This window comes from Hevea brasiliensis, chromosome 4 (assembly GCF_030052815.1).
Source record: "Hevea brasiliensis isolate MT/VB/25A 57/8 chromosome 4, ASM3005281v1, whole genome shotgun sequence".
Classification (NCBI taxonomy): Eukaryota; Viridiplantae; Streptophyta; class Magnoliopsida; order Malpighiales; family Euphorbiaceae; genus Hevea; species Hevea brasiliensis.
In genome coordinates this window covers 3,242,994-3,304,327 of record NC_079496.1, presented here as the reverse complement: position 1 = coordinate 3,304,327, position 61,334 = coordinate 3,242,994, and the positions used below count along the sequence as shown (strand labels likewise).

General features: G+C 32.7%; 7 protein-coding genes and 1 pseudogene across 10 annotated transcripts; 5 read left to right on the top strand and 3 right to left on the bottom strand.

Moving 5' to 3' along the window:
• The first annotated feature begins 8,018 nt into the window (after window positions 1-8,018).
• Window positions 8,019-11,419, top strand: LOC110664866 (uncharacterized; annotated as a pseudogene).
• A 1,089-nt stretch (window positions 11,420-12,508) lies between these two features.
• Window positions 12,509-20,058, bottom strand: LOC110664847 (uncharacterized). 2 transcript variants are annotated; one of them, XM_021824716.2, is made up of 14 exons: window positions 19,726-20,058; window positions 18,292-18,373; window positions 17,862-17,965; window positions 17,410-17,536; window positions 17,039-17,133; window positions 16,664-16,787; window positions 15,689-15,769; window positions 15,083-15,181; window positions 14,552-14,710; window positions 14,390-14,447; window positions 14,201-14,283; window positions 13,748-13,792; window positions 13,311-13,487; window positions 12,509-13,239 (listed from the first exon to the last, which is right to left on the bottom strand). In XM_021824716.2, the coding sequence occupies exons 1-14, from the start codon at window positions 19,761-19,763 to the stop codon at window positions 12,754-12,756; spliced, it is 1,758 nt and encodes a 585-aa protein (XP_021680408.2). In that variant the 5' UTR covers window positions 19,764-20,058; the 3' UTR covers window positions 12,509-12,753. The 2 variants fall into 2 exon arrangements, with proteins under 2 accessions (XP_021680408.2, XP_021680411.2); XM_021824719.2 differs by having other exon boundaries at window positions 14,201-14,277; window positions 19,726-20,057.
• Window positions 20,059-24,631: 4,573 nt separating this feature from the next.
• Window positions 24,632-30,648, top strand: LOC110640854 (glutamine synthetase leaf isozyme, chloroplastic). The gene is given in 14 exon segments (XM_021792377.2): window positions 24,632-24,762; window positions 25,463-25,732; window positions 25,856-25,895; window positions 26,023-26,126; window positions 26,220-26,268; window positions 27,996-28,102; window positions 28,353-28,440; window positions 28,542-28,670; window positions 28,757-28,831; window positions 29,277-29,330; window positions 29,427-29,464; window positions 29,563-29,722; window positions 29,833-29,893; window positions 30,130-30,648. Coding segments are annotated over 13 exon segments (1,299 nt in total). The 5' UTR covers window positions 24,632-24,762; window positions 25,463-25,478; the 3' UTR covers window positions 30,270-30,648.
• Window positions 30,649-31,568: 920 nt separating this feature from the next.
• Window positions 31,569-33,128, top strand: LOC110664844 (F-box/kelch-repeat protein At3g06240-like). Its single transcript, XM_021824714.2, has one exon. The coding sequence runs from the start codon at window positions 31,669-31,671 to the stop codon at window positions 32,920-32,922; it is 1,254 nt and encodes a 417-aa protein (XP_021680406.2). The 5' UTR covers window positions 31,569-31,668; the 3' UTR covers window positions 32,923-33,128.
• A 14-nt stretch (window positions 33,129-33,142) lies between these two features.
• LOC110664846 (protein trichome birefringence-like 43) lies at window positions 33,143-37,133 on the top strand. The gene is made up of 5 exons (XM_021824715.2): window positions 33,143-35,528; window positions 35,803-35,974; window positions 36,109-36,284; window positions 36,440-36,598; window positions 36,712-37,133. The coding sequence occupies exons 1-5, from the start codon at window positions 35,254-35,256 to the stop codon at window positions 37,010-37,012; spliced, it is 1,083 nt and encodes a 360-aa protein (XP_021680407.2). The 5' UTR covers window positions 33,143-35,253; the 3' UTR covers window positions 37,013-37,133.
• Window positions 37,134-41,825: 4,692 nt separating this feature from the next.
• On the bottom strand, window positions 41,826-45,376 carry LOC110640828 (protein FAR1-RELATED SEQUENCE 7-like). 2 transcript variants are annotated; one of them, XM_021792347.2, is made up of 3 exons: window positions 45,145-45,376; window positions 45,007-45,052; window positions 41,826-44,368 (listed from the first exon to the last, which is right to left on the bottom strand). In XM_021792347.2, the coding sequence occupies exons 2-3, from the start codon at window positions 45,048-45,050 to the stop codon at window positions 42,001-42,003; spliced, it is 2,412 nt and encodes an 803-aa protein (XP_021648039.2). In that variant the 5' UTR covers window positions 45,051-45,052; window positions 45,145-45,376; the 3' UTR covers window positions 41,826-42,000. The 2 variants fall into 2 exon arrangements, with proteins under 2 accessions (XP_021648039.2, XP_058001017.1); XM_058145034.1 differs by having other exon boundaries at window positions 45,007-45,376.
• A 1,181-nt stretch (window positions 45,377-46,557) lies between these two features.
• On the bottom strand, window positions 46,558-50,152 carry LOC110640829 (pentatricopeptide repeat-containing protein At5g18950). Of its 2 annotated transcripts, XM_058145035.1 has the most exons (4): window positions 50,000-50,106; window positions 49,860-49,881; window positions 49,289-49,422; window positions 46,558-49,203 (listed from the first exon to the last, which is right to left on the bottom strand). In XM_058145035.1, exon 4 carries the CDS (start codon window positions 49,150-49,152, stop codon window positions 47,185-47,187), a length of 1,968 nt encoding a protein of 655 aa, XP_058001018.1. In that variant the 5' UTR covers window positions 49,153-49,203; window positions 49,289-49,422; window positions 49,860-49,881; window positions 50,000-50,106; the 3' UTR covers window positions 46,558-47,184. The 2 variants fall into 2 exon arrangements, with proteins under 2 accessions (XP_058001018.1, XP_058001019.1); XM_058145036.1 differs by lacking the exon at window positions 49,860-49,881 and having other exon boundaries at window positions 50,000-50,152.
• Window positions 50,153-50,983: 831 nt separating this feature from the next.
• Window positions 50,984-52,897, top strand: LOC110640866 (BI1-like protein). The gene is made up of 4 exons (XM_021792393.2): window positions 50,984-51,332; window positions 51,929-52,042; window positions 52,199-52,356; window positions 52,478-52,897. The coding sequence occupies exons 1-4, from the start codon at window positions 51,065-51,067 to the stop codon at window positions 52,682-52,684; spliced, it is 747 nt and encodes a 248-aa protein (XP_021648085.1). The 5' UTR covers window positions 50,984-51,064; the 3' UTR covers window positions 52,685-52,897.
• Window positions 52,898-61,334: the final 8,437 nt, after the last annotated feature.

Below are 61,334 nucleotides of genomic sequence, written 5' to 3'. Positions count from 1 at the left end.
CTAGTGTATTATGAATTCTATTTGAAATAAGCATATAAGCTCTAACTATCAATTCCTTATGATTTTATATTTCAAATAATTCATGAATATTTCATGGATTTCAAATTTTTGGCCTTAATTTCCTTCTAAAAATTTGGTCAAGATGTAAAGTTTATTGGCCATACTTCCTTCATGGAAGTTGTTGCTTTATGTATTAATTTAAATCTTTCCTTTTAAATCATTCACCTTAAAATAGTATAATTCTAACCATAATTAATTGATTAATGACCCTAGACAGTCTATAAATTTCAGAAATTTCTATCTCCTTTGTTATACAATTTCAAGTACTTAGGCTCAGAATTAATTCCAGATTTTTACAATAAAATCCTAGTTTTTCATCTTAATTATTCATATTATTTTGAATTATGTCAATTAAAGTTTTAGAACTCTAGTTATGGTCAAATAACCATAACTGGTTCATTGTCTCCCTCTAATTCCAGAACCAAGCAGATTCTAAAATCCTAACTTTGTCCAATCATTTGGACATGTTAGAGTTATATGTTAGCCTAAGATTCTTCATATGAATTATTCTCTTAGGTTTTAGAGTCATCCAAATTCAAAAATTATAAGTTACTAATCACATCCTATATTTAATATTTATAATGGCTTTTCTAGTTTATTATACTATTTCACATAATTTAGTGATTACTATTTACATTACTATTCATACAAAAATATTGACTTTTTCATACATAATAGATATGCAAGTCCTAATCACACTATAATACCACATTTTGGGTTCTAAATTTGTTGGCATTAATTGCCAATTATAATTCAAAATTCCCTAGATGTATTTCTAAATTTTCAATTTTGGTTACCTAACTTTACTATTCCATTGGACTAATCTAGAGTGAGAATTTGGCTAAACTTCCTTCATCAAAGTTGTTCCTTAATGTGTCTTCTTTAATTCCCTTTTTGTATCACTCCATTTGGAGTTTTGTAGCTCAAGTTATGGCCAAATTACCATAACTAGTCGGATTGGTCTATTCCAAGAATTTCTGAGAAGTTTTGGCTTCTAGCAGTTTTGGTGTCCTAAGTTTGGCTAGTAATTTGAATTAGTTATGGTCAGAATTTGGGTTTATGTTCTTCATGAAAGTTGTTCTATATTTTCTAAGCTTTCCAAAGTCAAGAATCAGGTCATTCGGACCTCTCTACAGAATGTTATGGCCATTTGAACAAATACTGTTCATATGATCAGTTTTTGAGGTCCAAATTTTAGTTACTCGAATTTAGACAATTTTTAGGTCATTCTAAGTTGGTTTTCTAGCAGGGTCTCTTCATCAAAAGTGTGGTATTATGTCCTTAGTTTCACTTCCAATTTGCCTTACACCAATTAAAGCTACACACTTCAAGTTATAGCTGCCCAAATCCACTTCATTTCAAATTAAGGTCAATTCACCACAAATGGTCACTTATTGACCATTAGAACTCCAATTAAACATCCAAGTACCAAATCTCCAATTTATTCACAAACCCTAACCCTCACAATCCATCATTTCATTCCACACACACAAATCAACATTTAACTCAAACATACTCATCAAAAATCATTTCTAAGCAATTTAATTCAAACAAAACTACTTAACACCAACCATTACCATAGCTGCTGAAATTCACATCACTCATATACTATTTATTTTCTTAAATTTTTATGTCAAAATAAGTCAATTCCACATGCTATTAAGGATTAAAGAAGGAAAATAAATAGGATTTGCACTAACCTCAATTGATGAAATTCCCAAGCTTACTAACTTTAATTTCTCCACTCCCTTTTGCTCCTAATCTCTTAGGCAAGGTCTAAAATTAAGTTTTTGTTTTGGGGGCTAAGGTTTTTATGGTGGAAATTGAAGGGAATTCAAGCTTGAATTAAAGAAGAAAATGAAGGAAGAGGGAAATTCATGGTTCGGCCAAGAAGTTCAAATAAAGAAGATGACCACTTTTCTTCTTTTATTTGATTTGTTTTTATCTCTTTAAATGTGTGTGTCTTATGGTAATTGGTTAGTAAGCTTTTATTGCATCATTGTGACATGTGCATGATGTCATAATTAGGATTTAATTTCATTTTCTTTTCTTTTATTTTCTTATTTCTTTTACTTATTTTTAATTAAATTTTTAGCAATATTTATTCATATTTTATGTCATAAATCTCACTTACTTGAACGGATAAGTTGGTCAAAAATCATCTCTGAAGGTGAAATAACCAAAATGCCATTCGTTCTGCTTATTGAGCTAAAATTGTTTGTACCGATTGATTTAATTTTTCTTGTGTTCTCTTAACAATCTTTTGTCATTGAAATCTCAATAATCCTTCCATGGAGTCCCAAAAATTATTTCACAGGGTTTTCCCATGGGTCTAGAGTCAGCGACTATCTTTACAATCACTTCCCGTTAGGTAACCCATTGCCGTAGGTTCGGCTCATTTAATCTTAGTGCATTTCATTGCTTAAATTTTTTTCTTAATTTTTCTTGTCATTATTTAAGTTATTTATGACTCTTCACTCTAGTTTAAATATAGTTCCAGACATTTTGGCTGTCCGGACAGACATTGGTCACTGAAACAGTAGAATATACGGACTATCTAAAGTGAAGATGTCACATTCCTAATGCTAAAAGATACTACAATCTATTTGATAACTCTCAATTTCTCACAATCATTAAGCCATTGGAGACCATATGGCTTTGGATGTAAAGTGGTAGGCAACCCTAATTTCTCAACTAATAAGCTACTAGCAACATTGCAGCAACTACCACTATCCACAATCACACTACATAGTTTCTCATTCACCCAATATCTAGTATGGAAAATATTATCCCTTTGCACCTCATCTCCATCACCCAAACTGACTTGTGCACTCAAGGTGTGCATAGTGACAAGGACATTACCTTCCATGGAAGCTTGCTCTCCCTTATCAAGATACTCATCATCACTATCATCACTAGCACTCTTTTCGGCCTTTTCTTCACCACTCTCCAATCCTCCATCTTCTCTAATAAACATCACTCTCCTGTTTGAACACTCATTGGAATAATGCCCCCTTCCCAAACACTTAAAACACTTCACATCACTTGCTCTATTTTTCACCTTATTATTTTTCTCTTCTACCTTTCCTTCCGTCTTCCCTTTTCCTTTCCACTCCTCCTTCTTCACTTTCGACACATCTTTTTCCACTTTAAGTGTTCCACTCCAATTCGATTTCTATAGTGCATTGGAAGCCGAATTGTATGATGATTGAGTGTTCCATTCACTTTTGGCTACCCACTTCCTCTTCATCTCATTTTCTGTTCTGATGGCTACTTGCATCATTTGCTCTACCGTTTTACAATTTTGCAAGTCAACCATGTAAGCAATGTTGGGATTCAACCCATTGAAGAACCGAACCATAGTGGCCTCTTCATCCTCCTCTACTTCAGCCCTAATCATTGTAGTTTGCATGGTTTTGTAATACTCCCCCACACTCCTACTTCCTTGGGTAAGTTGCTACAACCTCAACTTCACCTCTCTTCCATAGTGTGGCGGCACAAACCTTTCCCTCAATATCTCCTTCATTTCAGCCCAAGTAGTAACACCCCTCAAGCCATGTCTTCTCCTCCTTGCAAGTAATTGATCCCACCAAACCAATGCATAATCCTTGAACTCAACCACTGCTAACTTAACTTTCTTCTCCTCACTATAATTATGGCACTCAAAAATCATCTCAATCTGCCTTTGCCATTCAATATAGGCTTTGGCATCATCCTTGCCATGAAAAAGAGATATTTTCATCTTTATGCTTCTTACATTGGCATTAACCCTCTCATGGTGCATCCCTCTCTCACCATAGTCATTAAATCTAAGTTACCTTTCTCCTCTCCTACCTTTAACACCTCCCCCCCTTGGTGGCCAAAACCTCCTACCATCAAAATGATGGTTCCCATACTCAAATGCTTCTTCAAACTCATCATCATACCAATTCAACTCTTCTTGCCCCTCCATCCTAGGTTCTACTCGAATTCCCCTTCCAACTCTACCTCCATCTCCCACATGCATACCTACTTCCTCCCTCCTATTTATGTTCTTCCTCTCATTACCCATTATATATTCCATCATCCTATTCACAACAGCTCTCAAACCCTTCAACTCATTCAAGTCTCTTCTCATAGTTTGCAATTCTTTATTATGAGTGGTTGTTTGGAGAGAAAGTATCTCAAATTGTTGTGCCATAGCCTCCTTATAAATCATTTTACCTTCAAAATTCCTTCCCTCAACTCCACTACTGCTACTTGTGTTTTATTCCATTTTGCTGCAAAGAAAACAAGGTTAGAAAATAAATGGCTCACCCTTTCAAGTGTTTAGCACACAAATAGGCTTTTACCCTCTTATGCACTCACCACTCTTGTCTTTTACCACTCAAATTCCTTCCTTCACTTCTTTTAAGAACCCAAACACAAAACAAACAAAATACTCATAAACTTTATCAAAATATTCAAGAACGAGACGAAACAAGACGTAAATAAAAATATGCAATGAGACACAGAATCAAAGAAAAGAAGATTCCAAAATTAAAGCAATTAATATAAGTGAAAATATTTTGTAAACTGGAAAAACTAACAACCTAAGGATCAAATATCAAGCCAAAATCCCAGAAATTATAGCTAAGTCACACAACTTTCAACAATAGTACAATTTCACCATAAGATGCAATAATTCAGTTTACCAGCCAAATGAATGATTTTTGCTCTGAAATTTTGTGACAAACTTATCTTAAAACTGACTAATTGCTGATAAAATTTCAGAATTTTCTGGATGGGTTTGCTATGTAAACCAGAAAAAGCTCGATTCGTGTCAAAAAATTTTGTTTCTAGCTCAAATTATGAATTTCGAGCTAAAATTTTATTTTGAGGCTACTGAGATGATATATAAACAGTAAAAAAATTTTCAGATTTTTATGTAAGGGTTTACTATGTAAACCAGAAAATGACTAGTTTGTGTCAAAAAAAAATTTTTCAATCCAAATGATGAAATTTCAAGCTAAAATTTTATCTGGAGGCTACTGAGATAGTATTTAATTAGTGAGAAAATTTTTAGATTTTTCTGGGCAGGTTTATTATGTAAACCAGAAAATGACCAGTTTGTATCAAAAATTTTGTTTCTAACCCAAATGATAAAATTTCAGGCTGAAATTTTATCTGAAGGCTACTAAGATGGTATCTAAACAGTAAAAAAAAAATTATTTTTTTCTGGATGGGTTTACTATCTGAACCAAAAATTAACTGGTTTATGAGTAAAATTTGATTTAACAGCCAAACAGCATCATCTACCCTCCAAAATTGACATGTGACATCTCAAATACCTCAAAATATCATAGAGTAAATTTCAAGATCAGCAGCTAAATGTAAACCTAGAAATTAATGTAAGCAACTTATCATAATTTTCCAATTCCAGCCAAACAACAACAATCACGAACCAAACATAATCAAACAGCACCTATTTTTGTTCAAACTCAGATTTTAATTCAATCCAATAACCAACATTAATTCCCAATCATCAGATGCATTATCAATAATTTTCTGAAGCTTGATATTTAAATTAAAGAGGTAAAAGATAGCAAGAACAAATAGATTAGCTTGAATGATTACAACCATAAGACAAATACAACAAAAACTCAATTTCAAGCAAAAGTCAAGTCTAAAATCCAATATAGAGTGTTCGACTATGATGTATTAATGTCAGATTTGAATAAAAAATCACCAAGGAAACAAGAAATATTCAGCCAAACACATAAAAAATTCGGACAGTTTTGAAGCTACGACAAAAAAACCCTAGAAAAATCACTTTAGCCGAGTGCTATTGTGATGAAAAACAAACAAAACGTGAATGAAGGGTTCTAGGCAGAAATTAAAAGAGTAGATCTAAGGATAAATGCATTGTTTGATGCCCAATTACTCTGATATCAAATAATGAACACCCCCAATATTCATATTAGAGACATAACATTGAAACATGGAATTAGATCTTTTGACAACAAACAAGGCAGAATTGATAATCAATCAAGACACAATAGTATCTAGGCTAGAGCACGTTGATTATAAAGATAAAATAAGTAAGTGGTCAATTTGCTTAAGTCCAAATTATATTCAAAAAACAAAGAAGAAATCATAAAGCTCTCATAATTGACAGCGATAGCCGAAAATCAATGCTCTCTCAATGTTTGATATTAGCTATCCCCCTTTTGATGTAGAAAACAAGAATTTATATGAGTTACAAATAACTAATCTGCCACATGGCATAAAAAAACAAAAATAGAATATTCTGGAGGCTAGGCTCCAATGTCCAATTGTGTGAAGCTGATCCATTTGTCCTCCAAAGGTCCAAGCCTAAGCCCAATCTGATCCTCTTAGTGCCTTCAAAGTCTACTAACCAAGCTTTGCAACTTCCTTGCCCTTGCTCTTGTAATTGGACCCTTGAACAATGAAAATAGCTCCGGTGGTAGCGTTTCTTCATCAGATTAGAGAAAAAAAAAAAGCAATAACTTTTGGGCAGTGCTAAGGGAGACAATAGCTAATTATACACCTTCAACGCTTCGGTGATTCATGGAGGGGATGGACCCATGGAGAAGATAGAGCCATGGTGGGTGTGATCTAGCATTCTTATGTTAAAAGTGTAAAAAATAATAATTATAAAATAAAACTATTTTAAAAAGTAAAAAAATTAAAAAAATATATTCTTGCGAATAGTTATCATTTTAATATATTGTGCAAAAAGAATAAATAATTTAAAATTAAAAAATAAGATAAATTAAAAAAAAAGGCATTATTTACCAGAATAGTGAAATATAGAATATAAAAAGAAAAATTTTTAAAAAAAATTAAATGACACTTAAGTGGTTGAAAATTTAAAATAATTAAAATAAAAAAAATTAAAAATAAAAAAGTACTTAAGGAAAATGGTGTTTAGGCGCACGGTGAAATCATGAAGGAGATGAAGCACGAATGCTCTAAGCATTCATGTGTAAAAAAAAGTAAAATTTTTTAAAAAAATTTGAAAAAATAAAAATTAAAAAAAAAATCCTTATTGTAAACATTGAATGTGGATATCTATTTTTGTATATTGTGAAAGAAATCTCAAAAAAATAGTAAATAAAAAGAAATTATGTATTAGGTAATATAATGGTTGTACTCATTCCAAAAATATTGTTAAATTAGGATCTAGAAAACTTAAAATAATAATAATAATAATAATAATAATAATAATAATAATAATGATAAATAACTTATATATATATATACAAGGAGAGTGGTTAAACTCCATTCCATGTTACTGCTCCTAGCGCAATATATATAAGGCTAATTATTAGGTGCACCAGGAGTACTAAAAAATAGTAAAATAATGCTCTCTCTCTCACAGAAAGTGGATCCTTCATGTTATTATATAAGTGGATCCCACATGATTGTGAGAGAAAGTGTATGTGCACCGGGTGCACTAATAATTCATCTATATATAAATACGATGATCTCTGGAGTGGAGAGAAAGCTTAATTGAGTTGAGTTGAGTTAAGTATGGTCTCTCCCAAAATGGGTTTGTTTAGATTTGGTAGACACGAACAAAGAGGATGGCGAAATTTTGCATGTTGCTAGAAAAGAAACTTCTGGAGTGTTTGGGATCTGATCCATAAGTGAGAGCAAAGAAAACCCTTGCTGCCCAAGTTTTAAGGGAAGTTGACAGCAAAACATTGCAAGAACTTTACTGGAAAAGCAGCAGAGAAAGTGAAGCAACTCTTCATTTGCACAGAATATAAGTGTTCCCCAACATCATTCTTCCCTTTATAATCAACATATTACTTCTCATTTTTCTCCTGCGCAACATTAAAAAAAATAGCAACTATTTAATATCACAATCATACTCTTTTTTTTTTTTTTTTCCATTTCAAAGCCAATTCTTTTAACAAAATCACCTACCTTAATTGATTTAGTGCAATATAGCATCCATTTTCCAGGCAGGTCTAATCCAGCAATATGGTGACAGGCAAATCCGCTGGAGAAAATGGTAGCATTTGTCTGCAGGTTGTTGAGCTTCGCAGGCTCAGCGAGACCAATTATATTTCAGACGCCTCCATTTTTGAGCCTCGCAGTAGTATGGAGAAGAGTGACAGCACTGGAAATTCTGTTTCTCCAACAAATACACCGGTACGTGCAACAGAGAAGAAACTCACCCTCTTCGCTCTTCGTCTTGCAGTTTTTGAGATAGCAGCTACTGGCCTGAGAACCCTCGGGTTTATCTGGGCAACCGTTGTTCTTCTAGGAAGTTTTGCAATCAGTCTAGATACAACAGACTTCTGGTTCATTACTGTTATATTATATTATTGATAGAAGGAACTCGAATATTCAGCAGGAATCATGAGCTTGAATGGCAGCACCAAGCTACCTGGTCAATCGCTGATGCTGGAATGAATAGGAAGCGGGATTGCCAATTGAAGACAACTCCGACATGGACAAGCTCAGATGTCCCTATTCTACCATATGCTCAATGCTTTTTCCTTTCAAGAAATGTAAGCAAGCTTCTCTATTGGCTCCAGCTTGCATGTGCAACAGCCTGTTTAGCTTTATCATTGATAAAACTCATCAAACGTCACTATGTTGAGATTTCAAAAGGGGATACCGACGAGAGGAACAGGCAATCTGCTCTGACTATTTTCTATGCCTTGACTTTGGCAAAAGCTCTTTTTTTCCTTATGGAGAAAGCTTACTGGGAGTGGAAGGTGGGATATTGTAAACTGTTGGAGGAGGTAAACAAAGAGTGTGAATTGGCCTTCAGGTATGATATCAATCAAAAAGTTGTTCTATGATTCTTATTCTAGGTGTATTAATGGAAGCATCTTTGATGGCCTTAAAATGGACTTGGTTACTTTTGCCATGTATCTCTTGGCTTCAAATTCCCCTGATGAGCAGCTCATTGGAGTTCAAATTCTTCGCCAATTTGCAATGAGTGAGTGGTTCTCCAATGACACCCTCCGGAAGATTGGGACAAATGTATCAGTTATAGAGAGATTTCAGAGATAGTTTTCACCAACAGCAACATTAGAGATATCTTACGACATGGAGAGAAACAGCCAATGCTGCAAAAACTCGGCATAGAAATATTGACCAATCCAGCACTAGAAGTGGATGCATGAGAGAGGATTGGCGGCACGGTGGAGTTCTTAAGGAGTTATTCAACATTTTCTTTAGATATGGAGCTCCTGAGAGTCCAAATCGTATAAGAAATGCTGCAGGAGAAGCTCTAGCCATGTTGGCCTTAGAGAGCAGAAGTAATTGCCATCGCATTTTGAAGCTGATGGTGCTAGAAAGACTTGTTGAAGCACTTGAGGTTCCATTTGTTAGAACCTAATTCAAACAGGATTGATTTAGTCTTCATAATATTCTTCAAGATTTTGGGGATAATAGGTTTTAAGGTTGTTGCATTTCAATTTTTAAAATAATGATCTAATCTTGACTAAGTGTTGAGATTTACATAGGATTTTATTATATTTAGTTAGACTTTTGCTATATAAATAGCATAATTAATAGTCTTTGAATTAAGAGAGTTGTATAGATTATTTCTTCCTATTCAATAAAAATGTTCTTTAATTTTCTGCATTTATTTTTGTTCTAACAGTAGTATCAGAGCCTCAGCTATCCTATGGGCAAACCTTTAAGTTCTTGATTCACCAATGGCCTCAACCAATTTCTCCTTGTCTTCACCCCCTATATTTTTAGGAGAAAATTATCAAATATGGGCTATCAAAATGAAGTCCTATTTACAAGCTTTTGATTTATGGGATTCAGTAGAAAATAATACTGATCAATTCAAAATTCACAATGAGGAGAGAGCTAAGAAATATAAGGCAAAAACTTGTATAGAATCTTCAGTTTCTGAAACCATTTTCATAAAGATTATGGCTTGTGAAAATGCAAAAGAAGCTTGGGATTTGCTCAAGGAGGAGTATGAAGGCAATGATCAAACAAGAGAATTTGAGATTCAAAAAATGAAAGAGTCTGAAAATGTCAAAGACTATTGCACTAGGCTCGTGTCCCTAGCCAACAAAATTACACTGCTTGGTAAAGAATTTCTTGACAAAAGAATTGTAAAAAAAATATTTGTTAGCCTCCCTGAGAAGTTTGAGCAAAAAATTTCTTCACTTGAGGTTCATGCAAATTTTTCACAAATTTAGCACAAGAGGAAGAATCTCTTTTTTGAAGGTTGGTGAGAAGTGCATCAACAAATGGTGAGAAGTACACCAAAATTATCAGTTGGAGAGAAGTGCTCTAACACACAAATTTGTTGACTGGAGAGAAGTGCTCCATTCAAAAAAAAAAAAAATTGTTTTAAGTCCATGTTTGAATTAAGGGAGAGAATGTTAGAATCTAATTCAAACATGATTGATTTAGTCTTCATAATATCCTTCAAGATTTTAGGGATAATAAGTTTTAAGGTTGTTGCATTTTAATTTTTAAAATAATGATCTAATCTTGACTAAGTGTTAAGATTTACATGGGATTTTATTATATTTAGTTAGACTTTTGTTATATAAATAGCACAATTAATAGTCTTTGGATTAAGAGAGTTATATAGATTATTTCTTTCTATTCAATAAAAATGTTCTTTAATTTTTTACATTTATTTTTGTTCTAACACCATTGCTGTGAATGCTGCAAGAATCCTACGAAACTTACTTACCTACAATGGTGCAGATTGCTTCAGCCGCTTAAAGGGAGTCCCAACTTCCGCGCCTGCAGTAAGTGTTTTCCTGCATCAAATCAGAACTCAGAAGCATATTCTAGTTCAAGTAATATATTGCGAAATCTAGTTTCAGAACAGGCCAAAAACATGAGTTTTCATTTTTCCACTCATTTAAACGATAAAAAATTTAGAATAAGAACCTTGGTCTCTAAATCTTTTTTTTTTTCCCTGTGCCAGGTGCTCATGGCAATTATGTTAGAAGAGAATAAACTGCAAGCAGTAATGGTTGAACTTGCTGCAGAAGTTTTCAAATTCATGAGTTCTCAAGAATCAAGCATGATGTTCAAAAGGGCAGGAGTTAAAGAGGCTGAACTGCCCAGCACAATAGTGCAGATCCTCAAAAAACATGAAAATCCATCAACCAAGGTTCCAAGAATAAGGAGGTTTGCCATAGGGTTAGCAATTTGGATGATGCGAGAAAATGCACAAAATGTACATATTTTCAAGGATCTGAGGTTGGAGAAAGAGCTGGAGCATATTTCAGAGACCACAGTAGAACTTGAAAACTTCAACATATTCTCTGGCACAGTTGGGCTGAGCCGCCAGAGCACAACTATTCACTCACTGGTTGGAACTGCAATGAAGTTGCTGGAAGAGAGGCAAAACCATGCAACAGAACAGTGATTTTTCATACCAGTTCACTACTACATAAATCATCACATATGAATGAATTTGTGGCCTTGTAAATACGAGTGTACTAAGTTATAGACAATTCTTTATTTTTTTTGGTCTCAAGTAATAATCACATGGATGAAACTATGCAAGCTATGCAAACAATTCAATTATTTGCAAGTTAAAATTAAATTTTTTCCATCATTCTTGCCAGATTATGTTTCAATTATTGTCATTCTCTATTTGAGAAAAAAAAAATTAAAATGTGAACTGAGGAATATAAACTTTATACAAAATTATTAATGCAAAGATGAAAAAAATGCTTCTATCAAAGGATCATATTTGGAAAAGCTCACAACTACAAATACCAATATTTGAATTTAAATCTTTACATCGCAAAATGCTTTGAACTGCTATGAATAAATACTAGTATTTGAATTTCCATGGGAAATGGAGGAGGAAACGAAAAATAGAAAATGCTTTGAACTGCGGTTTCTGAGAGCAAGAACAGCCATGGAGTTGGAACAGAATCTGGGAAGAGGATAAGGGGCTGTGTAAGTGTCAGTGATGACAGTAGACTGAAATTGTTGAAGTGATCAGTGCAGGTTTTTCTTTTTCTCTGTGGAGTTCTTCCACTTGTCCAATGACCTCTATAGCCTAGACAGATCAGCAGAAAAAAAAATTTTTTTACACAATTTATGTAGTTTCGTTATTCACTTTAAAAATTTTGCTACATGTAACCGCCATCAAGACTCACTTATGTTTCCCTTCATAGAGTTTTAGGTTTTTTCAGTTTTCATATATTTTATTATATTTATCAATAAAATTGTATCTTTTGTTCATTTTCCAACTCTCATTTTGATATGTTACTAATGATGATGTGAATCAAATTCCAAGAATAAAAAATCTGAATAAAAAGCTAGTTCAAAGGTTGTCCCAACGCAAAACACTGGCTGTCCAGCTGATTGGTTTGGTAGACAGCACAAGAACTCGAGATAAGCCCCTTTGAGAGCCGCTAAACCCACAGGCATTAGAAACAGATCAAATGAAGAAATAATTTTTTACCTTACCACGTAAGCAAATGACAAGAATAAATGAAAATAGCAATCAAAAGTTTGTTTCCTTAATTGTGGGTAGAAGAATAACTACAAACCTGTTATCAAATGAACAGTACAAATGATTTGTATCAGATAAAAATCAACACAATCAACTCTAAAAACATTCAATGAGCCTATTTCCCTTTCATTTCGTGTATTTTACAGTAATAAAATCATTGCTGCTATTTTAACTTAAAAACAAATCATCACCGGGTTGTCAAATCCCAAAAAAATAGAAGTTCTAATTTTTCATCGATTGTTTGAGAACAAGCTGAAATCCCAACGGCGCAGCAAACCATCCATAATGTGGCTTGCTGGGTTCCGTTCTACTGTCAATGTGGCTTTTGTGTTACTTGACAAGTCAGTATCTATTGAGCTCTGGATGCTCCCTGAAGTATCACTACGGCCAGAGGTGGTTGTGCTTCTTGATTCCGTCATAGATGGTGAGGTGTCAAATGCTGGTCCCGTGGATGACACAGTAGGATCAGGTGATGGGTGTTCTATTGCTGAATTTTCACCATTGATTGCTGGAGAGGAAGCAGGTCCTATCTTTGAAGGCTCATGTTGCTCTACTGTCTTCAAAGAATCACAATGTTCTGCAATGGAAGATGCATCTACGTAATGTTTCTGTGAAGATTCAACGGAAGTGGGGTTGACATTTGCCTGTTGTTCTTCAGCATTAGGATATCTCATCTCCAAGTCCTTTAATGATGCAATTACTGCTTCCATGAACATCTGAAAAATGCAGGCAATCAAAGTCTTGAGAACGTCAACATCATTTCACACATGCAATCTAAATTACTCACCCTTTCTTCCTCCTCTACATCACATGGAAAACCTGCCAAGTCATCCAGTTGATACTCCACATATTGATCATCATCCATCGTTGTTGGAACATGTGGACCGTAAGGATGACCATTGGATAATTCAAAGCTTATCATTTTGGATGATGATGGCAAATGATCGTCATCAATTTCTCCACCCTGCCAAAAAAAAAACAAAAAAAGAGGCCATGTCAGTGATCTTTTTGTGCTCAGTAAACCACCAAGCCCTATTTACAATCCTATGAATCGGGAAAAGGCCAAATCATATTGTACAAACAAGGACTCGAGTTTTGGAGAAAGGGAAAGAATAATGTGATTGCTGTTGCAGGTCATATAGTCCCTAAACTGAACCATCTAACCAATACGCTAAATTTGTCAGGAGTATTGTCCACTCTGTAGCCAAAAAGGCAAGAGGATACCTCAACTTCAGATTGATTGCACTCAGATGGAATATCGGATGGAACCTGAACAGAGTCAAAAAATCTCCTCAATAAGATGCAAGACATAACACAATACAGCCAAAAAAACCAAAGTGTTATTTCTTTTCAGATTCATAAAGTACACCTACTTCCTGAAACTACTTTGTTACCATGCAACAGGATTAAAATGGCACTCAAGTTCTCTTATTCTGTTCACTCTTTTCTAGTTCCCTCCTGCAGTAACATTTATACCTTATAGTTGGAAGGGTGGAATGTTAAAAGAGAAGGATCATAAGAGCTATAATATACATCCAAATTTCGTATAAGTTAACTAATGTTAGAGGCATAACATAGGTTTTTGAGGCATTTAGTTTAAACAAATGTCAACTGTCCGTTTTCATGCCAAGTACCTTTCTCATATTCAAGCAAAAAGCATACCAAATAACCACTGACCTCTGTTCGACTCATTGGTCTTTTGGGACAAACTTGTTCAAGGGCATGGAAATCTTTTCCATTGCTTGTTGATGGTTCTGCAACTAATAATCAATCAATAGGAGAATGACTGAATGAAGAGCACCAAATAAAGGATAGATTGAAATTAACAATATGAAGTTAAAATGTCAAAATATATGTGAGCCATGCCTTTAGAAGCAACTGAAAATTCCAGGTTATTGCCTACTTGCACAGTGCTCCCACTACCCTGAAGGCAAAACAATCAACAATTGGCAAATTGTACTGGATATGAAATCTGGTTCTTCAAATATAGTCAGGACCTAAAACCAGATGCATTTTTGTTCAATTTACCTTACCACAGTAATCATGCATTGTGTCAAAATATGTTCCCCCCACCTCATCCTCTGGAGGACGCAAAACATTGTGGAAAAAAATATTTATGGAATCAAAGTAGAATTGTGGGCGTGGAGAATTGTGATCTCCTTCAAACTTGATAATATTCTTGTCTCCCTGCAAAATTCATGTGGCAGAGAACAAGTGCAACACAGTATGAATCAGAGAAACTGCACTGCAGTAGACATCAACAAGCTATCTGCAGAAGTGTCAAACCACAAGAAAGCAATGGTGCACAGAAGGTGAATTGACAAACCTTTCAAAACTGTATCTAAGTTAACCTGAAAAATGTAAGTGCCATTACCTAAATTTTTAAGATAAATCTAAAGCATATATGTCAAAATTTGGCAGGAATAGCAACCCTCAGAACTTAATTGTGAAATCCTGACCAAACTTTCAAGGGAAAAAAATGATGTAAATTGATGCATAACTGAACAATTAGTACACAAATTACTTCAAGTGTTCATCAGTAACAAGGACAAAACTTACAACATAAGCTTCAAATATACGATCTGAGTGATGAGGTTGTATAAAATCATCATCAATGGCATGCCCAAATAAAGCCGGAACAAAGCAAGCCTTTGCCACCTGTAATACAATATGATTAATGGAATAATTTTCTGGATTAACAGGTAAAATTAGTAAATAATACCAACGACTTTATTATTATTATTATTATTACTACTAACAATCCTCCAATAATTTATTGAATTTTGTTGCTGAACTGAAATTAAAGTCTATCAAGTTACTGTCCAGCAATAACTGCATAATCTGATAATCCACTATGCATCACACAAATAGTGAATTCAATTTAAATTAATACAGCTATGAATCATCTAATATAGATCCCTATTAGATTTGGATTTATGCAAGTAAATCATATAAGCTTTTTTAGAGAGAGTAGGCAATTAGCAAAATAATCAAAGAAGAGAATAAATATGCATATAGGCCTAAAGCTTCCAAAGATAATATCAAGTTTTACTGGATTAAATCCAAATTCATCACAGTAAGTTTTGAAAATTTGTATTAATAAGTTCTTTATTACCAAAAAAACAATCTTCAGATATACAATCTAACAAACAAGTGTGAACAGACCTTGATAGTGTTCAGGTCCATTATGTCAAACTTTGCCCTTTTCTGTACAGCTTTTCGCATATATTGTATTGCAAACTTCACCTAAAACAGGAAACAGAAAAGAGTCAAGGTTATAGAACTATATAAGAGCCACTTCTTGAAGGTTCACACAGAATATCTGAGCACTCATAATTGCGTCAATTATTAATATATGCAAACAGTCTAAGGAGTGGTTGAGTTTCTGTTTGGGACGACAAACAAACAAAGACCACTATTATTTGGGTGCAATATCAAGTTCAAAATTTTTAAAAGAAGAAGATGGCTAACAAGCATGCTCCTAATGCCATTCACAAATTTAACCATTCAAAGAAGTATATCAATTCCCACAGCAATGCACCTAAGATTGACTTTAAAACATTAGAACAATCACCTTAAGTCATTAACATGCCATCCGCTCCACGTTTACTTCCATTTTCATTTTTCCCCCTACTACAAAAATGGAGACCGGTATATCTGCACACACATCTTATACTCCAACACGCGAAGTGTCCTAACTCACATATCTGCAGTAATTATTGAAATAGAGGAACCACCATAGAGGCTGTACTGGGTTTTGTGTTCAAGCTGACTCTTCATAAGATACCTGAACCCAAGACTATAAACCAGCCCTTGGGGTTTACTAAACCATTTAAAGTTTTAAACCACCAAATGAGCTACCAATGTCACTGATTTGCCTTTCCAAGCCCAGGCAGCATGGAAAACTTAAAGAAAGCTCAAGTATACATAACCAAGAGGTGATTATAAAGATCTGTTACAAATCACAACTTCTCAGTTCCATTACTTTGTATATCATTCAAAGCTTCTTATCATAAGAAACTTCAAACTGCTAAATTCTTTTGCCGTCCATAAAGTTACAACATTATTGCACACAAAACATGGAAGCTAGAATCAACAAAAGAAATGACTGTTATGATGGGACCAAACATATCTACTTACAGTGAATTTGGGGAAACGGAATTTGTATGTATCCACAAGTTCCATCATCAGGTCAACCAAATCAGAAAAGGGACTGTCAAGAACAATTCCTGCAATTGAGGGATCTTCAGCTCCATACATCAGGCTGCAAAAAATTATCCATAATATTAATTACAGGAAAGCAAATAGAAAGCACTGCAAAGGGCAAAGAACAAAGTAGTTGAAAATTTTTTGCAATTGAATAAGCAAAAGCAAAGTAAAAAAGTGCCACACAGTAGTAAAACAGAATACGATAAAATTTCCCAGCAAGGTGCTCCAAATGTTTAGGGAGGGGGAAAAAAAGAAGAAAAAAAGGATGTGCTAACAACAGAATGACAGCAAGTAGAAGAAGACAACCTGGTGACAGCACCCATTGAACGGCCCCATAAGCCAATCAAAGAGACATTTCCATCTTGCCGCAGATAATCAACCACAGCCCTGAGGTCATCTTTCTGGAAAGCAACCAAAGAATGTAAGATGGCAAATCTACAATGACAACTTTAAAAGAAAAAAAAAATTGCAATATGATGTGTAAAGTAGAACAGAACTTTTGTAAAGGCTTTTGAGGAGAAATATGAAACATAATTCTAATATACCATGTACTTAATAGAATCTATTAGGAAGGGAGAGGGAGGTTGGAAATCAATCTACTTGGATGATGTGGTTGAACAATGAACACATCCTACTTCACTTATCAAATATATTTGACAAGATGCTCAGGCACTTACTTCATTCCACCCCAGAGTGACATGCTCTCCTCCAGAAATTCCAGATCCTGAGAAATCAAGAGTGAAAACTGTAATATTTGAAGGCAGCAGTATAATAGCAGCTTCACTCGCATCAGCCCTGCACCCACTGCCAAAAGCAAAGACATGCTGCCAATAAGTAACAATCAATTCAATAAAACAAATATAGGCAATTCAACTTGATTGATCATTTGTATATAAGCTCTGGGACTAAAAAGACTGAACTCACTTTCACCAACTCAATTGTGATGCCAACTTACCAACAGGAGTTGAAAATTCTTAAAACCTGGATTCTAGATAAATAAAAGTTCTATGAATTTTGAAGATAACATGCTAACCAAAAATGCCTTTCAGAATATTAGTTGAATCTACATATATTAACCCCATAACAAAGAAACAAAGTTCATTCTGATCAACAATAACTCCCCAGTTACCTGTTTCCATGACAATATATTACGCACGGCAGTGGCTTTCCTCCAGGACTAACAATGGGTAAGTAATGACTGCACTGAAGAGTATCTCCCTGGCTATTTTTAATCTGCAGAATATTCAAAATGCCTTATAAATGAGCTGAATAATCATTTAAAAAATTCAAATTTCTGAAAGGTATAAAGATTTTCACTTATGATAAATAAAAGAAAATATATCAAAATAAAGAAAACAACACTCCAAAGGATAGAAGATCATTTCTCAAAAAAAAGTTAAAATGAACAAGATTATCAACAAAAAGTTGATAAAAAGTTGTGATGAATGGAGAACTCTTCAGTCAGAGTTTACCACCATAACAATGCCATTGAGATTGTTCATTAAAATGGAGGACAAAAAATTATAAGGTAAACAAACCCACATAGCATGTTGATTTACCTCCAAATCCTTTCTCTGGTACCATTTCCTTTTCAGCATAAACTCTTGATCCAACAGGTCATGTTTTGGATTGTACTCAGCCCTGCAGTCCAAAAATGTATAGAATATTTAAAAGCCACAAGAAGAAAAATAAAACAAGAAATTAACAAAGTTCAAATTTCCTTCATTTAGGCATCATAAAGCCTTGATATCAGGTGTCTCATGTAAGTGTGCCTCATTCTTATTGAACCTTAATACCAGAAGTGCATCACAATCAGAACTGTGCAACTATGAGTTTCTTTTTCCTTTAGTGTTCAATACAAAAGTTCTGTACTCATTCAAAAATATTTCTTCACCTGTTCTCATTAAAAGCACAGGTAAAACTTATAAACATATTTGTAAACAACATGTAGCATTCCTTTGGCTGTCTAATGCATACCCGCTTATAAGCATATGGATCTAACTGCAAGATGTCTTTGAAGTCTGAACTAGAAAACTTGACCTTGTTGAACTAGATTACTAATAATAATGAGAATTTGACCTCAAATTCACAATTCAGAGACAAATAGAATTTTTTTATTTCAAAAAATCAACAATACAACTGCAGTTTAGAGTTTAGACAGCCGTCTGTACCATTCTGAACTCTTATTCAAATTGAAATAAAATATCAACTTTTCCATGCTTTCGGTATAACACGAATCCCAAGCAAAAAAACAAGTCACTAGAAGTAAAAGAACAAAAAAAGCCCTGAGCCTCACATGCTGACCTTATCAAACTCCTATTGAATTTCAAATCTTAAACAGCCTAAAGAGAAATATCGCAATTTTCAACAGCATGAGGGAAATATATATATATATATATATATATAATTTCCACAGAGTACTGTAAATATGATTGAGAAATTAATGAAAATATCTTATAAATTTAACAAAAGAACATCAAAACATATCTAGTAAATTAAAAGGTTCTCCATAAAGTTTTTGTAAGAGAAGAAAACAAGCCAACAAACATAGGAGATTTGCACAACAATATTACGTATACTGTAACTCCAAGATTAGCACGCAGAGATCTCGAATTCTTACAAATTATCCAAGAAAGATACAAGGCAGATTATTTGAATCCTAACATAGAAACCAATACTAAATCAAAATTAATACACCTTTCTGCGCCGAGAAACCGATGCAAGTAAAAAATCAAAATCAAATCAAATTTGAATCTCGTGCTCTGCCTTTTCGTCCCTTGCTCGAGCCAAAAATTCAAAATAAGCTAAATTAAGAAAAGGGTATCAAAATTTATTTCAACCCAGATACTAGATCACCGAGATTCAAATTCTATTTCCTGTAACTCAGGAACCAAACTTAATAAACGCTAAAACTATGTATAAATTTGAGGGGGAAAATAAACAAAAATACACAGACACAAAAAAAAAAATTCAAAAGAGAGGAGATTGGTTACCTGGGAGGCCGTATTATGAAGTTGACGAGCTGTTCCATAGAGATTGAAAACGATCAAGTTGTTTGATCGCTTCTTCTCCTGTTTTCTCTCTTCTTTTTTTTTTTTTTTCCTTCTTTTTTTTCCCCCTTTCTTAGCTGTTCTATTTCACTCGTATAGCAAATAAAGTACTAAAATATGTAGGCCATGGAATATTAAAAATAGTAAAAAGGGACAGAAGGGAAGAACAAAACAAGGGAACAGCAAAGAGAAGATACTCTGCCTGTTATCTGTATCCGAATCAGATTTTATCAGAGAGAGAAAGAGGAAGTCGAGATGAAGGTGAATAATTTATTTTTTTATAAAAAAAAAAAAAGACTTCTACTTTTATTTTCTTTAACATTTTTTAATTTCTGAGGATGCTCAAGACTAATATGGTCTTTGGAAGTTGTGTTGGAACATTGTTTTTTCAATTTCACTACTGTGTTAGCTTATTTGCATGAAAATTTTTGTTTCTTAGTTCAATTTTGGGAAATTCAATTGAATTTGACCTTTTAGAGTTATTATTTGCACTTCATGGTATGCCAAACCAAAGTTTTGGATTTATTCATAAGAAAGTGTACCATAAATTAGAATAAAAACACATCAATCAATTTTAATTTAATATTATTAAAATCATTTCCAAAATTATAAATTTTAAATTTGAATATCAATAATAAATAAATAAATCCAATATCATAAATTGTATTTAGACTAACTTTATATATATCAATTAATTTTTTTTAATAAAATATACCTATATTTAGTCTACATATTTAAAAGAAACTTTTTCAAATAGTAGCCATAAAAGTTAAATCCATAATCATATCACTACTAATCATATTATTAAATAATAAATAGTTATTATAAAAAAATAAAAATTGAGATTTAAATATGTGCAATGCAACATTATGGGAAGGCTCCTTTCTTATTTAGTGGTCCCCCAAAAAAAACAAAAATCATTATCATCATCTACCATTCCAAAGACATGTTTGGACATTTTGAGAATAGAAAAGGCCTTGCCATCAAACATCATTAAGCTCAAATTCATCCATACAACCAAACCTACAAAATAGCAATCATCAAATTCACATTATCAATTCCTAACTTTCACTGAATTTTACCATCAATTCTTCATTTTTCTATGCTTTTCACATTTAATTACCTTTTCTAACTCTAAATTCTTCATTTTTCCACTTATGGAATAGTTATTAATTTTATTCCATTGAAATTATGAGATAAATTTACAAATGTATTGATTAATTTAATGATTTATCGCTTAAACATGTTACACTAATAAATTTTTTTTAATGATTTTTGATGCTGTTTATAAATTTTTTTTCTATAGATCTAGCAAGATAAAAGAGAGAATACTGAGTGGATTGATTTAAGCAATCTCTCCGATACTATATGGACATTGTGTAGAGTAAAAAATTAATAGACATAATAACATACCTGACTATGGACACTTAAACTCTTTATATAAACTTCTGGCAGACTATTTGAGATAGGAATTAGTATTTGAAATATAATTTCTATTTTAGAAAAGTCCATTGTGGAATTTCAAATTTTTAATAAAGTGGTACTATTTTTAGTTGATAATATTTATATTACATTAGGATTATATTATTTTTGAGTGATACTGTATCAATTTTAAAAAATAGTGCAATGAAAAATATCAATCAAGCAGAGTATGGTTGGAACACTCATGTTGTAAGAGTAAATTTTTTAAAGGAAGATGCAAATCACATTCTTGCTGCCAATTTCCATGTTTCCACCGGAGGATAGGTTAGTTTGGCATTATGATGTTCATGGGTGCTATTCTGTAAGATCAGGCTATAAGGTGGCTTACAAAATAAAACGAAGGGATAGCATTGGGAATCTTGGAGATCCTGGGCAGTCTTTGCAAGCTAGGAATGTTGAGTTCTGGAAACAGTTCTGGAAGTTAAAGCTGCCAAGCAAAATTTTGGTGTTTTTATGGAGTTTGTTTAAAGGGAAGCTTCCATCCAACGATAATCTCCATAAATGATTATCACACATTGATCCGGAGTGTAAAGCTTGTGGGAATAGGGAGACCTTACAGCATATTTTTTTCTCATGTCAAAAAGCACGGGCTATTTGGATTCATTCTCCATTACGACTCAGATCAGCTATGTTTGCCCATCTACCTTCGATTGATTGTTGGAATGAACTTTGCTCTTGGTTATTACAAGATCCGAATGGGCAGGAGTTCATACAACAATCAACATTCATTCTATAGCACATCTGGAAGAGTCGGAATGCTCTAATCTTTAGACAGGAAGATCAGAATTTTGCTGATGTAATCTTGCTAGCAGGTCAACATCGGGAAGAATTTCGAAGAGCTAATGAGCAGGATAGAGCTTCCCCACAGAAGAAAATACCACAAGTCCTTTCTTGGCAACCACCGCCTCCTTTAGTACTCAAATTGAATTTCGATGCAGCTGTAGATTATATCACTCGGAAGGGAGCAACAGCGTTTGTAAGTCGCAATGAGAGGGCCATTTGTTAGACTGGAGAGCAAAGATATGGCCAACTATTTCTGACTTGCTAATCTTGGAAAGCATGGCCTGCAGAGAGGCTGTCCTTTTTGTAAAGGAGAAAGGCTTATCCAAGGTGATTATTGAGGGTGACTTTTCTATTGTCTTTGCTGCACTTCAGGGGATTGGCAACACAATCATGTATCCTTGCATTTGCCATGATTATTGGCTTTGAAATGAAGTTCTATCTTGGGAAAAAAAAAAAAAAAAACTCATAATACTAATAAGTTTTAATTCAATAATATAGAATTATTTTTAAAAAGACAAGTTCTCAAATTTATCTACAAGTTTAAAAAAATTCATTATATCATTTTAATGAAAAAATAAATTTTTGTTTTTGAAATTATAAAACATTAAATTACAGGTACATTTATGAAATTATCACCAACATTAACTAGCCTAATCTAATTAGTCACAAACCTCATCAAAAGCTAGAAAAGGTTGGTGAGCTACCCTTCAATAGAGGGCAAGGCAACTCATATGGCTGAAATTTAACAAGACAGGTGTACACATTTCAGGTGAATTTATATCTTATTATATCATATAAAACACAAATTAATCTTCATTTGCTTATTTATTAAAACTTATTCTAATAAATCCATATAATAGCAATATAATTTATCATTTTCCCCAATAAAAAACAAATGAGATTCATCTATTTTATTGGTTTAATTTGCCATTTTACTACAATATTAGTTTAACAATAACTTTTTTATGCATTTAAAATTAAGTTCATATTTTAATAAAAAAAAAAGAAATAAAAGGGAAGAATAATTTATTTTACCACTTATATGTGAGAAAATATAAACAAAAAGTTACAATGTGGGCTACTAGTTAAAAAAAAAAATTGTTTCTTTAAAAGAATATTGATTTGGATACTATAGAAAAAAATTCAAGCTTTTAAAAATTAAACTAATTGTTTTATGCATTTTTATTCGAATTATTAATTTTTTATTTTAATAATATAATTTAATATATATATATTTTTATTTTATATTTTTATAATCATATTATAAAAATTTATAAATAACAAAATTCTTAATTAATTGTAATTTTATTTATAAATAAATTGATTAATAGATTACTTATTTTATTATTATTTTTAAATTAGTTGACTTAATCATGTACTAGTAAAGCAATAAACAAAATAGAAATTATATATATATATGCCATTTGATGAATTTTGAAGTATTATTATTAAAATTTTTGGACTTTAAATATAAGAAACATTTTTAAAAATAATTTTTAAATTTTATAAATAATTTTTAAAAATAATTCACCCTATAAAAAATTAATTAAAAAAATAATTACTTTTTAGACAGATATAATATGATGAAAAGAGTTTTATAATGTTTTTTAAGAATTTTAAAATTTTTAAAAGATACACTAAAAATAATTTTAGATAATTATTTATATTAAATAAAAAATTGATATTTAATATGGTAAGTTAAATTTTTTATATAAAAAATATAATAATAAAAAAAAAGGAATTATGTCATACGATAATTTTTAAGCCTTTTATTATGCCAGGTGGCACATTCTTGTAAAACTTTTTAAAGGCTTAGCTTTAATATATATTGAGATTAAAAGATTTGAGTATCACGGAAGGAAAAAGGTTTTTCAAACAAAATATAATTTTAAATATAGTAGGAAAAACATTTTAAATAAATAATATTTTTGATACTTTTATTATAATTTTTTTTTTCTTATAGAGGATTGAGAAATGAAACTCAATCTAAAAGTAAGCTGGGCTGGACATAAAATATTTTTTTTCAATAATAATTTCAACAATAATATCAAATTGAAGTGATAGGAAGAGCAAGCATAGTAGAATAGAGATCAAAAGCATAGTTGTCTCTTCTTCCCATCTTTCTTCTAATTAGGATTGGAATAATAAATAAGATATAATGAAGGAACTTTCAACTGCAAAACTTTTCTCAACCGATTTCTTTTTTTTTTCTTTGAGAAATAAGTTCATTCTTGTTCTAAGCTGTATATTGTACTATAAATCACAAGAATCATCAAATTTACAATGTAACAATCATCATTAGTAGTATTATTACATATAGAATCTGCATTGAAAATAACATAATTAAATTGAATTCCTACTGCTCTTTGTCTGTCTGTGATGAGGTAGAGAGAGAATCTGATAACCTTATCTATAATAATATAATCGTAGTCCAAGCTTCTCTTGGTGTCAGTAAAGAGCCCAGAGACTATTTCCGCCACTGAAAGCACACCCCTATCTGCTCAGGAAAAGCCAACTTGCCATTTTGTTTTACTTCTCGATGCCTTTTTTATAAGGCTTTTGCAGCTACTGAAGCACCTCTCACTCTCTCTCTCTCTCTCTCTCTCTCTTTTCCTCCCTCCCTACCTCTCTTACACACACAGATAACTGAGATAAGCAAGTCCTGCAAGACCCACATTCTTTTTGCTCTTTCAGGCCTTTTCAGGCGGTTCACAGGTATGTTCTTTCTTCATTTCTCTGTCAACCCTCGAGTGCTTTTCCATGCCAGTGGTCTAATAAATGAAGTGGCCAAATGGGCTTTGAGTCTTTTGATGTTAAGCAAAAATTATCTGACACAACGTCTGTCCAATGTTGGGACATTAAGATATCCATGAATTGTAAGGTGGAGTGGATAATGGAGAGAGAGCATAATGAAGATCTGGTAAAAGATGAACTCTAGGAGATTTTGTTTTTTAACAAAAAGGTGAATGAATTGGGAAGCTGTCATCCTACCCACCTACCTATCACGTTTTCATGATATATTATCATCGTTCTATAGCAACTTTTGATGGGGAAAAGAAATACCACAGCCAGTTTGGGCCCTTCTGATCATTTAAGTAAAAGATGTATTTTATGTCCTATATGCCACTAATGACCTGGTCCGCACCAGGCACTATAGGAGGATAGAACATGGGCATCCAATCAACAAGTTTGGACTCATTTTTTCCACGCCACATATTCCTTCCACCTAATCATAAGCTATGCAATTAGAGCTTCTCCCTCCTGTTACATAGAGTAAAACTGATATGTCTCTTGTGAAGTAGTTTAAATACAATTTTCTCATCTTTGATGTATCCATCTCAATTAAACATTAGACAGCTATGTTCTGAATTCTTCAGTTGTTAAGTTCTTAATTATATTGCTTATAATTTTCCAGCCAGAAGTAGGGAAAAATGGCTCAAATCTTGGCACCCTCTTCGCAATGGCAGATGAGAATACCAAAAAACTCAGCGCCTGCAAGTCCCATGACAGCAGAGATGTGGAGTTCTCTACTGTTGAAGCAGAACAAGAAAGGAACAGCAAAAAACACTGCCAGATTTAGAGTGTTTGCTGTGCAGTCTGAGAATAGCACTATCAATAGGCTAGAGAATCTTCTAAATTTGGACATTACCGCATACACTGACAAGATCATTGCTGAGTATATTTGGTAAAAACTTCTTTCTATAATGTTCCTGCAACATGTTAACAGCTTTGGACAAATTTCTGCATTGAATTTTAGTTTTAAGTGGATTAGCTGCATCATTACTAATGCTGAATCATTTTGAAACAGGATTGGTGGATCTGGTATTGATGTCCGAAGCAAGTCAAGGGTAATAGAACAGTAAAACTATTAGAGATATGTATATTTTTTTTGAGGCACAAAACTATTAGAGAATTGAAATAACTTGCATATGCTTTGATCTGATGCTTTGTTTTTTTTTTTTTTCACGTCTTTAGACAATTGCAAAGCCTGTGGAACATCCTTCAGAACTTCCCAAGTGGAACTACGATGGTTCAAGTACAGGACAAGCATCAGGAGAAGACAGTGAAGTTATTCTATAGTAAGATCTTGTGAAAAAAAAAAAATGGTTACCATATGTATATATATATTTTTTTTCCATAAAGCAAGAATTTTGACTTGACATTTTATTCAGTCCCCAGGCAATTTTTAAGGATCCATTCCGTGGAGGTAACAATATCTTGGTGAGTGTTATTTGATCCAAGCAGCTAGCAATTGCAGTCCTGAAACAGGGCTTTTTACTAAATGGGGGAAACAGAAAAATTAATTACAAGATGGGTGTAAATTTAAAGTTAATTACTAAAGAAGGGGAAATTTTGCTGAGGTGGAGGAGATTGGACGTAGCAGAGTCACTACATGCTAGTCATATTAGCGTTTTGTTATTCGACGTTAATTATATTATTGTTTTAAGGTTGCCAACTTGCATGCTATTATAAATGGCGTTTTAATATTGCACGCTACTTGTAGCGGTGGTTTGAGATGAATGAGTGTGTTCATGGCTTATGTTGAATTTAACTAGCCAAATCCATTATAACCTATTACCTGTCAAATATACTATTATAATAAATTATTTCTACATAATTTCTTGTACTATTTTATTGTCAAATTATGCTATGACTTTTTTATCGGTTTATTCATAAATATAATTGAATTTTTTTATTCATGTTACTACATTATAAAAATGTTTAAATGAAAATTATTATCTTTGATTAATATTAAACAAAAATTATTATATTTAATTAATTTAATATTTTAATTTTGACCATACATAATTTTTTCCTATCTTTCAAATCCAATTGTAAACTATTACCTAACTAATATACTTTTATAATAAATTATTTCTAAATAATTTCTTATAATATATTATTATAAAATATTGCTATTACTTTTTGGTTTATATACAAATTACACTTAAAAAATAGAAATATGAGATTAAAATATTTAAAAAGATTAAAAACATATATTTTTAAGTAAAAACATATTATTTCAGTATACTAATATGAAAAATATTATATATTATTAAAGTTATATTTTCATGTGACATTTAATAAAATAATAATTTTTTCTACGATGTGTTAGTAAAATAATAAAATTGTAAAAATTTCAAAAATACATCTTTTTTTACAGCTATCCCTTATTATTTTATGTAATTCTAAAAAATTACTCTTTTATTACATTCTTATCATAATATAATATATTATCATAAATTCTTATAATATACTTGTTATATTATTATAAACTATTATAAGGTATTATATGCATAATATCTTCCAAATTTTGGTTTACGCAATATATATATATATATATAACACTAAATCTTTCAAAATATTTACAATCCTTCTGCTCCTAACTAAAGCCGAGAGCGAGAGAGAGAGAACCAAACCAAACTCCATTCACCACTTAAGCAAACCGAGAGAGAGAGAGAGTGAGAGATGAGAGAGACGAGAGAGATGAGAGTTGAGAGAAGACTTTGTCTGTGTAAAATTGGTGAGTGAGAATAGTGAGACGCTAATGAAGCCGGTGGGTGGGACGTTCGCTTGCATAAATTCGAAATTAACATTCTTCTTCCCAAGCTTTCCACTGCAGGCCACTTGGTGTCCCAACCTTAAATGCCATTATTAGTAGGGACAAAGCAGAGATTCTCTGCAAACCCACCATATTATGAATAGCTTCCCAGCCCCTACACGCCAGTGTAACCAGCGTCCATACTTTGGATGCTATTACGATTGGCGTCCCCAGATCATGCCTTTCCAACTCAGCTAAAATTCACCCCCTTTTGATAATATATTTCAAACTTTTGTTTTTCAATTAGCACCCATTGGTAAAAAGCTCTCTGAAATAGTGAATCCTGACTGAAAGTAGTCGTAAATAGTCTAACCTTTTTTACTTTTTTTTTTTTTAATTAAAAAAGGTAATCTGTGATTCATACACACCAGCAGGTGAGCCCATCCCTACAAACAAACGCCACCGTGCAGCTGAGATTTTCTGTAACAAGAGGGTTGTAGATTAAGTGCCATGGTATGTCTTTTTTTTTTTTTATTTGTTTAAGTTACCTTGGTCTTATTCTCATGCTTTGCTTTTGAAGTTTGATATACTTATTAATTTAAATGATCATGATTTATAAATTTGGCAATTCTCAGCACTAATTGTTTCAGCACACAATAATCTCATTTGTATTGTTATGTTTTAATTCAGCCATTATCATGTAAATGTTTGTAAATTGTATTGTAGTAACTAATATGCTACATTTTATGATCGCTTGACCAAGGTTTGGGATAGAGCAAGAGTACACCTTACTTCAACCAAATGTAAAGTGGCCTTTGGGCTGGCCTGTTGGAGCTTATCCTGGTCCTCAGGTAATAGTCTGATAGCACTGAATTCCCTTCCTATTGTCTTATGTTGTGATATAACTTAACATGGAATTTTAAGGTGCATAGCTCCTTTATGTTTATTCCAGGGTCCTTACTACTGCGGGGCTGGGGCTGATAAATCTTTTGGTCGTGACATATCAGATGCTCATTACAAGGCCTGTTTATATGCTGGAATTAACATTAGTGGCACCAATGGGGAGGTTATGCCTGGCCAGGTTTACTCCTCACCTTGAGCTCTTACATTTTGCATACAACCTCAATAATTCTGTAACAGTGCTTATTCTGTTTCAATATCATGCAGTGGGAGTATCAGGTGGGACCCAGTGTAGGAATTGATGCTGGAGATCATATCTGGTGTTCCAGATACATTCTTGAGGTAACTTGTCTACAGATGTTATTTCGATATATTATGACAATTAAAAGAAATGATCACTGCAAGAACAAAACTGATTCTTGGAAATGCATGTTTCCACAACTCAACTCAAATAATCGTTAATGCCAAACTAGTTGTGATTGGCTACATGGATATTTTTTTCCACCATTTTACCTGCTTTACGGTTACATCTTCTGAAAGATTTTTTTTTTCCTTATAAACTAGTTGTTAATTGAATTGTTTTCAAGTCAATCAAGTTTCCCACAATAGTTTCTTGCTGCATTTTAAGTTTTCTAGTTATATTCCGTGGTATCTGTCTTCAGTGAGACTAGCAAGTTTCAAAGCAACCCAAACTAGAAATAGGAAAAAATTTATTCTTGTTGTAGGCAAAGGGCTGACTGTTTTAACATTATACTATTGATATTTTTTTTGTCCTCTGTTCCGACAGAGAATCACTGAACAAGCTGGTGTTGTTCTCACACTTGATCCAAAACCAATAGAGGTAATGTAAATCTTCATATTGCTTTTTTGCTTTCTTGGAAGAAAAATATCTTCTGAGATGTGATTATGTAAAATTCTCCTTTCTTTGTGGTAGCAGGGTGATTGGAATGGTGCAGGATGTCACACCAATTACAGGTAATATAATGTTACTTGTCCTTGAACATGATCTCTTCATATGAAAATCAACCCATGTTTGCTATAATTTTGTTGATTATTATTTTTTTCTTTTACAGCACAAAGAGTATGAGGGAGGATGGCGGCTATGAAGTGATAAAGAAAGCAATCTTGAATCTATCACTTCGCCATAAAGATCACATTAGTGCTTATGGTGAAGGAAATGAGAGAAGGTTGACCGGAAAGCATGAAACAGCCAACATTAACACATTTTCTTGGGTATGCTCAGAAAATATTATTATTCACTTATAAAGAATTGAAGGACAATGAAGAAACAAGGTTTTCTTTGCCAAATATTGCTAATTATGCTTTTAAATTTAAATTTGCAGGGAGTGGCTAATCGTGGTTGCTCAATCCGTGTGGGGCGTGATACTGAGAAGAAGGGTAAAGGTATATGACAGCAAGACTAAGCAAACTTGTAATTGAATGTAATGACAAGATAAAATGAAGAGGTTTTAGACCTCCAAATAAAGGTAATTTCTCTTAGATTAAGGAAGGTGACTTGGCTAAAAGCCCGAAAGGAGTTCCCTTAAAACAACCATTACAATTTGTGAAGACTGTAAATACAACAAATAAGCATCTGCATTACCGATCAATTTCCTGATCTTGTTTTTTTGTGCTATTAGGTTACTTGGAAGATCGACGTCCAGCTTCAAACATGGACCCTTATGTGGTGATTTCATTACTGGCAGAGACTACTATTTTGTGGGAACCAACACTTGAGGCTGAAGCTCTTGCTGCTCAGAAGTTGGCCTTGAAAGTTTAATGTTATTTGGAGGCTGACAGCCTGAAGGACATAGGAAATAATGGCTTGAATTTAGCTGGCGTGTCCCAAGGAAAGTTCTTTTCTCTCAATCCTTAGGAAAGATCTTTGTAAATAAGGGTCCCAATGTGAGTAGACTGATTATGCCTAAGCTTGTACAATGGTCTCACAGATGGAAGACACATGCATGATAGTTCTAAATTATTAGTTTCAACTTATGGGGCACTTAGCTGGTGTTTGAACTGTTGGCATCCACGACCTTTTTCTCCAGCTTTTTTGACAATTTATGGGCATTTTAACTTGGTGATATCACATTATATGTGTGGAAAGCTTCCAAAACAATCAGAGAAATCAACTAAATAATAATTTTGAAATTTGTGAAGTCTGCTGGCTTTTATGAGTTCAGGTTCCAAAATCAATTGAATAGGCTATCTTGGAAATCCTAACTGATGTGGACATCCTGCAGAAGTCTTAAACTAAGTCCTGAACCTTTCTCCAAGAACCACTACCTAATGAATAAGCCTCAATTTTTAAATTATCAATTCTGACCAACAAGTAATAATCAATATTATCACAACCAAATATGTTCAAATCTAGAAGAAAAGAAATGTAAATGCAATCATAGAATCTCCTAAATTCTCTGGTTCATGGATTCCAGATGCTTTCATCAACGCATAGCAAAAACCTGTGATTCTGATAGTAATAAAATTACCCAGTAATTCGAAACGAAACCTCTCAGGCACAGAATGATCCTTTAATTTGAATCAAAGCCTCTCTGGCACAGAACGAGGTCTCCTGGAGGAAACAGTTTCGTTACACACGGCATTTCTGTTTTTCTCTTGAAGAAATTGAAAACTCAAGCTGTTGTAATTAGAGTGCCTTCACGGCACTGTTCAAGGCATTCTTAAGTTTCCCCCCATCCATAAAGGTGAGCTCAACTGCGTGTGTGAAGGTAAGAGAATTTCTAATAGAGAGAATAAAGCGGCAAAGTGAAAGCTCAAAGCATGATCAAGTCAAGGCAGGTAACACGATTAGTTTAGTCGGTTGAGATGGAAGTTACTCTTTTTATTGATTAGATTTGATTTTATAGAAATATATTTAGAAAAATTATTAAAAATTATTTTTAAACATATAAATTAGGATTTCATTAATAAAAATTATTAATTTTCATTAATAAATTAATAATTTAGTGTTTAAATATAATAATTTTAATAAAAATATTTATTATTAAACTTATAAATTTATATAAATTTGTTATATAATGATAAATTAAAAAATATATATATTCTCACGTAAACGCCACGCTTCCGATCAAATTTTATGGGGCGAAAACGAAAATTAGTGCCAAAACCTTCATAATCTTTCCTGTTGCTAAAACAAAGACGAATATTGATCGATAGTGATGGTGGGAAGCAACAAGCACACAAGGAATCTGTGTTGTGAAGGAGAACTGGAAGCTACGGTCCCAACCCTCCCTCAAGAAATCATTCTAGAGGTTCTCCTTAGATTACCCGTCAAATCTCTGTGCAGATTCAGGTGTGTATCCAAATCATGGCGCTTTATAATATCTAGTCCGCAATTTGCTAAAACCCACCTCGATGTGGCTTTCCAAAACAAAACCCTTTTTTCTCGGAGACGGAGGATCATTTTCTCTGCTCTCAATCTCTATTCTGTCGAGTATGAATCTATGTGTAGCGTTGATGATGGCGATGTTGTAGCTGTTGAGCTTGATTATCCTTTGAAAGACAACCCTAATGCTTTGGGTGATGTGTTGGGTTCTAAAAAAAATGACTTGGTGTATTTTAAAGTGTCTGAAGATGAAGATGAGAACCCAGTGATGGTTAAGGTTGATGTGCAATCCTCTGTTAATCCGAGAAATTGGGTTGAAATATGGGGTTCTTGTAATGGATTGGTGTGTATAGCCCCAGATGAAGACACCCTTTTCTTATTTAATCCATCTACCGGGGAATCCAAGAGAATCCTTGAAGAATCCTTTTCTGGGCCTGCGACATGCGGTGTTACTGCATATGGGTTTGGTTATGATTCAACTAGTGATGATTATAAGGTGGTGAGAATTGATACTGATTCTTCGTTCAGTGTTTATTCATCGCGAACTGATTCTTGGAGAAGAATTGGGACCTTCCCTTACGATTGCTCTGTGTATAATTCCGGGATGTTTCTTCATGGAGCTCTTCACTGGGTGGCTACCAGTAGGGAAGATGAAGATGACAAGTACGTAGTTTCAGTGTTTGATTTGAGAGAGGAGTTGTTCTGGGGCATGCCAGCACCAGATGTTGATGATAGTTTTGAATTTGCGGTAGGAACCCTGAATGGATGTCTTTGTATACTTTATAGCCGTGATGATTTGCATGATGATTTTTGGGTGATGCGTGAATATGGGGTTGGTGACTCATGGGCTAGGTTTAGTATCAGCCTGCCATACATTTGCATGAAGCCACTGTGCTTGGCAAAGAATGGAGAAGCTTTACTGGAGGTAGATGGAAGATTAGTCCAGTACAATTTGGAAGAGGACACATATAAGGTGCTAGGGATTCAAGGAATTCCAGTTGGAGTTGGATTTGAAGCAGATACCTACATAGAGAGCCTTACTTCACCTAACGGTTTCTTTGGGAGGGAATTTCAGATGTATAATTAGCTATGTGCTTGTCATGTATCAGTAGAAGAATGCTAGAAAGAGGTGAGAGGAATAATATACCTGCATGTTATTCGGCTACTGTTTATACTTCAATTTCATGTAATATTGGATCAGCTAAATACCTTCTTGTACCATCATTTCTTTGTGTGGATATCTGATTTCTAGGACATACAATTACCAATAGAATTCCAGACCCTTTTTCAGGATCCTATCTTGCATCATATTGGTCTGCACCACGTCAACTTAATGTTTTTGGGTTTTGCACTTTTGCTAAGGGTAACATTTTTTATGATCATAAGGTGGTGAGAGTTGCTTCTGGTGTTTTTGTTGTTGTTTATTCATTGGGAGCCAATTCCTGCATGCGTTGAACAATACAAGGACAATTACATTCTTTACATGACTTGGCTCTATCTGTTGTGCCATCTTTTTATACGTGCACAAGGATAACTACATTCTGAAACTCTGGAATTGATTTCCTAGTATTTCTTTTTATTTTTAGGCATAGTGGTGTCTATGTTGAGTGTATTGTAATTAGGGAGAGCTTTGTTTGACGCATAGAACTTCTTCTCACCTATACAAGTATAAATAAGGTCCTGTTTCATCTATTGCAACATCATTTTCTGAGGTGAACTCAGGGATGAAAAAAGGGAAGCATTTACTTTCAAGACAACCAAACTCTTACATAGTTAATCCTTAGAATCTGTTACATAGGAAGGCCATATAGAAGTCAAATATTGACACTACTCTGTTGGATCCTGCGGTTGCACTGTCCTGCCCCACTAATCAAATGCGTACGCCCAATTATACCAGCTTCTTTCTCTACGCCAGTACTGACAACAATTTCAGGCCCCTTTCCAGAGATGAATGAAATTGAGCCCATTTTAAGGGTTAAAATTTATAGGGTAACATTTACCTTAAATTTTTTTAATTTGTATTAATCGCATCCTTAACCTATAAATATTGTTACACCAACTTCAGCGTATCACCTCTTAACATCTTAAACCTGAAGTCTGTTTGGCTTTAACTGTGATTGATGGTATTCATGATATCATCATCCAAATACTGTACCTGTAAAGTTTCTCTGCCAACTCAACTGTCTATGCAAATCCTGTCCTTTTCTTATTTATGATCTGTATTTTATTAGGATGTACCTTAATCAGAGGCAGAGCCGCCCTCACATCCTTCACAACCAAGTCCAGCAGCTTCAATTCACAACCTCCAGCTCTACAGCTCCACCTTTAGAGCCACCTTTAGCCGCTGTTAAAGAAAGAATCAGGCTGAGTAGCCTTCAGAGCACAAACGCAAGTGTTGCAGCAGCCTTAAATCAGACTTCTTTTTTAGAAGTGCGTACAAGAGCAAGCAAGATGGCTAGGCAAGCAAGATATAGAATTTCTATTTAGGCATGGGCCTAGTCTGGGTTTGGATCCAAACTGGTCAAATTTAGATTTGGTCAGAATTATCTTGAACCGGACTAAAACCATTTTATCAATCCGATCCAGTTTATGCCAAAAATCATATTTTTTCACTTTTAGAAAGTAAAAAATTTTTGAAAATCGTGACCGTCAAATTTGATTGAATCATATCAAATTAAATGAATTAAATTGAATAAAAACGAAATCAAATCGAAATTGGCTCAAAACCAAAAATAAAAACTGAGGCCAAGAGGAACCCTTTAGTTCGATTTTGGATCTCCAACCCTTTGAACCGAAACCACCTGCCTGATTTCAATTCTAACCCAAAAAAGAGCCGCGCCCATGCCTACTCTACTTGCATGCCCAAGGTCTTGCTAGCCCATTACGGGTTCGAACACTTCATCTTATGTCAAATCAAGATTTAAGCGTGTGGATTTCATAATTTCTTAAACAATCCAGATCAAAATTTCCTAAATTTTGCAGCTGATTTAGATATTTTAAGTTGTATGCAAATTAAAATAGGTCTCAGAATTTTTTTTTTTAGTAATAAAAAAAAACAGATGTAGGATCTCCATGGCAGAACCAGGAAGAGCAGGCTTTAGATTGTTTTGGGCGGCTTGTATTATTCTGTCAAACCACTATATATGTTAAAATGGGCAAGGAGAGAATGTAAATAATCTGATTGGCTCTCTATAAACCTCAACTCATTGGTCACATTCCACGCCATGCAATAATCCAACAATTAATGCGTGGAAAGTAATTTTTTTTTTCCCTGTGCAAAAACTTCCTAGCCATAAAATCAAAAGCACTGACTTAGGCAGAAAAACTTCAAAGCATCTTGATTTAGGACCTTGTTTTTCACTGCTCAACATCAAGTAAGTTTCTGGGTTCTTGCCGACTCCCTCTGTCTCCAACATTAATGGGTGCAATGCAAGTTCGTTCTATGGCTGCTCTTTTTCTTTTAATCACTTTCATGCTTCAAGTGCATGGGATGCAGATTGAAGTAGTTGACAAATATAAAAAGGATAGGTGTGATCTTTATCAAGGAAGATGGGTTTATGATGCTTCTTATCCTCTTTATAATGCAACAAATTGCCCTTTCATCCTGCAAGAATTTGATTGCCAAAAGAATGGTAGACCAGATTCACTCTATCTCAAATACAGGTGGAAGCCCACTTCATGCACATTACCAAGGTGCAATTTTCTTTTTTTTTTTTTATTCAAATTTGGAAAAATAATCTCTCTTTGGAATTTGATTTTACATCATAATAGAATTAGTAGTTAGCTCACACAGCTTATGTGTACCAATTGCTCCTCTTTTTTGATATATTAGAAAAATAATTTTTACCAATAGTCCTATAAATGAGATAAGCAATAATTAATTAACCCCTTTTCTTATAATAAAAAAGAGAAAAAAAAGTAAAGGAGCTTTGGAATTGATTAATTAAGTTGATATTTGATGATGCAGATTCAATGGTAAAAATTTCTTATCAAAAATGAGGGGGATGAGTATAATGTTTGTAGGGGACTCATTGAGTTTGAATCAATGGGAATCATTGGCTTGCATGCTTCACACAGCAGTACCAGAAGCCAACTATACTTTGCAGAGAATTGGAGGCCTTTCCATATTCAAATTTCAAGTAAGATCATCTTTGCCTCTTAATAATTACCAGACAGTGTACTAGTGTAGTGCAGTTACATTCTTGATTACCAAGTTACTGCCTATGATTAAGTGAAAACAGAAATTCTATTAAAATTTTTAATCAATTTGCAGGAGTATAATGTTTCATTGATGTTCTCTCGGAACGCATTTCTAGTAGACATTGTTGAAGAGGATATTGGAAGAGTTCTAAAAGTAGACTCCATAAGCAGTGGAAAGTTATGGAGAAGAGTTGATACACTTATCTTTAACACATGGCATTGGTGGCTTCACACAGGAAGAAAGCAACCGTAAAATCTCTATCAACATTGAACTTTTGTTTTTTTTTCATTTGGCTCTAGAACTCAAATTCGAGATCTTATAGTTCTAGATATAATTCAAGCAACACAGTGCCAAAACCCTGTCAAATTTGAGCAAAGGATTAATGATACATAATCTTTTGTAGATGGGAATGGATCCAAGAAGGGAAAAGAATATATAAAGACATGAATCGATTGGTGGCCTATGAGAAGGCACTCAGTACGTGGGTTAGATGGATTCAGATCAATATTGATCCTACTAAAACCAAGGTTTTTCTACAGGGTGTTTCTCCAGACCATACAAAGTAAGTAAACACTGAAAATGAAGTAACATATTACATTTTCTTTTATAATTAAGGAAGACAATGTTCTGTAATATTAGTATCCTAATTTTCTTGTGTGTTTATTTTTATTTTAGTGCAACGGAATGGAGCAATTCATTAGGAAAGAATTGTGAGGGAGAAACAGAGCCATGGTTCAAGCCAAACTACCCAGGGAGCACACATCCAGCACAAACTATTGCAGAGAGAGTCCTGGGAACCATTTCAAAGCCAATTTATATGCTCAACATCACATCACTTTCACAACTAAGAAAAGATGGGCATCCCTCAGCTTATGGTTTTGGAGGTCATCGGGCCGCAGATTGTAGCCATTGGTGCCTCCCTGGTGTTCCTGACACTTGGAATGAGCTCTTACATGCAGCCCTCATTTACAATTAAATCTTTTCTATAATAATTGACGATTTTAGTTCTATGAAATAAAATTATTACAAATCTGCAGGCTAATATTGGATATTCACATTTCCATGATAAATAGAAACAAATTCAAACTTTATTATTATTATTATTATTATTATTATTATTATTATTATTATTATTATTATCTTTGCACAATCTGAAATAGATCAATTTTATACTATTGTATTTGTGAAAGTTAAAACCATGCGTTAACATTGGCGGCATAAGGCATATTTTGCTTGAATGCTTAGTTGAACCTTTGTTGGATGGGAGCACATGTCTCTGCATTTGCAGTGAGACGCGCATTGCATTTGTCTAGATCGCTCTGCAGGTGAAGCTCCAAATCAGACTATATGAAGAAGGGAAAATGGCAAGGGCTAATGCTGGCCCTTGCGAAGATGTGATCAAAATCAGGGAAGTCAGAATTACACAACTAAAGTTTAGTTCAGGTTTCCCTTTGTATTAATTGTACCATCAACGGGCTGGGTCAAGAAATCCTTGTGAGTAGATCTGGCCAGTGGCCGATTCAGTCCTCGACTCAGATCAGGCCTGGTCCGATTACTCCAATCTGGGCCCAACCATAATCAATGGTTCTGCAAGGAGGGGCCAGTTTCAGTTCCTCCCCTTCCCAGTAGGGAGAGCAGTTTTTGGTTTAAATCGAAAAATCGAACCGAATCGATTAAATTGTTCATCGTTCAGTTTTTTTTAAAATTTTTTTTGTTTTTGGTTTTTTTTATAATTTTGATAATTTCGGTAATCGGGTTTGGTTGTGTTATTTTCATAAAAAAAAAAAAAAAAACCCGAACGAAATTTATATATATATATAAAAAAAAAAAAAAAAAAATCAATTGAATGAATCGAATCGATCGAAAAAAAATCAAAAAAAAAAAACCCCGAAGATTTTTTTTTTTTTTTTTTTTTTTTTTTATTTTTTAGTTAAAAAAATTTATAAATTTTAATTTGATCGGTTTAAAATAGGTTCAATTCGGTTGATTTTTTCTTATATCAATCGATTCGGTTTTTTTTAAAAATTTTTTTTTTTTTTTTTTTTTTTTTTTTTTCGGATTTTTTTGAATCAAATACCCCTACTTCCCAGCATTGCCTGGCAGTCTAGTTATTATATATATATATAACACTAAAACAAACAATCTTTTTACTGTTTCTAAGTAACAATAAAAGGATAATTTTATCTTTTACTTTTTAAAGTACATAAATTTAAATTAATTTTTTTATTATTTTATTTTATTATTAAATTTACATTAGTTTTTATTATTGGTAATTTTATTTTATCCTTTTAATTTTTAAAGTGCATAAATTTAAATTAATTTTTCTTTTTTTTGTTATTATTTTTTTAATTTTTTTATTATTTTATTTTATTATTAAATTTACATTAGTTATTATTATTGATAGTTTTATTTTGTGATATAATGATTTTCACTTTATACATTAACATTATACAAATAAAATATCAAAATTTCATATTATGTTGTTAATCTATTTTACTAATATTACTTACATTATCTTTTTCTTTTTTATAAACCATTATTTTAAAACAGTAATATTATTATTATTATGTAAAAAATATTAAAAAAAATAATATCTATAAAATTTTTCATAATATTTATTTAGAGTTATTTAGTGTATTAAATATAGAGCTGAGCATTTGATTCGAACCGAACATAACCGAATCATTATGTCACGACCCAACCTATTATTATTATTATTATTATTATTATTATTATTATTATTATTATTATTATTATTATCTTTGCACAATCTGAAATAGATCAATTTTATACTATTGTATTTGTGAAAGTTAAAACCATGCGTTAACATTGGCGGCATAAGGCATATTTTGCTTGAATGCTCAGTTGAACCTTTGTTGGATGGGAGCACATGTTTCTGCATTTGCAGTGAGACGCGCATTGCATTTGTCTAGATCGCTCTGCAGGTGAAGCTCCAAATCAGACTATATGAAGAAGGGAAAATGGCAAGGGCTAATGCTGGCCCTTGCGAAGATGTGATCAAAATCAGGGAAGTCAGAATTACACAACTAAAGTTTAGTTCAGGTTTCCCTTTGTATTAATTGTACCATCAACGGGCTGGGTCAAGAAATCCTTGTGAGTAGATCTGGCCAGTGGCCGATTCAGTCCTCGACTCAGATCAGGCCTGGTCCGATTACTCCAATCTGGGCCCAACCATAATCAATGGTTCTGCAAGGAGGGGCCAGTTTCAGTTCCTCCCCTTCCCAGTAGGGAGAGCAGTTTTTGGTTTAAATCGAAAAATCGAACCGAATCGATTAATTCGGTTCAATCGGTTCAGTTTTAAAATTTAATCGGTTTGGTTCGGTTTATAATTTTGATAATTTCGGTTAATCGGTTTGGTTGTGTTATTTTCATAAAAAAGTCAAAAAAACCGAACCGAACCGAAATTATTAATATATATAGGAAATAAAAAAAAACGAATCAAATTGAATCGAAATGAATCGAATCGAACCGAAATCAAAGAAAACCGAACCGAACCTTAAGATTTTTTTGTTTTTATGTTTTTATTATTTAGATTTAATGTTAAAAATATGAAATTTTATAAATTTTAATTTGATCGGTTTAAAATAGGTTCAATTCGGTTTGATTTTCTCTTATCAATCGATTCGGTTCGGTTTTTAAAAATTTTGATTTTTGATTTTCGATTTTATCGGTTTGATTCCATTCGGAATCAAACCGACCGTTTGCATACCCCTACTTCCCAGCATTGCCTGGCAGTCTAGTTATTATATATATATATATATATATATATATATATATATATATATATATAACACTAAAACAAACAATCTTTTTACTGTTTCTAAGTAACAATAAAAGTATAATTTTATCTTTTACTTTTTAAAGTACATAAATTTAAATTAATTTTTTTTATTATTTTATTTTATTATTAAATTTACATTAGTTATTATTATTGGTAATTTTATTTTATCCTTTTAATTTTTAAAGTGCATAAATTTAAATTAATTTTTCTTTTTTTTATTATTTTTTAATTTTTTTATTATTTTATTTTATTATTAAATTTACATTAGTTATTATTATTGGTAATTTTATTTTATCCTTTTAATTTTTAAAGCATATAAATTCAAATTAATTTTTCTTTTTCTTTTTTATTATTATTTTAATTTTTTATTATTTTATTTTATTATTAAATTTACATTAGTTATTATTATTGATAATTTTATTTTGTGATATAATGATTTTCACTTTATACATTAACATTATACAAATAAAATATCAAAATTTCATATTATGTTGTTAATCTATTTTACTAATATTGCTTACATTATCTTTTTATTTTTATAAATCACTATTTTAAAACAGTAATATTATTATTATTATGTAAAAAATATTAAAAAAAATAATATCTATAAAATTTTTCATAATATTTATTTAGAGTTATTTAGTATATTAAATATAGAGCTGAGCATTTGATTCGAACTGAACATAACCGAATCATTAAAACTGAATTAACTGAATTATTATATTTTAGAAATCGAACCAAATTGAAATAAATAAAAAATGAATTGAAGTAAATCGCTCTATTTTGATTTAGTTCGATTCAAACTGATCAATTTTTAAATTTTGATTAATTTTTTAATTTAGATTTATTTTCAAGTTATTTAATCTGATTTTAATCTTTATTTGAACCTAATAACCATTAATCAATAAAATTAAATAATTTAGATACAAAAAATTACATATAATCCATAGATTCTCTATAAAAATAAATCAATTTAAAAATAAATAAAATAATTTTATTTTATTTTATTCAATTAATTTTTTCTCTTCAAAATCGAACCAAATCAAAATAATTAAAATTCTTAAAATATGAAATCGAATCGGACTAAATTATTTTAAAAATCAAATTAAATTACTAAATTTAGATAATCAAATTGAATTACTAAAGTTACTAAAGTTAGGCGGTATAGTTTAATTTATTCAATTCAAATAGAATATTATTCACTTTTAATTAAATATACAAATTTAGTTTATAAATAACTAAAAATTGATTAAATGATTTTAATAATTATTAAAAAAATAATTTTATTTATAATTTTTAAGTATAATAGTTATATATTATTATAAATTAAAATTGAATATATTTTTAATATAAATATTTTTTTTATTTATTGATCATATTAAAAAATAAATAAAAAAAATAATATCTGCAACACCGTAACTAAAGCGACGTCAGTAATAACTGTACCATCAACAGGCTAAGTCGAAGAAATTCCTTTGAGTAGACTAAGACGGGCCCGTTTAGTCCTTGAACCAGAACGGGCTTAGCCTGTGCTAAACTCAAATCCGGGCCTAGCCTGAGTTAAACTCAAATCCGAGCCTAGCCCTGATAGCGGTTCATGGGCTCGAACTAGTCCTGAATAAATATTGAGGTCAGTTTCAGTTCCTTCACTTTGCAACATTAAACTAGTGGTACGGTCTGGCAATCTAGTCCAATTCGAACCATATTAGTGGACGCAATGAGCTTCCACGTGGACTGAAACACTCAAAAATCGAAATAGCCATTAGACTGAACCGAACTCAGCTCTAAACTATCTTGAAGTGGAAACGGATGGAACCACTTAGGACCAGTCCAGTTCCGGTTCATTTCCCTTTCTCAACCCAGAACCGTGGCCAGATCTACATATGAGCCTTCCATAAAGGAGACGGAAGAATAATTGTATGAAGATTTTCAGAAAAAATACTATCTCAATTGTGATTACATCTCTCTATCCAAGCACAGCATGAAGTGATTTAAGAAGCAGAATTACATTCATTATCCATTTGTAAGTCATTAGTATTCAGTCACACTAGCAAAAAATTAAAGTAAAAAATGTATATTATATATATATATATATACATACAAAACAAGCTTAAACTACAAAATTTAGCCCTAGAATGACACCTGACTTTTGACCCCAGTGCTTACCTTTGCCAGCGAAGTTTTATTCCACCTTCTCGCATTATCTCATAGGCAATTTTGTATTTTTCAAGAGATGTTGTTCCAGCCTCTACGAATTTACAGGCTGTTTCTCTCAAACTCCACATGATTAAGGACTTGAGTTCCTGAGGGCTAACACCAGATTCAATATCACGAATAGTCCCATATTCAGCATTTTTTGTCCACCGATGCAAGATATAGCAAGGTGGAATTTCCCTTATATCCAACAGATTGAAGACTCTCAAAACATGTCTACACAGAATACCTTCAAATTCAAACATTTGACAGCTACAACACACATTTAGATTGGATGCACTGAAGGTAACAGCATGTCTCTCAGTCTCATTCCCACACCTCCGCACTGAATATCTGCTAATGGTCCCTTCTTCATAAGTCTTTATCCCTAGATAGTTGTAGCACTGTAGCAGTTCATTTTGAAAAATTTTGAACGCTGTGAGTGTGTAAAGCCTTCTACCCTGTTCTTCTACTGGTTCTTTTGTATGTAGAAAAGCCTGCAAATTATAACAATTAAAGTCCTCTTGTCTTTCCTCATCGCGACGTCGTGCAAGGCCTTGCTCATATCGTGAAATAAACTCTGCAAGTGGTGTTTGAGCATTCAAGTATGTACCAAAGAATGATTCCAAACCTTCACTTACGGGAATGCCAGCACAAAATTTTCCCCCTAGGTACAGTGGCACCCAGCTTTCACGCTTTTCATACATTTCTCTAAGCCAAGCATTCTCCTTCAGCGCATATTTGTTGATGAGTGCACTCCACATGGTTTTAAAGTCAACAGATGTTTGGCTTTGATAGATGCATTTCTCATATTCATATTTGAATTCTTCGGTCATTGACCTAAAATTCTCTCGTTCCTTTGCTCTAATCTGCCACATCGATAAACGATGATGAGTCCCCGGAAAGACTTTTGCAATTGCTTGCTGGATGGCTGCATCTTGATCAGCTATAATAGATTTAGGTCGACATCCTGACATAGCTCTAAGCCATGTCTGAAACAGCCAAGTGACAGACTCCTCTGACATATTGGCGATTAGAGCACAAGCTAGAAGAACTGGCTGCTTATGGTGGTTAACTCCAACCAAGGTTGCAAATGGCACTACATAATTACTCTTCCTGTATAAGGTATCAAACACAATGGCATCACCAAATTGACTGCATGAGAATCTAGACCTGCCATCTGCCCAGAAAACACTCATGCAACTACCATTATCAGCCTCCACTGAATAAAAGAATCCAGTATCTTCTGCTTGCCTAGTTTGGAAATAATCCAGAAGCAATTTGTACCAATCACTTCCAATGTTGTTTTCTCGAGCTCCCCTGCTCGGACTACCATAATATATTTTAGCTATGTCTACAGAGTCCAAACCATCATTTACATCACCATTTGCATCATCTATGAATTTCTTTGAAGTATTATAACTTTTCTGTTGAGTTCCTGTTTGCAGCTCAAGATCATGATTATGACTCTTTTGAAGACGGTCCACTATCCAAGTTCCAGATTCTTGCCTCTTAATCCTCATAAATGCCCCACAGCCTACTCTTGAAGGGTGTTGGAACCCCTCCTTGGAGCACACAAATCGCCGGGATGTAATAGACCCATCATTCTTTGAACGAAATAGCTGACCAATCCGAATTCTAAATCCAGCACCATCTGCATATATTTGGTAAAATTGGTATGCTTCATCAGCTGAATTGAATGCTAGACCTGCATAAGGTTCAGCATTTAATGGACCTTCATCTCCTCCCCTTTTAAGTCGTTTGACATTAATAACGCCAGATGGGCATGGCCTCTCATTATCAACATCCTCAATCAGTTTGAATTTTGGCCTTTGAGACACATCAGTGGGTTTGAATTTTGGCCTTTGAGACACCTCAGCTGATGATTTCTTAGCTTTAGGAGTTCTCTGCTGCAAAATAGGTGGATGACTTTCATCCACAAGTCCAAGTTCATGATTGTGGTCCTTATGGATTTGATCAATCACCCATTTTCCAGAGTCACGTCTTTGCACCCTTATGAATGCTGGACAACCTGTCCTTGAATTAAGCTGGAAACCCTCCTTTGAGCACACAAATCTTCTTGAAGAAACTGAACCATCAGTTCGTGATCGATAAAGCTGGCCAGTCCTAATTCTGAATCCTGTTCGCATTGCATATGCTCCATAGAATTCACGTGCATCATCTGCTGAATCAAACTCTAAACCTATGCAAGGTTCAAGCCTCGACTCCCCTCCATCCCCTCCATTGACTCCATTGTTAACTCGAACCATACCTAGTGGATATGCTTTTACAATCATGGCAGTTCCACACTCCTCACTGTTGGGATTGGCATCTGAACTGCATTTACAGAAGCAACAAAAATAGAAATTAAAAAAAAAAGCCAAAAAAAAATCTGCAGCAGCAGGCATTGTTGGGTAGCAATCAGAAAATTGTTCTCTCCGAAAAAAGTGGAAGTAGCAGCTTCTTCTTTTCCCCCCTTAAATACGTGGAGATCAAATAAGCACTTGGCACTAACCATTAGCCAACCAGCTTGTGTATTTTCAATGCATGATTGATAATGTAGCTAAAAAGTAATATGCAAAGCTGAAATGCAATTTTCAGCAAAAGTCGGATAGTGTAATTGCAAAAGAGAAATCGTAAATATAAAATATGCAATTTTCAGCTCAGAAAATAATGAATTGTTTACTCATGTTCCCAATTAAGCTCATAGTAAAAAGGAGAAGCAAAAAACTTGCCCAAGTGGAAAAATTTGTTTCCTCAGCAACCAAACAGAGAAATTTGCTTACTCGCAAAAAAAGAAAAAAAAAAAAGAAATTGAAGAAACCAGAGATAAAGATAAAGAAAACGAATCAAAAAAGTCCAATATCCGCATCCAATCAAACCCAGCAAAAATGCGAAGGCAAATGAGGTGAAAGGAACTAACTTTAAAGATCAAATAAAAAATTAGGGTTGTAAGAGAAAAAAGAATTAATTACCTTCTAATATTGGTGAAGAGACCTGAACTCGAATGGAAACCCATATCTGAAAAGGGAAGAGAAAGCAGAAAGAAAAGAAGGGGGTGCAATTTGATTAGAGATGGTAATTTAGAAATTAATAAGAGAATTTCATTATACCTTTTTCTGGCGGGAATTATAGGCAGCGAAATTAGGGTAAAGTGGAGGAGAAGGAGGGTACTTTGTCTATGGTAGATTTGTTGCTGGCAAATCTCAGGTGATTAGAAAGCCGAAGGAGGAGCAGGAGGAGGTTGGCCCCTTTCCTCGGCCTATAGGAGGCAGCAAGTGGCTTTTTTTTTTGGCTTTCCCTTTCTGCTGATGCTTGCACTTCTGTGTCAATTGGGTTGACCCCGCTTGGGCTTAAATCCTTCATTACGTTTAGTCAATTTAACCACAAACCTGGAATTTACTTGCGCTTTAATTTATTTGAAAAATTCAATTAAATTTTATATAATTTTTAATTTAAATTCATTTATCTTCATTTTCAAATTTATTTTTAATAATAAAATTAAAAATTATATAATTTTTATTCTATATAAAAAAAAATCTTATACCTAATAAATACATAATAATCAACAAATATATGAATCAAGTAATAAGCAATTGTCTAACTGTAGATGGTGAATGATTGAGAGTAAATTTTTTAATAAGAGTACTTTAGTCTTAAAATGTTATTATGTAAGTTTTATAAAATTTATTTCAAACTTCATCAAATATTTTTTTTAGTAAAAAATAAAACTTCATCAAATTTTATAGGAATTAATTTTAATTATAATCAATTTCTTAAAATTAAAATTAATTTTTTTTAAAACAAAATATACAAAATATAAAATTTAATTGAATTCTACAAAATTTTATGAATTTAAATTAAATCAAACATAGCCTAAAAATAAAAAAAAATCCATAAAATGGTCAATTTCAATTCAATTGAACAAGGAAAAAAATCATTAATATGTTACTGTTCTACTTTTTTATTCTATTCTCTAGTATTTTCAATTTTTTTTTTAATTCAAATGAGGTATAATGAATCGGTTATAACCGAGAACTATACAATATAAGTAACCATTTCTTATTCTCATTGTAAAAGTGAATAATTTTAGAAAAGGTAGATGGAGAGACTCAAGAATTTAACTCTCTACACTTTTGAAATATAAGAAGACCAACTAAGCTAATCATTTCCATATTTATTTAAATAATGGTAATAGAAAAATTATTATATGCATATATTGAGGTAAAAGAGAAAAATAATTAATAATTAAAGTTAATTTTCAATTTTTAAACTTTAAATATTGATCTAGCAGTTTTTAAATCAATTTTTTAATAATTAAAAATTCACAATTCAAAATTATAATTATATTTCCTTCAATTGTTGGTCACTTACCACCACTACCAGCATAACATCATAGCGTCTGCAAATGTTTAACCACTAAATTTCGGCCTTTTCATTAGTATTTTTATTTCTGGGTATTGTTGCCCAAAGGTGAATTAATAATAATGCACAGATGCTGTCTCACATGTATCGATTACTGAAGATAACCCTCAAGTAAGTAGCTGATAACAGGCATTAATTCAACTAATAATAATTCCACAGAGAAGACTTTCTTAAATATTTTAAAGAGACAATGGAATGGCAAATTGCATATCATTCCTTGATAGGTGTTACAAACAAAAACTTGAAAACGCCCAATTTATTTTCTTTCCAGGATCTTGTCCAGGCATGTTTCATGACGAAGGGTATTATCCTTGCAGAGTCTTGATATGGTTAGGAACTGTAAGCTGTTTAATTGAGAAGAAGAATTTGGAATTGCATTGAATTAGTCCTCCAGAAATGGAGTTCCAGTAATTACAGCAGTCTCATACTCTTCTCTTCAATACTAAATAAAGCAACCCAAACCTTCTAACACAAGAACACTCTATCAAGAGAACTTCCAGAGGAGAGGTCTATGGCCCTACCAATTATGTCAGAAAGAAAACAATACATTTCATGCTCCCTTTCGTCTTCTGTTTCTTATTTATAAGTTTCTTCTCACATGTTATTCTGTTTTGCTTCAGCAGCGTAGCCGCAATACCCTCTAACGGCTCTCCTCTTCTAGAATCTTTTGCATCTTTTCTTCTGGAACCTTCTTTCCTAGTCCCAGTACTTTTGGTCCGTCTTCTAGTTTAGGCCTCGAACAAGCTTTTTCCTCTGGAACCTTCTGCTAACTCTTCTTTCTTAGTCCCAGTACTTTTGGTCCGTCTTCTAGTGTACACTTTGAACAAGCTTTTTCTTTTGGAAGCTTTTGCCAACTCTTCTTTCTTAGTCCCAACACTTCTGGTACGTCTTCTAGTGTACACCTTGAAAAAGCTTTCAGGCCGTTTATTTCTCCAGCCCATTTTCTTCATATCAAATTTCCAGACCAGAGAATTGCATATGCCCATTTTAATATAATAAACTATCCTAGACATAACATCTAACCTTCCACAATGAGAAACACATTTAATTAATGTCTCAAAAGTTTTCTTCTTTGGTCTGAGTTTATTCTTCAGCATCACAACTAGCCAATCCATCCCGTCCATTACATGATCTCGTACACACAATGCGGAAATGAAATGATCATAGTCACAGGCCATTGGCTTCAGACCCTTGTTTTGCATATCATTCCACAATTGTTTCGCTTCTTTCATGTCACCCAATTCACATAACTTCTTAATAAGGGGAATATAAGATAAAGATGATGGCTGTATACCGTGTGCCAGTAGCTCATTTAACAGGTTTTTACCTTCAACCATCATCCCTTTTTTGCAAAAGCCGTTAATAACAGCATTATATGAGATCACATCTCTAATAATTCCCTTTTGCGCCATTTCTTTAAACAATTCAAAACCCTCATTTGTTCTTCCACATAAGCATAAATGTGTAATCATCATGTTGTAACTTGCAGTGGTTTCACCATAACCTCTGTCACGCATATCATCATACAGTTTCCTAGCCTTTCTAAATTCTCCATTCTTAAAAGTCCCATGAATCAGTGAATTATAAGTGTATTCATTCGGAAGAATGCCCTTATTGATCATCTCAAACCAAAGCTTTCGAGCATTACGAATCCATCCCATCTCACAAAGACCGTGAATCATTGTTGTATACATGACCCTATCTGGGGAATAACCTCTATTCTTAAGATCATTGAAAATCCTTAAAGCATTAAGCAACATTTTATTCTTGCAAAGTCCATTGATGACTTCCTGATATGTATAAATATCAGGAGCACAATTCTTGGCAATCATTGTGTGAAGAAGCTCAGACACTCTCACAAAATTCCTCAGCTTACAAAACCCAGATATCAATGCATTGAAAGCAATATTTCTAGGGACTAACCCCTCTTCTAAAACCTGTCTTAGAAGTTGATAACCCTTCATAAATTTACCATCATAACAAAAGGCTCGAATAAGATATTCAACAGTCTCAATATCAGCCACAACCCTGGATTCCAACATATCATGATATAATTTCCAAACAAGATCAGTCCTCTGGACAACAAGACAACCCAGTAAAGCTGAATTCCATGTCGCTATTGATGGGCAAATTCCAATGTCTTTAAACTTCACAAACACATCAAGTGCATCATTCACCATTCCACCATCACAAAGACAACATATATAGCGCTCCAAAGAACCCTGCTCGGGAGTAAAACTCGAAACTTGAAGAAAATATTTTGCTGCATTGCAAGCCTTAGCCTCCAAAAGCGAATCAAAAAGCACGCTGCAGGAAACTTGGTCAGGCACAAAATCGGAATGCAAATGCAGCCAATGAAAGAATCTTAGCGAGAGAAAAGCATTGTTTTGTTGCTTCAAAAGCTGCCAAAAGAACTGGGGATCGGTAAAATTGAAGGAAGGAAAATCCAACATAAGAGTTTGCTCCCAGTTGGATTTTGTTCTCATTATCTTAGCAACTTCTTTAGTCACATCAGTGAAATGTTGGTTCACGCTCTGAGGGAGTTCATGATTCTGATTTGGTTTAATTCCTTCGCTGATAAATTCAATTTCTTTACGTTCCACAGTAAGTTTTCGGATTTGGGTACTAAAGTTTCGGCAGGTTCTACAAGGCCTTTGGCGAGAGAAAATCACAATAGATGATGGAGCTCGAGCCATGAAATATCACAGATTTCACTACTTCCCACTAATAGTTTTCTTCTTCTACAGCTACAAACAGAAGACACAACAGAGAACGATGAAAAAGAAAGCCATTGGTTATGCAGAGAAGATTAAAACGAGAAATCAAACTTACAGGCATACAAATGGAATCAGCTAAGCTCCACAGCTTCAAAGGCTGTGCCAAGGGAGGAATAGCATGTTTGCACTACCATGATACACCGGTTTGGGCTTAACAAAAACACACAGCTTCACTAGTAATATGCAATGCTGAAATGCAAATTACAGCAAAAGTAAGATAGTGTAATTGCAAAAGGAGAAATGGTAAATATTCAATGTTTAAAATGCAATTTTCAGCTCAGAAAGTAATGAATTCTTTATGGATGTTCCCATTAAGCTCATAGTAAAAAGAAGAAGCAAAAAACTTCCCAAGTGGTTTTTTTCCCATTCCCTAAGCAACCAAATAGAGAAATTTGCATACTAACAGCCTCCGCCTGCCCGGCGAGCCGCCCCCCCTAAAACAAACCCCAACCCAAAAAAAAAAAGGAGAAACTGGAGAAATTGAAGATAAAGACAAAGGAACGAATCAGTCCAATATCCGCATCTAATCAAAACCAGCAAAATTGTGAAGGCAAATGATGCGAAAGGAACTAACTTTAAAGATCAAATAAAAAATTAGGGTTGTAAGAGAAAAAAGAATGAATTACCTTCTGATATTGGGGAAGAGACCTGAACTCGAATGGAAACCCATAATCGAAAAGGGTAGAGAGAGAGCATAAAGAAAAGAAGCGGGTGCAATTTGCTTAGAGAAAGTAATTAAGAAGTTAATAAGAGAATTTCATTATACCTTTTTCGGCCGGGAATTATAGGCAGCGAAATTAGGGCAAAGTGGAGGAGGAGGAGGAGGGTACTTTGTCTATGGTAGATTCCTCAGCGGCTCATCCTACAGGAGGTGGCAAGGGGTTTTTTTTTTTTTTTTTCCGCTCGTACTTCAATGTCTGATGTGGATGACAGGGCTTGGGCTTAAATAATTTGGCCTAAATCATTTCAAATAAATTTGAATTATAATTTATTTAAAAATAAATTTTACATTATTTAAAATACAATTAAATTTTAAATAGTTCATATTTAGTATAACTTTACAACAAAAATTTTTAATGGCAAAATTAAAAATTATATAACTTTTTACTCTATTAAAAAAATCTTATATTTAATAAATATATAAATTAATTAATAATATATTAATAAATATAAAATAACTCTACGCGTTTCACAATATAAGAATATAATAATATAAATGATGTTATTACTAAATACATAATAAATTTACATATTAAAAATTTAATATAAAAATATAAAATATCTTATATAATTATTTAAACATATCAACAGTAAATGCCATATTCTTCTTTAGCCAATAGAATTTTGACATCATGCATCACATTTAAAAGAAAAAAAAAATTCAGCCAAAGTCATAAAGAAATCAACTAAAAGGTGATATAAATAAAAAGTGAATAATTATGAATAAATTTTTTAATAAGGGTATTTTAATTTTAAAATATTATTACATAAATTTTATAAATTTATTTTAAATTTCATTAAATTTAATAGAAATTAATTTTAATTAAGAAAGAAAATTTTAAATTGTATTGAAATCATCTAAAAATAAAAAAAAAATTATAAAATGAAAACAATATATTGAACAAGCTTTTTCTTCAAAATCTCAATTTCCAATTTAAAATGTGGAAAATGATTTTCATTTTTTTAAAGATATCCCATTTGTCGGTCACAGTTTTAACCACATTGCCATGTCACGTTAATATGTCGATGGCATTTTATTTCTACATGAGGTAAAAAAAAGAGAGAGAGAGAGAGAGAAGAAGAGTCAAGGAATTGAGAAAGAAAGGAAGAGATGTACGGATTCTCGGGCCTGAGCACAAAGGATTTAGGGAAGGAGGTTGATCTCGAAGCCGGAAATGGAGAGACGTTGTACCCTGGTTTGGGTCTGGGGGAGAATCAGCTGCGATGGGGCTTGATTCGTAAGGTCTATGGCATTCTCGCTGTCCAATTGGTGCTTACCACCATCGTTTCTGCCGTCACCGTCCTCTACACCCCTATCAATGCTCTCCTTGGTGACAGTCCTGGCCTCCTTCTACTCCTTTGCATCGCGCCCTTCATATGTACGTTAGCAATTCAGATCTCGTATTTCTCCTTGCACAATTTTGATCTGTGGAATTGAATTTGTTTTTGTCTATTATGTGATCTGACGCTAGGCTATATAAATTGTCCTTCTTTTTATTTGGGGGAATAATTTGATACTCAATTTGATGATCATGGCTTGAATAATTGATAGAATCTTTTTGAAATTGTTAAATTCATTAACTTTCTTATGTGGTTTTGGTAAAGGTGATGAAATGATAGACTGGGTGACTCTTTATAGCATTGATATTTATTAGGTTTTCTTTTTCTTAACAATTTACTCTTTATTGTTTTTGGATGATGTTTTCTTGGGTTTGAAGATGATGACATGATAGATAAGGTTAGCATTGATTATGTAATAGGTTCGTTTTTCTTAGCAATTTATCACACATAAGTGGTAACATCAGATTAAACCTGCAGCTTGTGTCTATTAAATCCCTTGTTTCCTTTCTCTTTGTTTTAATTTTGTACAATGACAATCTTTCATATTTTTATAAATTCTAATAGATTATTGGTTCTAGTTTAAATTTGCTGAAATTATTGTGCTTTATCTCTACAATGAACTCAAAAATTGCAGTGTTATGGCCATTGCACGTTTATCACCAGAAGCACCCTGTCAACTTGATTGTCCTTGGACTCTTCACTGTGTCGCTAAGCCTTTTGGTTGGTGTAAGCTGTGCTAATACAGATGGTCAGTATCTTCTTTCTCCCCAGTTTGGAAGTTCTGTCATGTGTTGCATTTTGACATTTCCACGGACAGTTGCAATTCTTTTTCAAACCCTATCTGATAACATACAAATCTTTCACTATTATGATCTGATTATTCTTTTGTTCTGTTTATTTTCAGGGAAAATTGTGCTCGAAGCACTAATTCTAACCTCGGCTGTGGTTTGCTCACTAACTGGATACACTTTCTGGGCTTCTAAGAAGGGGCAAGACTTCAGCTTTTTGGGACCAATTTTATTCACCAGTCTCATCATACTCATCCTAACCAGTTTTATGCAGGTTAGATTCTCATTTGCCTTTATTTATTGAAGCCATCCAGCCATGAATACAGTAGTTGTTTAACGGATGTTGGAGAATTTATGTTTTTCTTGTCTTAACTTTTTTATGTTTTATCATGTAGATGTTCTTCCCTCTTGGCTCAACATCTACAGCTATCTATGGTGGAATTAGTGCTCTGGTTTTCTGTGGGTATATTATTTATGACACTGACAACCTGATCAAGCGTTTCTCATATGATGAGTATATTTTGGCCTCTGCTGCTCTCTACCTGGACATTCTCAATCTGTTTCTATCCATTTTGCGGGTTCTGAGTCAAAGAAACAATTAGTTTGTACAGGATACTTTTATCAGCCTGGTTGGCATGCAAATTACATCTTCATAAAAGCTAATTTCAGTTAAGATTGTGGATATTTGGTATTGTGGTGAACGTACTCTTCTATTAGTGACGAGTGTTGTTGATTCATGCAGAATCCTAGTGACCTGCATTTACCTCAATCAACTCTGCTATAGTAAATTGATTTGCTGTTAGAATTGTTTTTAATTCATGGTTTATTTATCTGCTTTTTTTTTCCTTTAATTCTTTTGCATGATATACCACAACATGGTGGAATGGATTGAATAGAAGATTGAGGCTGCTTTATTATTATTCACTAAAGTAAATCCTAGTAGCTTCCTCAGCTTTCATGGGGTTGCTCACAAGCTCTATTGGTAATGTGAATGAAATGCCAATTTCGATTATTAAAAACTGCGTTTCTAGCTTAACAAATCCCGCGGGAGGCCAAAAAAAGCAGGAGAGGAGAGCAAGCCTCAGCATCTCGTCTATCTTTTATAAAAAGTCCCTATAAATAACAGAAGAAGTAGTGTAGAGTTAATCCTCCATTTTTCAAAAATTAAAAAAAGAGAAGCTCTCTGAAGCTTTCACCTGGACTGAGAGATTCTACAAGAGAAGAAAAGCCATTTTTAGGAAGAAAAAAAGAGAATATTTGATCAGTTAAAATTTTAATAAATAATGGAAAAATGTTTCTTTTTTTTTTTGTAATATGGAGAGAACAAGGGAGAGAAATTTTAATTGTAAAAAATTAATTGTAAAAAATTAAAAATTTAGTGATGACAAATAAGTTATATATATTATCATTAAAAAAATAAAAATAATCAACGGGTGTTTTGTATTAGTGGTTCAATACTCTTATTCTTTAAACGAGATCTAGTATTTCATATTCTCAGTGAAAGTGCTTTTAAAAATAAAAAGAAAATAAAAATAATTTTCTTTTACGATTTGAAATATTTAATATTTCAGTTTAAAGTATAATTAACTAATTTCAACTTAGACATAAATGAAGGAGAATGATACTTTTTACAATATTTAAAATCAAGGTTAAAACTCTTCAATTATTCTCATCTTATTGTTTAAAATGTTAGATAGATCTTGATAATTATATCATTCATAAACTAATCAATAAATTTTTTTATGTTATTAGCCCTTTGAAGATATTGAATAACTACAAACTTTTTAACCTAAATGATTAATGAACTCATTGAAAAAGAAAAAACAGTAATCATATAGGCTACGACGATCCATTAAAGAGTTGTAGAAGACCGATCTATTACAGAGAACATTAATTAACCCCAGCACACTCATCAATCCACTCGTTGTATATGTCAATTGGCTCCGTCAAAGGGGTGATATATGGAGGTCGAGAAGCTTGCAGGGCAGACGCTGCATTTGGCTTCGCCCAGGGAAAGCTTCTTGTGGATGTTGCACTCCACACTGTTGGGATGGTTACAGAAGGGGAAAGTGAAGGCGGTATCAAGCTTCACCATCTAGACTTCTCGCCATGGTGATCACATAAGAAACTCTCGATTGATTGAAGAAAAAAAAATGCAAAACGCTAACTTGATTTGATGAATCAATCTTCTGAAGGAGTGGAAGGGTGGATTAAAGGGTATTAGAACCTTGAATTTTAAAATTATTTCTAAGGTTACATGCACCATATCAAGTGTCTTATGATCTTAATCAATTTTCAATGCCCAATTGCATACCAAAATATATTTTAGCATGCATTAAAATTTCATTTGTCATTAAAGATTATGAATTAACATTTAATTCAATTAAACCCTAACTAAAAGAGAGATTTTTAGTTACTAACCTCTTGATGCACAATTAATGCAATCTCGACTCCTAGAATATACTTAGGACCCCAAATGTTGTCCCTCTAGCTTGTCCACCACAAGCACACACCAAAGTTGCAATGGCAACCCCTAGATTGGCTTCTCAAGCCTTGTCAACCAATTTTGAGATGAGGTTTATATTTTGTGAAGGTTGTATGAATGTACTGAGAGTTAGAAACACTTTCTAATAATTTTAATTCAAGTGGAAATCAAAATTCTTTCCCTTGAATCAAAGGAGAAATTGAAGAGGAGAATGAGAAACCAAAAGTGACAACAACTTGAGAGAAAAGAGAGAGAGGAGTAATTTTTTCTTTATTACTTTTCTTTATATACTTAGGTCAAACCCTTACTACCTCCCTTTGCCATATGTTATCACAAAATTCCATCTTGTTATTGTTTGATTTAATCCTATGAAGTCAAGTGTCAAGCTCCATTTAAATCATAACATGTGGTCTTCTATCATAGGAAGATAAGTGGCAAGATCATATGGTGCCACATGTCACCATATAAAAAGACCAATTTGTCATCACCATGTGAAAAGACCAATTTGCCCATACTTTTTAATTTGAGTTCTCAACCCAAAATTATAATTTCTCCTCTTTAAATCAATTTATATTAAATATAAATTAATTAATTAATTAATCTCTATTAATTAATTTATCATAATTAAATTCATATTTAATCAAATTAAATATAAATTTAATTTATACTATACATCTAATAACCTAAATTTGGTTTCAAGTCATGCTAGAGACTTTGCAATCTTATTGCAAACCAAACTTCTTTAATTAATTAATTAATTAAACTCTTTAATTAATCAATTAAATCACATTTTAAATAGTGATTAGCTTGTGTAGATGTGTGACTTACTATGCTAATTACTTATTGGCAATGAGAAATGATATTAACTCTTAATATCATTAGAACTCTTTCTTACCGTAAATGATTTCTCTAAATCATTTCAGGCATCTCATAGACCATGGTTGACACTTAGCATAGTATGTCATGGCCACCTAATCAGTAATAAGAAATACCTTAAATAAACTTTTAATCATATATTGCCATGCACTAAAATCTCTCCGTAACAAAATCTCAATTCAAGCTGGAGTCATAGTTAATGTCAAACCCCATTTGCTATGAACATTATGTTCTCTTTTAATTTCAGTTATTGATTAATTAGATTCTCTTATCAAAAACTCTATTCTGATTAAATCTATCTGTCCTGGCCAGAAACTTAAAACATCAAGAACAATTAAATGAACATAAGATTTTATCCCTATTTACTTAGGGTAACGAATTCCATCTTGATCAACATCTATCTTCATATATAACTAGTAGGAGCCAACACATGTCCATATACCCATACACAGTACAAGTATGAAAGCAGTATTAAACTCAAACCACCTATATACAAGATAACTGTGTTATCTCAGGTCTAAAGATTATATGCACTGATATGATATATGACAATGCATTGACAAGAGTAAACTCCATGTGTTTGTCATAAGCATCACTGGTTCGGCTTACTTATCATGTATAAGTGCCTATCATATTTGTTATGTGGCATGAGACTCATCACTCCATCTTATTTATATCTCATATAAATACCTTGGGAACAAACATGATTACAATCTTTCTGGATAAGTCATGACCTTTGTGAAGTATCATCGATTGTGAACCAATTTATGATACTTTACTCTAAAAATACTGTCACTCATATTCTTAACAACTTAAGAATAGAATTTCTAACAAAATATCAATGGACATGTTCAATTATACATAAATATATTATATAAACGAAAAAGTGAAATTATCTTTTTATTAATAAAATATGTACAAGATACATACAAAATGATATGCTCTAGGGCATACTACTAACATCTTCTAAATGGCCTAATAAATTATTCAGCGTTTGCTTATATAGTTTGCTTATATAGTGATGGATTTAGAAAGATTATAGGACACTCCCGTGCATATAAAATAATGCTCCCTCAAGTGAGCCTTTTTTGTAATATGGAGTATGAATTTCATATAACTATAAGAGATGGTATATATGCATCGTGTGTAATTAATAATCTCTTTATATTGAAATATGGCAGTGGCTTGTGAACTCGCCACAAATTATATGATAAAATTATGAATGATAAGCAAATAAATTTAGATACATAAATAAAAGTGAATCCCGTAAATAAAAAAATGGACCCCAAAATAAATAACTTTCAAGCAATTTTTTTATTGTAACTGAATTCATCTACATGTTAATTTGTTAATAGTTTGTCATTCTATGTGTGCCTCCTATACAAAATTACCGACTTATTGTATAATTACTCCACTTTTTACCTTGTATTTGTAATTAACGATTACTCGTTTATTGAAAATAAATGAGAATTATTTATATATTTATATAATTTTTTTTATTATAGGTCAACTGTGGCTCCTTCTCTTTGAAATTTTTTTCACAGTATAATAATAATAATAATAATAATAATAATAATAATAATAATAATTGCTATTTTAATCCTATAAAAAATTGTAATTTGAATTTTATCACAATTTTGTATATGGGATATTACAATAATTCACTTGCCCGTAATTTTTGTCAGTGAGTTTATTGTTCGGTCTAATTTTCAATTAAGAGTTTAATATAAAATTTTAACAAATATAATATCTAGATTTATGGGAGAAAATTACACACACAAAGATATATATATATATATATATATATATATATATATATATATATATATATATATATATATATATATATATATATAATTAAATTTGCTCCTCGATTTAGGGACTTTTATGTTTATCTAAAAAATTAATAAATTAAGCCTAAAATTAAAAATTAATATATTCATCAAATTAATAGTGAATATGTTCAATATTCGTTAAAGATTGATGGCGGGTATATTCAATATTAAACTAGTATTATTAACTTTAATTGTACAATGAATAGAGTTGTAACAACCTAAATTTTAAATAAATATTTTATTTTATTAAGCTAATAATCTATTGATATTTTATTCATTGTTTTAAAATTTATATTTTCACAATGGCATTTTTGTTAAATGAATATTAATTTTACATGTATTATTATTATTGTTATTATTATTATTATTATTATTATTATTATTATAAAAAAGAAAGAAAATAATTAAAATTTTTTTAAAAATGAATCTAGACAAAATGTCTATCCAGATTCATTTTCAGAATTAAAAAAAAAAAAAAAGAGATTGAAACCAGCAGACAAACACCCCCCCCCCACCCCCCCTCATGCAACTCTCTTTTTCTCCTATCTCTTTTCTCCCTTTCTCCATATTTTCCAACCAGCGAAAGAGCAACCACCGCTGACCAGTGATCGAACAGCTCCAAGCGACGTGGGCAAGTCACCAGCCATGTAACACCCCCATACTAAGTAGTCTATACATTCTACTGTTCTGGTGACTAGTGTCTATTCGGAAAGTCAGGATGTGTATAACTATATTTATGTCACCTAAAAAAATCATAAATAAAAATTAATAGAAATTATATAAAGAAGAAATGAAAATAAGAAAAACAAAGCATAATCAGTTAAATAAGCCGAGGTTCCAGTGATGGGTGACCGAATCGGGAAGTAACTGCGAGCTCAGTTGCTACCCTAATTTCGTGTGGGACCCTATGACATTTCAGGCCTAAGGATAATTGCGAAGCTAATGGTATTGTGAAAACCACAAAAAAAGAATAGAAAGTAACTTAGTGCTATTGGAAAAACTGATCAGACCGATAAGAGGTAATTTGGTCAATTCACCCTTAGAAGTGACTCTTAGCCTAAATGTCCATTAAAATGTAGGAAATTAAAATTATGAAAAATAATTAAAAACATGAAGAGGTATATGAAAGGAAAGGAAAAAGGAAAATAAAAGAAATTTAAATAAAGTAAATTATGACATCATACCTGTGGAGGTGGGGGGTGAAGCGAAATATCATCCATTAGAATTATATAAAATGCACCAGGTAATGCCCAGGAAAGATGGTGGAGTCACAATGGTCTCACTTAAGTACCACCTCCTTAGACAGCATTTCCTAGACATGCTCTTCATACAATCCTAATAGAATCAAACCACTGGTAATCCGCTCTTCCCATAACACTACCACGGTACTAAGGATTTATGCCACAAAGGCATAGATAGACAGAGTCGCCACCCGGTAATAACCGACATATTCAGTGTTTCTTCCGAGGGTCATGGATGGCAACTTACTCCTTGCGAGTTTCCACAACCGCGTTACCATAGCCCAATGTCTAGGTTCGGGATAGTGGGTACGTAAGGGAAGGTGTTAGGCACCCCTTACGCTGGTCTAACCTCGTTAATTCGAGTGCAGTCCTCTACTAATGTTTCTAGAAGTCTTGTTTATTATTCCTTTATTAAACTTTATCCTAAAAATGCAATTCTAATCCTACACATAAGTAATTCACAAAAGGATTGTTGTTTACACACAATTTTCATGCACAAGTAATTCCTATCTATAGGGTTGCTAATTATTTAAATGATATTTACGGATGACTAAAATTAATTTATTATTGAGAATTTAATTCACAAACAAATTCAATTTCAAATAACCCTACGTTTCTATTTAACATAATTAATTAATTTTCACCAAGTTACCCTAAGGATAATTAAACTAAGTTAATTATGTACATGTGTAATTTATTCTAATATCACATAAGGCCCAAACAATCACAACAATAAAGATTTCTAACATGCAAATTTATTTTACAATTACCAAGTATTAAATTAAATTTATTTACATGCCAATGTTAGTTTAATTTACAAACAAGATTAATTTTAATTTACAAAATATTTATTTAAATTAATTACATGCAAAAGTCAGTTAAATTAAAAATAAAGTTAATTTTAATTTACCAAATAAAAGTTCTATTATTACTACAATTTCATGCCAATGGTTATTCGAGAAGTTTAGAGCTACTTACCTGTTGGTAAATGCAGATTCCATTAGCAAGCTACCTTAAAAAGGGTCTTCTCTTCTAGTATGGCAATGATATCCACGGCTTACTCCCGCTTAGCTCCATATAAGCTCCACGCAAATGCCCTCTTTGGTACTTACCTTAGGGCTACTTACCAATTTTGTTTGTAATAAAAATAAAGGAACTAAAGAAAATAAAAGAAATAAAGAAAATATTAATAACAATTTACATTGGATTCTAACTCTAGTCTCCTAAAGGGTTAAGATTCCTAATTAGTTACAACTACCTAATGGTCTAAGTCTTCTAACATGATCCAAACACTTTATAACACTTCTTGAATTAAAAGAATACAGAAAATAGATCAAATATCAATTAAAACCTAAGAAAATACAAGAACATGCATAAATATACAATTTTCAAATTTTGGCAGATTAACAGTAGCAAGAAATTCGATTTTTTAAAAATAGTTAAACATGCCTAAAAATCATAAAAATTACAGAAGATAGCCTACATATCATACAATAACATAAAATTTATAAATCAAACAAAACCCTAGCCGAATGATCTACATAAATCGTAACTCTTCTAAGTGACAGAATCGTACTACTTTTTTGTAAAATTCATAACTCATTAACCACAAAAGATATGAATGCAAAACCAATTGGAAAAGATTCATAAGATTCTGAAGTTAATTTTAGACACTAGATTTGCACAAAAATATTAAGGAACAAGGGAGATATGGGCTCCACAAGTCGGATATCCTGCAAATCAGATTTTACAGGAACCCTAACTTCAAACAGCCATAACTTACAAAATATTAAAGCTTTTTTAGTGATTCTTGAGCCTAAAATTAATGGAATTTCGTGTAGAATATGAATATAATTTTTACAAATTTTTTACAGATTCAGAAAATAAAGAAAAATAATAAAAATACGAGAGACAGAAACTAAACATGTGCAGAGTTGTGTATCCCCTCAAATTAAACATGATTACATGATCAATATGAACGTATAAAATAAATTGAAGACAAAGAGCATAGAATTAAAATATTGTGTGGCATAGATCTTGAATCTTGAAAAGAAAACAACAAAAACTGACCTTCCAGAAATCTTGTATGAAAATCTTCTTGAAGAAAAGAAAAAAATAAGGAAAAACTCAAAGAGTCTTGAATATCTCCAAATTTCCTGTAGCTCTGAATTTTCTCTTCCTCTTTCCTTTCATCATCCTCTTTTTTTTTTTATCTCCAGTAGGGTATTTATAGGGTTTTGGGAGAGAGGTGTGATAGGGTTTGGAGTCTTAGGATGATAAAATTTAGATGACTTAAACAACTACGATTGTAGAATTCGAATAAGACTGGGATATGGGAGAGGTGTTTCAACCAATAGGAAGACAGGAAAAAATGGAAGGCACCAATAGGGAATGAGGAAGAGGTGTGGTAGGATTTGGAGTCTTAGGGTGATAAAGTTTAGATGACTTAAACAACTGCGATTGTAGAATTCGAATAAGACTGGGATATGGGAGAGGTGTTTCAACCAATAGGAAGACAGGAAAAAATGGAAGGCACCAATAGGGAATGAGGAAGAGGTGTGGTAGGATTTGGAGTCTTAGGGTGATAAAGTTTAGATGACTTAAACAATCACATTGCAGAATTCGAATAAGATTGGGATATGGGTGAGGTGTTTCAACCAATAGGAAGACAGGAAAAAATGGAAGGCACCAATAGGGAGTGAGGAAGAGAGTGGGGTCAAGGAGGAGAGATATTTTGTTATTTTAATTTTTAGAAAATAATTAAATGGGTCCCATTTAAAATTCCTAACTAGGCTTTCTTAGGCCCATAGAGCCC

Coding starts and splice junctions, on each gene's coding strand:
- LOC110664847 (XM_021824716.2), bottom strand. CDS start 19,763: ATGGAACAGCTCGTCAACTTCATAATACGGCCTCCCAG. Junction 18,374..19,725: donor TTCATAATACGGCCTCCCAG/GTAACCAATCTC, acceptor TTTGGACTGCAG/GGCTGAGTACAATCCAAAAC. Junction 14,284..14,389: donor ATTTTCAGTTGCTTCTAAAG/GCATGGCTCACA, acceptor ATTGATTATTAG/TTGCAGAACCATCAACAAGC.
- LOC110664844 (XM_021824714.2), top strand. CDS start 31,669: ATGGTGGGAAGCAACAAGCACACAAGGAATCTGTGTTGTGAAGGAGAA.
- LOC110664846 (XM_021824715.2), top strand. CDS start 35,254: ATGGGTGCAATGCAAGTTCGTTCTATGGCTGCTCTTTTTCTTTTAATC. Junction 36,285..36,439: donor CACACAGGAAGAAAGCAACC/GTAAAATCTCTA, acceptor AATCTTTTGTAG/ATGGGAATGGATCCAAGAAG. Junction 36,599..36,711: donor GTTTCTCCAGACCATACAAA/GTAAGTAAACAC, acceptor TTTTTATTTTAG/TGCAACGGAATGGAGCAATT.
- LOC110640829 (XM_058145036.1), bottom strand. CDS start 49,152: ATGGCTCGAGCTCCATCATCTATTGTGATTTTCTCTCGCCAAAGGCCT.
- LOC110640866 (XM_021792393.2), top strand. CDS start 51,065: ATGTACGGATTCTCGGGCCTGAGCACAAAGGATTTAGGGAAGGAGGTT. Junction 51,333..51,928: donor TTGCATCGCGCCCTTCATAT/GTACGTTAGCAA, acceptor CAAAAATTGCAG/TGTTATGGCCATTGCACGTT. Junction 52,357..52,477: donor TCCTAACCAGTTTTATGCAG/GTTAGATTCTCA, acceptor TTTATCATGTAG/ATGTTCTTCCCTCTTGGCTC.
- LOC110640828 (XM_058145034.1), bottom strand. CDS start 45,050: ATGGGTTTCCATTCGAGTTCAGGTCTCTTCACCAATATTAGAAG. Junction 44,369..45,006: donor CTCTTCACCAATATTAGAAG/GTAATTAATTCT, acceptor CTGTAAATGCAG/TTCAGATGCCAATCCCAACA.